Consider the following 72,089-nt stretch of genomic DNA (forward strand, 5'->3'; position numbering starts at 1 on the left):
CATGGAGTCAGTTCATTAAAAGTGTACCAAAGTGATTCCTGAGTTGGTTGGACTGTTCTATGAAGAACGATGTGATCAGTTTGGATCATCTTCATTGTGGCTCGGGCATATGCGGCATGGAGTGTGAATTCTCAAAACATCAGGTCATGACCTCATTGGATCGCAGAACGAGGCTCGAGGGGGCTCAATGTCCTGAATCTAATAAATTCTAGTGAGACTATGTTGGTTGAAAGCAGAAAAGAATGTTCCCGACAGCCAAAGGATTCGGAACCAAATGGGGTCTCAGTCTAAGGCAAACAAGTGAGGCCATTTTCGACTGAGTCACGGGAACTTTCCTGGCCAAGTGAGTGGGGAGACTGTGGAATTATCTACTACTGAAAGCAGTGAAGGAGAAAACATTGTTTTTTTTTGGTTTAAAATAATTCGATATGGTTCTTAGAGCTCCATTGATCAAAGTGTACGGGGATAAAGCAGTAACAGGGATTGAGTTTAACGATCAGCCAAGGTCACATTGAATGGTGTAGCTGTCTCGAATGGTTGAATGGTTGAATGGTTTATTCCTGTTCATAGCTTCTATGTTTCTTTGTGAAACGAATAATGCTCTGATTCATTCGTGAAAAGCTGAATAACTTAGTTCCGAGCATACAGAATGGCAACTGACAACCAATCTGTTCCATGAATCTGGTAAATATTTGACAAGATGAAATAACATACGGGCAACATAAGTTGAAAGTTTCAGAAGATAAAAAAAGTGACATAGGATGTGGACAGCTTTGACAGGATACATAATTTAATGTTTGTTAACGGAGGAAGGAGCAATATTCTGTTTCCTCTCGTTAGTATGTCAGCAATAAGGGATTGACGCGTTTAAGATTGTCAGCAAGAGAGGTGGGAGAGAGAAGAAAAAAGCAGGGATTCACTTCTGAGGCTTTATAAGGGTCCTCTCAGATTGGACCACATTTTCACTATTGTGAGCAATTTTGGTCCTGTTGAAAAGAACAATTATCTCAGGAATGAAAGGATTAACATGTGGGGAACGTGTTCGGACTGTAGATCTGTATAGTGCAGAGTGATGCGGGGGGGGGGGGGGGGGTGGGGGCGGTGGGGGCGATCTCATTGAAACGTATAGAAGACTGAATGGCCGAAATTGAGTGTATTTTGGGAGATGTTTTCATTTGCAGGAGAGACCAGAGTCGAGTGCACAGGCTTAGAGTGAAGTGAAGACCCCTTTACCGCGAAGATAATAAAAAGATTTCATTAGCCACATCATTGTGAATCTGTGGAATGCATTGCAACAGGAGCCTGCGAAGTTCAGGTCAATGAATATATTTAAGAAGGAGATTGATAGGTTCGCCATTGTTAATGGCATCAAGACTTACAGGGAGAAGGCGAGAGTTATTTTTGAGAACCTTACCAGCCATGATTGAATGGCAGAGCAGACCCGATGGTCTCAATTTCTGCTTATTTGTCTTCTGGTCTTATGACTTGAAATCATGACGAGAGATCAGTTCCTTATCATCCATTTCTTCCAGAAAATTGGAAAAATTACAAACATCATTATATGACAAGATACGGAGACAAAATTAACACAACTCTTGTTAGCTTACATTCTGTCATTTTTAACATGTTAGATTCTATTACAAAGGAAGTAACAGCAAATCTTTCAACATTGACCATATCATCCAGTACACTCAGCACAAATTTAAAGTAGATTTAGTGGTAATGTCATATGTATTGTTATACAGTGAAAAGTGTTGTTTTCCGAAACATACAAAAAGTACATACCATCAAAGCAGATTATAGTAACATAACAGAGTGCAGATTTCAAAGTTACAGCTTCAGACAAGCAGCAGAGGAAAATTATCATGAGAATTTCAGCGGCCTGCTTAGAGGTCTGTTAGTAAAGTGTAAAACGTTGTTCTTGAATATGTTGGCACGTGAATTAAACATTTAATTCCGTCGGGATTCTCTGCCCGTCGGGAGAGAATGGAACGTCAGATAACCTGGATAATAGAGGCGAAATATTTGGGTATTTAGATTGCTAAGATATTACAGAATAATCGACTTAACAAGAAAACAGACTATCGCTCAGATTGGGCAGTTCAAAGTCGATCCCTGCTGTGGTACTGGAGTCTAGTGTGGCCCAGACTGCGTGATGACTGCAGACGTCTTTCCATGACGTGAACCAGATGGACAGTATTTGAAACAGACCCACTGTGAACAGGTTTGAGCAGCTATTATTCCCATATTGCTTAAAATTCAAATGTGACGCTAATCAATCGAATGGTGGAGAATACCCAATGGGCTAATGACCTTATTCTGTACCTACTTTTTCTGCTCTGACTTCGTGCCTGCCTGAGATTTGATCCGATTTTTGTACCTAAAGTGTCTGTCTGGACAGCTGGGAGAGGTAACGTTAACACTGCCAGAACCTCCTGAAGGGAGTACGTATCAATGAATACTGGACACACACAAAACCGTGGCAGGAGTCGAGTACTGCTGCCGTTGTCCGAAATTTCCTCTGTGCCATAAAGAAACTGGAAGAGCTCCAATGGTAATCGTTGCTCTATGCAATGATAGCATATTGAGAGGGTTAAAGAGCAATCAATAATATTACAGCAGAGGCCCTTTGGCACATTGTCCTTCCAAAACAAAATACGAACACCAGTAGACCCCCCTTTCCCAATTGATCTAGAGCCATTAATGTTCAGACGTTTCAAGTGGCTCATCCAAGTGCACTTTCCGGTAGAGATGCTTCCCTTCTCAATTATCAACCCAGGCAGGGCATTGCAGACTCACCACCAGCCTGTGTTTGAAAGCAGTTTTTTGAACTCCCCTCTGAACCCCTGAATTTCACTTTAAAATTGTGGCCTATTGCTATTAAACGTTCGTATAAGGAGACCATCTTTTTTCTCGTTTTGTCCATGGCGCTCATTCATCTTGCTCTTGCCTTCACTCGACCTTCTCTGCTTCTCATAAAACAAACCGAGCTTCTCCAGCACTCTGCATTGCAGAACCTGATCACGCTGGAGAATTTTCTCTACTGAGCCCACTCGGGAGCAAGGGATACAATAAATGATATTGGTGGATGTGCAGGTGAAACTTTGATGGTTGTGGAAGGCTCCTTTAGGGCCTTGGATAGAGGTGAGGGAGGAGGTGTGGGCACAGGTTTTACAGTTCCTGCGGTGGCAGGGGAAAGTGCCAGAATGGGAGGGTGGGTCGTAGGGGGGTGTGGACCTGACCAGGTAGTCACGGAGGGAACGGTCTTTGCGGAAGTCGGAAAGGGGTGGGGAGGGAAATATATCCCTGGTGGTGGGGTCTTTTAGGAGGTGGCGGAAATGTCGTTGGATGATTTGGTTGATGCGAAGGTTTGTAGGGTGGAAGGTGAGCACCAGGGTCGTTCTGTCCTTGTTACGGTTGGAGGGGTGGGGTCTGAGGGCGGAGGTGCGGGATGTGGACGAGATGCGTTGGAGGGCATCTTTAACCACGTGGGAAGGCAAATTGCGGTCTCTAAAGAAGGAGGCCATCTGGTGTGTCCTATGGTCCTCCTGGGAGCAGATACGGCGGAGGCGGAGAAATTGGGAATACGGGATGGCATTTTTGCAAGAGATAGGGTGGGAAGAGGTGTAATCCAGGTAGCTATGGGAGTCGGTGGGTTTTTAAAAAATGTCAGTGTCAAGTCGGTCGTCAGTAATGGAGACGGAGAGGTCCAGCAAGGGGAGAGAGGTGTCAGAGATAGTCCAGTTAAATTTAAGGTCAGGGTAGAATGTGTTGGTGAAGTTGATGAATTGCTCAACCTCCTCGCGTGAGCACGAGGTGGCGCCAATGCAGTCATCAATGTAACAGAGGAAGAGGTGGGGAGTGGTGCCGGTGTAATTACGGAAGATCAACTGTTCTACATAACCAACAAAGAGACAGGCATAGCTGGGGCGCATACGTGTGCCCATGGCTACGCCTTTGGTCTGGAGGAAGTGGGAGGATTCAAAGGAGAATTTGTTAAGGGTGAGGACCAGTTCGGCCAAACGAATGAGAGTGTCAGTGGAAGGGTACTGTTGGGGACGTCTGGAGAGGAAAAAACGGAGGGCTTGGAGGCCCTGGTCATGGCGAATGGAGGTGTAGAGTGATTGGATATCCATGGTGAAGATAAGGCGTTGTGGGCCGGGGGAACGGAAGTCTTGGAGGAGCTGGAGGGCGTGGGTGGTGTCTCGAACGTATGTGGGGATTTCCTGGACCAGGGGGGATATGTGTAGATGTATTGCGAATCAAGTGGGCTTTATTGTCATGGATCCAGTCAAGATTCTTGAGTGTAATTGCAGCTTCAAAAATCCAGACAGGTGGGATTGACACTATTCACTTGTGCCTTGTCGATGATGAAACAATTTTGTGGGGAGTGGAGGTGGAGATGAGGAGCTGGAGGGTTAGGAGCTAAGAAAGGCGCAGCAGAATTCATCGACTCTGAATCGCTATTTAGCCAGTATATTGAGCTAGCTGCTCTAATTTAGTTTTTGATTCAATTTGAAGGAGCTCAATGTAAATAGATGACGGCTGGGGTCGGGGGGATGGGGCGTGCGAGGTGTACAATAATGATGACTCGTTTGAACATCAAGGGGCAATGTTTAGATTCTCTCGTATTGTTAACCCTTAGAACGTTGAATGTTGGCAGGGAGTAATTCAATTATGGTAAGACCATTGAAGTTCAAGTGGCGACAATTGCTGAAGGAGTGAGAAGGAGGTCAACTCGGACGATTATTAGTGGGCATAAGTGGTGAAGGCATGAAAGGATAACCTGAAAGGTAATTGCGTTGATGAAAACCACTGTATGAATGAGTGAGGGTGGGGGAGCTGAGCTGATGGGCATCGTCAGCAGTGCGTCAGCATCACCTCCTACTTTTGATACCAAGGAAAGACAATAAAGCTGCATGTTTCCACTTTATTCTGAATCTACAAAGCATTTGTGCACGACCTGGCTGTGTCCCTGACTGTCTGTGTGTGTGAACGTCCATGTGTGTCCGAGTGTGTCCGAGTGTGTGTGTGTGTGTGTGTGTGTTTGGAATTCCTTAGGTGTTATTTGTTATTGTAAATGTTGATATGTATGCCTATCTTTCCCTATGTGCTTGTGTTGTGTAAGTTTGCAAATGTGGCTGTTTCCGTGAACGTTCCATTTCACGTGCGTGTCTGTGGCATATCGTGTGTTTATTTTGTGTGTGTGTGTTTCAGCCTCTGTGTTTATCTTTCTGTATGCATTTATGATTCTATGCACCTGTCTTTGTCTGTGTTTCTGTGTGCATCTATGTCTGTGATTCAGTCTCTGTGTCTTAGTGAATTCCAGTGTGCATCGATGATTTTGTTTTATTGTGCACCTCTGTTCAATGGGTTTTCTGTAATCGAGTCATAGAGTCCTAAAGCATGCAGCCATGCCCTTTGATCCAAACGGATCCATGCCAAACAAAATGCCCATCCACGCTAACCCCATTTCCTTTAAAACTGGCCCATTTACTCCTAATCCATTTCCATCCATGTATTTGTACAAATGACTTTTAAACGTTGTTAATGTACCCAATCATGTCCACTGGCAGCTCATTCCATATGCAACCAATTCTATGTCTAAGAACGGTTTACCATTTTATTATTTACCTTCTAACATTAAATTTGAGTCTTCCTTTCCTCGATTCTCAAACACTGAGAAAAGAATTGTTTGCATTCACGCTATCTATGCCTCACATGATCTACTAGACACCCACTCAGTCTCCTAAGCACGAATGTAAAAAAGACCTAGCTTGTCCAACCTCTCCCTATAACACAGAACACTGAGACCTGGCAGCATCTTTGTAAAATTTTGATGCAGTCTTTCCAGATTAATACCATCCTTCCTGCAGCAAGGTGACCAAAACCGAACACAATACTCCAAATGCATCTTCACCAATGTCCTGTAAATCATAACTTCTCAACTTCAATAATCAATGTCCTGGATTAGTGTTGCTGGAAGAGCACAGCAATTCCTGATGAACGGTTTTTGCCCTAAATTTCGATTTTACTGCTCCTCGGATGTTGCCTGAACTGCTGTGCTCTTCCAGCACCACTAATCCAGAATCTGGTTTCCAAAATCTGCAGTCATTGTTTTTACCTAGTTCAATAATCAATGCCCTGACTACTGAAGGCGAGTGTGCCAAAATCCCTCTGCACTGCACTGGCTACCTGCGACTCCACTTTCAGAGAGCTGTGCACCTGAAATCCAAAGTCCCTCTGTTGCAATCCGCTCCTTAAAGCCCGACTATTCACCATGAAGCACAGACCGTTCCAAAATGCAAGACCACACACTTACCTATATTAAATATCACTTGCCATTTCTCGGCCCACTTCCCAAGATATCAAGGTTCTGCTTCCATTTCTTACAATCTTCCTCACCTTCCACCATACATTTTTTTTTTATTTTAGTGCCATAGAACTTTGAACATGAAACAGTGCTGTCCTTCCGGCCGTCAATGTTATGCCGACCTGTGAAACCCATCTGAAGACCAATCAAACTCCACCATTCCAGTTTCGTCCATATGAAAACGCAATGACAATTTAAATGCCCTTAAATTTGGCGAGTCCGCTGCTGTTTCAGGCAGTGCATTCCACACCCTTACGACTATCGGAGTAATTAAACTAACTCGGGCATCTGTCCTATATCTGTCAACCTTCAATTTAAAGCAATGCCACCTCGTGCTCGCCAAAACCATCTGAGGGGAAACAAAATACTCGCTGTGCACCCTATCCAACCCTCAGATCGTCTTAGAAGGCTCTACCAAGTCCCCCTCAATTCTGCTCACAAACGAAAACAGCCTCAACTCCCTCAGACCTTTCTCGTAAGACCTTCCCTCCATACCAGGCAGCATCCTCGGAAATCTCCTCTGAAACCGTTCCCAAGCTTCTACATCTTTCCAATAATGCAGTGACCAGAACTATCCATAATAATCCAAGTTCAGCTGCAAAAGGGTTTTGTACTGCTGCAGCGCGACCTCGTGGTTCTGAAACTCAATCCCTCTACTAATAAAAGCGAACAATCCATATATCTTCTAAACAACTGCATCAACGTGTGTGTCGACTTTCACGGATCTATATACATGGACACCGAGATGTCTCTGCTCAACTACACTACCATGAGCTGAGAACTCTACATTGATGTTGCTCCTTCCAAACTTAAACACCCGACACTTTTCCGCATTCAAATCCATTTGCAATTCTCATCCCAGCTCCGCAGCGGACCTGAGGGCCTCTAAAAGCAACAACATTATTTTCCACTATCCACAACTCTACGGAAGGTAGAGTCATTAGAGGTTTTAACACCCCATTCTTCTGGACCGTAATGCAGGTCGTTTATAAAATGACAAGCAGCAGTGGACATAAAACTGATCCTTCACGTAGAGTGCGAGTAAGTGAACTCCAGGATGAACAATTCCCATCAAACTCCACCTTCTGTCTTCTTTCAGTCAACCAATTTCACATCCAGATCGCTAAATCACTCCCAATCACATGCCACTGTATTTTACACAATATCCTACGGTGGGGCACCTGATTAAACGACTTATTTAAATTCATATGCACCACACTAACCGCTTACCCCTCATGCACCTATATTGTTGCCTTCTCAAAGAACTCAATCAATTTTGTGAGGCACGACCTATCTTTCACAAAGCCGTGTTGACAATCCCTATTCAGCTTATTCATTTCCAGATGATTATGGATCCTCTCTCTTATAACCTTTTCCAACACATTAACCGAGGTCAGGTTCACTGGTCTCTCATTCCCAAAGTAGTCTCTACTCCCCTTCTTGAACAGGGGAGAAACATATTCTATCCTCAAATCTTCTGGCACTGTTCCTGTGGAAAATGATGACATAAAGATTAAAGCCAATCTCCTTCCTGCCTTCCCAATGATTCCTATGATAAATCCCATCCTGCCCAGGGAGCCTAAATATTTTACATGTGCAAGAATTGCTAACACCTCCTACTTGTGAAACTTAATTTATCCAGACTCGTAGACTCTGTAGCAGTATTCTCCTCAATATCATCACCTCTGTCTGGTGTGAATACTGACAAAAAAAATATTCATTTAGCGCTTCCCCATCTCCTTGGAATTCACGCTGAACTTCCCAGTACTATTCTTGTTTGGCCCTAGTCTGACGCTCGTCATTCTTTTATTCCATGGATAATGAGAGAAAGCTTTAGGTTTATCCTTGATAATATCCGCCAACGACATCTCGTGTCTCCTCCTGGCTCTTCTAAACTATTCCTTTAGTTCTTTATTTGCTAATTTGGAAATCACAAGTGCCCTAACTGAGCATTCACATCACATTGCAACGTAAGTCTTTTTCTTCCTCTTGATAAGACAGTCATGATTGAACCTATCAATCATGTCGTATACATTCGCATTCAAATAATTGATATTGATAACAAAGAATAATGGGCCCACCATCGATCTCTGAGGCACCTCACTGTTGTTTTGAGGATTAATCCATTGACGTGTGGGTCCAAGTCTCTCTCTCTCCAGCTCTCTCCCTCTCTCTTTCTGTTTGTCACTGTTGTATTGGAAGCCATGCAATGATGCCCTCTGCTGAGCCCACATGACATTGCACGATAAGAAGAATTCAACAAAGAGTGGGACTTTCTCCGTTTTCACGGTTGCCTCATTCATCCAATGAAAAGTTTTTGTTGACAGAAATCAATTCCATCTGTCCTTCACAACATAATCCAAGAGAGTATTAACAGATTAAGATGGACATGGGCAATGATGACCGTTCCACACCATTCTGTCCCCTCCAGTAGTTTTCAATGATATCTCGCTTAAAACCTGTGCGAGTCCAACAAAACATTGCAACTTACTGAAATGGTAAGAAAATTCATCTTCACTTCTCCAAAACGGGCGTCACGCATAAATGCTTGCATGTAGTTGCAGGATAAATACATGGTGTTAACAAACGATGCCCAAAGACAAATTATTTACTTAATGCAGAAGGAGTATAAGCACTTCAGCTCAAGGGCATGTTTCAGATTGTGGTGTCTCCGTCCTTGCACCTTACTTCTCATGTGTGCGTGTGTGTGTGCCTGTGTGTGCGTGCGTGTATGTGTGTGTGTGTGTGTGTGTGTGTGTGTGTAGGTGAATGTATGTACATATCTGTGTAAGCCTCATAAATTGCAGACAGGAATTGAAGCGAAATCACTTAACACAGAGAACTGTTCCCTGTCAGCCTTCCAGACTCATTCCGAGAGAACTGAAGTGTGTCCGCAGCCCCTCAGTCCTACAGGTCATGTCATATTCCTGAAGGGACTGAACACACCTTCATTTCCAAGTAGGCAATTCGATATGTGACCTAAACGCCAGGATTGAAAAGAATGCTTTTCGTTCTTATCGTGGTTAGTAACCCGAACTGTAAGGTGGTAATCTAAGATTCAATTCACTGAACAGACAAGTGGAATGATTTCACTTAATCAATGAAACCAGCGACATTGGAATTAAATTATGATCTGGAAATCTTACCCACAGCGATTGCCCACTGGCGACAAACACGTGAAGTTTATGTTTTATTCAGCTACCGCAACCCAAAACAATAGCCTGAGAGGAAGGGCACGCCACTTCAAACTCCAGAGGACAACTCCATGAGCGTTTTCACACTTGCCTGAATCGGAATTTCTGGAAATCCAATGAACTGATCATTTGAATTCACGACCATTTGCTGGACAACGATCGTATTGAACAGAGAGTCACCGCCATTTCGAGTTAATATTGAGCAATTGGGAAGAATTCACGCTTAATCTGACAGTTATGGAGTATCTAATTATCCGTGACAGGGACATGACAGAGTAAATCAATTGTAACGTCTGCTGCCAAGTTTTTCCTTTTTATTTACTTTTAGATGGTAACCGTTCATTATCCTGTCACTTACAGACCCAAATTCTCTTTCTTCACTTCTTTCATTTGCATTAAATTATTGTAGAAAGCATTCCAAGTTCCATCCTGAAAAAGAGTTAAATACGTGTACATAATCCGTCAGGAGTGCAAAGAATAACAAGGGCCTGAGCGGTGAATGAATCTCAATCTCGTGTACAATACCAGAGACTTTGAAATAAACTCTATCATACTCACTGACAGCCGGTAAGATTCAGACACAGAACGAATCCCGCAATAAGTGCATGTCCAGAAACAGAATCCCACACTCCTAGGCATTCACGAATCTGACAGTGAGAGGCGGGGAGAAATCCTTAGTCAAGTACAGAAGCAGGCACTGGATAATGCAGGAGGAATTCTATATTCGCTTGTACTACCTGGGATTGAAAGGAATGGGCACAACCTGCTGCACTTGTCAACGCACAAGACATTTGCACGAATGCCAAACAAAATCCCTTGAATTCATGTCTGAATCTCTACTTTTCGATTATAATAGAGTTCAGACATCGAAAGAAAAGCATTATTTCACTATATTACAACTTGTCCTTGACTGTACAAAGTGTCCCAGAGAGCTTTGGCGATCCCTGTCTTTGACAAAAGGGCCAGATTTACGTCATCAATTAATATGTGCATGCGCTTCTCTAATTTGCAATCTGCATTGTTAAGGACTGCGAGCACATTTATTGCCCGGAATTTAGGACTCTGACAGAATTGTTCAAATTTACATTTGATTTCAGTATTACAGAAACAAGGCAGTTTGACTTTAGTCTGTATGGATATATCTATTCTATTGCTGAAAGTATCAGAGTGAAGCATAAGAAATTTTTAGAAACTGTAAAGGACTGTTTCCCTTGTTAAACGGTTGCAAATTTAGTCCACCAGGTTTTTTTCAGAGATGTAACAGCATTTCTGACTGATTTGTTAGAACGTGGCTGATACTACATGAGACAATGTAATTCACAATCAGAACTGAGGGCTAGTCCAGTCAGTTCACAGTGACAAAAATTTGTAGAGAGCGACAGAATACAATAACATAAGAAACTTGAACGTTTATAGGAGACGTGATGGGCAGGTTTGTTAAACAGAATGGGATAGGATTTTGCAATGCACAGGCAGGGATGGTGGTGGAGGCAGTAACGATTTGGGTACTTAGGGCCCATTAGTGTGCTGTGCAGTTCTGTGTCCTGTATCAGTGGTAACAACAGTGCAGCTGATAGAATCAAATTTACAGACAGAGCAGCTCAGTGCAACACTCAGTCGTGCTGGTCTGGAGTCACATGTAAGGACGAGAAAGTCAGGGGAAAATACGGTGGCATGGTTCTGGAGTCAGATGTAGAGACAGGGTATGCCATTGGTACTCACAGTGCTGTGTGTCCAGCGTCATAGTATGACACAGTTAAAAAAAACAGAACCATGGTTCCAACTCGGCCATGCCAAAAAGATATCCGAAATTTATCGAACCCCATTTAGCAGCATTTGCCTCATATCACTCGCACTACACTGTGAGCGAAAAAGGAATTGCCCATTTTATGTCTACCCCTTCACACTGAAAAGCGTACCATATAGTTTTAGACCCCAATAACGTGAGGGTTAGTCATGAACTATTCACCATAGCCATGCCTTTCATATTTTTATAAACTTCTGTAAGGTTCCCGTGAATCCTCTGATGCTCCAGAGAAAAAAAAGCAACATCAGTGCCGCTGTGTGTCTGGTTTCACATGCAAAGTTAGTGTTGGTAACCACACTGTTGTGGGTGTGTATTCGCGTATACAGACAGGGAACGTCCGTGGCAATTGCAGTGCTGGGAGACGGGCGTCACTTGCGGAGACAGTATCGTGGGTAGTGAACACAATGCTGCCGGTCTGGAGTCAATTGCTGACAGATATCCGTCCATCAAGCGTACTTGGGGAGTCTGAGGATGTTTTCCACAATGACCTTCACTAGATTACCATGAAGCAACTCTTCTTTCCACAATTTTAATAAATTCAAATTTGTCCTTCTGTCTGAATGTCATTCGAATCTACATCTTATAAGGTTTTAAGTCGAACGTCTGGAGAAGTTTAGCATGTTTTGTTTGTTCCCAAATCAATCTGATGTGTTACGTATTACAAGAAGATATGTCACTCGTTTTGTCACCAGGGTTTTTAGATCGATAACACAGATTCTACAAGGGAGTGAATGAATGTAGACAGGATTTATAGGGGGCTTTTTGCAGAAAATAATCAAGGCAGCAGAAGCAATGCTGGCTTCAACTCTTGGGACTGGAGCATGAGGGTACAGAAGTTCTCCTGCGATTTCACAACACTTTGCTAACACACGATTTGGACTACTGTGAGCAGATATACGAACCGGATCTCAGAACGGTGAGATTGACATTGGAGCAAGTAAATTGTGGGCCGACAAGAATGATGTATGCAGTTCATGGGTTAATTTCTCAGGAGGCCCATATTCTCTTGAATTTAGAAGGTCAAGGGGTGAACTAATTAATGTGTTCAATAGGTGATCATAAAACTACAGTGTATACAAAAATAATTTAATGTAGTGCCATCGAGTTCATGTCGACCCTCTCAAGGACATCCTAATTAGACGATATCCTCATCCTCTCCCTTTAATCTTGGATTCCCCATGGCTAATCCAACGATGCTGCACATCTTCAAAGTGTGGAAGGGAACCAGATAAATCAAAGGAAAGCAAACAGTCATGGGGTGAATGCGAAAACTCCACACAGCCAGTTGTGCATTCGTGAAATCAAGTGTGTGTCCAGGTGCTGTGAGACAGTAGCGTTAACTACTGAGCTATTGTGCTGATCAATGAACAAATTTGTGGTGAAGACAAGATTCTTGCAGCTTACATAATATTTTATAACATAATATAACATAATAACAAAATATAATGATACAATATCGATGTCGGTTTGCACGCTGAGCTGCAAGGTGCATTTTCAGACGTTTCGTCACCATACTATGTAATATCTTTAGTGAGCCTCTGAATGATTCTGGATTCGGAGGCTCACTTAAGATTTAACCTAGTATGGTAACGAAACGTGTGAAAAGAACCTTCCAGCTCAGCGAGCAAACCTACATCCAGAAAGTCAACCTGAGCTGCCAAACGTTTTCAAGACTCGCCCTGATATAATATAATGATATAAATTGGAAAATAATGTAATATGACATGATATAATGTAAGACAACGTAATATAATATAGCATAATGTTACCTTCTTTTGTTTCTAGTTTTTACCTCCTCATCTGAGGAAGAATGTTTGTGGCGTCAGTTCATGAAAGGTGTACCAAACTGATTCCTGCGTTGGTGGGACTGTACCATGAAGAAAGATGTGAGCGTTTTGTTTATATTTTCTGTGGCTCGGTCATTTTGGGGCAGACAGTGGGCATTCGCAGAAAATCAGGTCATGACCTCTTTGGATGGCAGAACAAGGCTTGAGGTTTCGCAATGTCCTGAACCTAATTAATTCTGATAAGACGATGTTGATTGAAAGCAGAAAAGCATTTTCCCGATAACTGGAGGACTTCTGAACCATGCGGGGTCTCAGTCTAAGGCAAACAAGAAAGGCCGTTTTGGACTGACGCCCAGAAACTTTCGTGACCAAGTGAGTGGGGAGACTGTGGAATTATCTGCCACTGAAAGCAGTCAAGGAGAAAACATTGTTTTTTTTTGATTGAAAGTTTTTAGAAATGGTTCTTGGAGCTCAATTGATCAAAGTGTACAGGGATAAAGCAGTAAACGATCAGCCAAGGTCACATTGAATGGTGTAGCAGTCTCGAATGGTTGAATGGCTTGTTCCAGCTCATAGTTTCTATATTTCTCTGTGAAACGAATAATGCTTTGATTCATCGTGAAAGTCTTAATAACTTAGTTCCAAGCAGACAGAATGGCAACCGACAATCGATCTGTTCCATGAACCTGGTAAATATTTGACAAGATGAAATAACATAATAGCATCATAAGGCGAAATTTTCAGAAACTGAAATAAAAGTGTTATAGCATGTGGGCGGCTTTGACTGGGTACATCATTTAATGTCTGTTAACGAAGGAAGGAACAATATTCTGTTTCCTCTCGTTAGTATGTAAGCAATAAGAGATTGACACGTTTAAGATTGTCAGCAAGAGAGGTGGGAGTGAGAAGCAAAAAGCAGGGATTCACTTCTGAGGTTTTCTATGACTCCAATCAGATTGGACCTCATTTTGACTATTATGAGCAATTTTGGTCCGTTATGTCAGGGAGAATGTATTGAGGAGGATCATGACAATGATCTCAGGAATGAAAGCATTAACATGTGGGGAACGTGTTCGGACTGTAGGTCTGTATATTGGAGAAAGATGGGAGGGAGGCTATCTCATTGAAACGTGAAGAATACTGAACGGCCGAGATATAGGGGATGTTGGGAGATGTTTTCATTTGCAGGAGAGGACAGAGCCCAAACACTCTTAGAGTAAAGTGAAGACACTTTACCGCGGAGATAATAAAGCATTTCATATGCCACAGTATTGTGAATCTATGGAATTTACTGCAACAGAAACCTGCGAAGTCCAGGGCATTGAATACATTTAAGAAAGAGATTGATAGGCTCTTCATGGTTAATGTGATAAAGTCTTACTGGGAGAAGGCGAGAGATTTTTTTTTGAGAAACATACTAGCCATGATTGAATGGCAGAGCAGAATCGATGATCTTAATTTCTGCTTATTTGTCTTATGGTCTTATGTTCCTTATCATCCCTTTTTTCCAGAAAATTGGAAAAAACTACGGGCATCGCTATATTAGAAGATATGGAGACAAATATAACACAACTATAGTCAGCTTAACTTCTGTAATTGTGAGCATGTTAGATTCTATTATAAAGGAAGTAACAGCAAATCATTTCAACATTGACAATATCATCCAATACACTTAGCACAAATTTACATTAGATTTAGTTGTAAAGTCTCATGCATGCATTGTTATATAGGGAAAAGTGTTGTTTTCCGTGCCATGCAGGAAAGTCATACCATCAAAGTACAGTATAGTAACATAACAGAATGCAGATTTCAATGTTACAGCTTCAGAGAAGCAGCAGAGGAAAATTAAGATGAGAATTTCAGAGGTCTGCTCAGAGGTCTGTTACTGAAGTGTAAAAAGTTGTTCTTGAATCTATTGGCACGTGAATGAAAACATTTAAATCTTCTGCCCGTCGGAAGAGGATGGAAGGTAGTATAAAATGGTCGATAGAGTCAACATATTTGTATATTTAGATTCCTAAGGTATTACAGATTAATCGATTTAACAAGAAAACAGACTACTGCTCATATTGGGCAGTTGAATGTCGATCCCTGCTGTGGTACTGGAGTCATGTGAGGCCCAGACTGCGTGATCACTGCAGACTTCATTCCCTGAACTGAGCCAGATGGACACTATTTTAAGAAGACCCACAGTGAACAGGTTCGAGCAGCTATTATTTCCACATTGCTTAAAATTCAAATATGACTTTAATCGATCGAGTGGTGGGGAATACCCAGTGGGCTAATGACGTGATTCTGCACCTATTCCTTCTGCTCTAACTTCGTGACTGCCTGGGATTTGATCCGGTTTTTTTACACAAAGTGTGAGCCTAGACCGCTGGGTGAGGTAATGTTAACACTGTGCCACAAAATCCTGAAGGGAGTATTTATCAGTGAATACTGGACACACACAAAGTCGTGCCAGGAGTCGAGTGCTGCTGCCGTTGCCCGGGACATTCCCTGTGCCAAGAAGAAACTGGAACAGCTGCACCGGTGATCGTTGCTGTAAGCAGCGATAGCATTTACAGGTGTTTAAAGAGCAATATATAATAGTACAGCAGAGACCCTTTGGCACATTGCCCTTCCAGAACAAAACACGACTTCCAGCAGACCCGCTTTCCCACTTGACTTAGAGACATGAATTTTCAGACGTGTCAAGTGGCTCATATAAGTACACTTTCCATTAGTGATGCTTCCCTTCTCAATTATCAACCCTGGCAGGGCATTGCAGACTAATCACCAACCTGTGGGTGAAAACATTATTTTGAACTCCATTCTGTTACCCTGCCTTTCACTTTTAAATTCTGGCCTCTTGATATTAAAGGTTTGGATAAGGAGACTAGATGTTTTTTCGTCTTGTCCATGCCGCTCTTGCCCTCATTCGACCTTCTCTGCTTCTCACAAAACGAACTGAGTTTCTCCAGCATTCTCGGCATTGCAGAACCTGATCATGCTGGAGTCATTTCTCTACTGAGCCCACTCTCTGGTGAAATCATATCCTGCCCATAACAAGTGGAAAAGAACAAGGCTAAAGCCCAAGATGGGACTTGAACCCAGAGTGGCTTTCTTGGGTGAAGGGGAGTATTCTAGGTAGGCTTTTAACACTTCTTATCAGAGTACTTGAGCCGAACTATTGCACAGTGATGCAAATTTGCCTGTTCTCTGTTTGTGAATGGCACTTTAACAAGTCGATAGCTCGCAGAGAAGTGCGGATGGTGCTGCGCCTTGCCAAGACTTTCAGAGGATATTCACTACAGAGTCTCCGAACCGTTGAATGTAACTCTTGTTATTCATCGATCTCACTGGGATATCGTGGACGTTTGTAGGTGTTAATGAAAGCTATGCTCTTGCTCCCCTGAACGTGGCATTTTGATGAGGCGAACACTGATAGCAGGAGACTGAAAGGTGAGAAAATAGCCACAAGTGGATGCATCCATCAGGAACTGATGTGAAGGATTCTTGACAAAGTGAAGACAGCATTCACCATTTCCAGCCACGCCTGCTGCTGATTTCGATCCTGCTGCACTTGGAGATACAAACTGCATCGCAAAGTGGAACCAAAGAGAATGTTAAGACATCCAGAAGAATGGGTAAAAGACAGAGTGAGAGTGCGAAATAAAGGTCGCGTGTGTAATGAGGGCGTAAGGGAGAAGCGTAATGGAGATTGAGAAAGAAAGAGGAGAGATGGAAAGCGAGAAGAAATGCAGTGAATAACTGTATTACAGAAAAAAATTGAGATGGAGACAGGAATGAAGGACAAAGAGACAGAAGGTTAAGGTGTTAGAGAGAGAGTAATGAGAAAGTCAGAATAAAGATAAAAGGGATTAGAAAGCGAAATAGAGAAGGGAGATTAATGAAGGACTGAGTGAAAAAGGGATAGGCGTTGCCGTGTAATGCGGAATAGAGACAGCATTGTGCTTGAGAAAGAGAGCAATGAGGGACAGCGAAAGAAGGTGAAGAGGTTTGAGAGATTAAAAAAATAGGCAGAGGAGAATGCGAGAGACGGAGAGCTACATGGAAAAATAATTGAAAAAAAAATTTACATTGAGTAATGACGGTGAGAGTGTTTGAATAAAAATGTCCTTATTTGCATGTGGTGTGTAAGTTTGTATATGTCGCTGTTTCCGTGAACCTTCCATTTGACGTGTGTGTCTGGGGCGTGTGGCGCGTTTAGGTATGCGTGTTTCAGCCTCTGTGTTCATCCTTCGGTGTGCATTTATGGTTTTATGCATGTGTAATTGTCTGTGTTTCTGGGTGCGTCTATGTCTGTGATTCTGTCTCTCTGTGTGAGTGCATTCGTGAATGTATCGATTATTTTGTTTTATTGTGCATCTCTGTTGAATGGGTTTTCTATGATCGAGTCATAGAGTCCTAAAGTATGCAGACAGGCCCTTTGATCCAAACTGGTCCATGCTGAACAAAATGTCCATACACGCTAACCCATTTCCCTTATACCTGGCTAATATGCTCCTAATCCTTTCCAATCCATGAATTTGTCCAAATGACTTTTAATTGTTTTTTTATGTGCCCGCCTCAACCACGTCCACTGGCAGCTCATTCCATATGCACACGATCCCATGTGTAAGAAAGGCTTACCTCACTTCCTTCTTATTCTTTCCCTTCTAACATCAAATTTGAGTATTCCATTCTTCTATTCTCAAACCCTGAGAAAAAGACTGTTTGCCTTCATGCCACCCATGCCTCTCATGGCCTATTAGACACCCAGTCAGTCTCGGAAGCTCGAATGAAAATAGCCCCAGCTTGTCCAAACTCTCCGGATAACACAGACCATTGAGACCTGGCAGCATCCTTGTAAAAATGTTGCTGCACTCTTTCCAGATTAATACCATTATTCCGACAGAAAAGTGACCAAAACCGAACGCAATACTCCAAGTGCATCCTCACCAATGTCCCATATAACATGACTTCCCAACTTCAATATCACTGCCCTGACTGCAGAAGGCGAGTGTTCCAAAGTCCCGCTGCACTGCCCTGGCTAAATTTAACTCCACTTTCAGAGAACCGTGCACTTGAAATCCAAAGTCCCCCTTTAACAATCCTCTCCTTAAGGCCCGACCATTCAACATGAAACACAGACCTTGATTTGACTTTCCAAAATGCAAGACCACATACTTATCGATACTAAACCTCATTTACCATTTCTCGGCCCACTTCCAAAGATATCAAAGTGCTGCTTCCATTACTGACAATCTTCCTCAACGTCCACCTTTTTTTTCTTAGTGTCACAGAACTTTGAACATAGAACAGTATAGGCCATTCGGCCGTCATTTTGTGCCGACCTGTGAAGCTCATCTGAAGACCATCTCACCTCCAATATTCCATTTTTTGTCCATATGAAAACGCAACGACAATTTAAATGCCCTTAAATTTGGCGAGCCTGATACTGTTGCATGCAGTGCATTCCACACCTCGGAGACACTAACTCGAACATCTGTCCTCTATCTGTCAACCTTCAATTTAAAGCAATGCTCCCTCGTGCTAGCCAATACCCCCCGAAAGAAAAGCCACTCGCTGTCCACCTGATCATCTTGTAAGTCTCCACCAAATCGACCACAATTCTTCTCACCAACGAAAACAGCCTCAAGTCCCTCAGTCTTTCCTCGTAAGATCTTCCCTCCATACCAAGCAACATCCTTGGACATCTCCTCTGAATTCTTTGGAAATCTTCTACAAATTTCCTATAATGAGGTGCCCAGAACTGTACACAATAACTCAAGTGCGGCTGCAAAATGATAGTATACAACTGCAGTATGACATCATGGTTCCGAATCTCAATTCCTCTGCTCAGAAAAGCAGCAAACCATATGCTAGCTTAACAACTGCATCAGCATGTGTGTCAACTTTCACGGATCTATGTACATGATCACCGTGATCTCTCTGCTCATCTTCACGACAAAGAATCTCTCAATAAGCCGAGAACTCCGCATTTCATTCGCTCCTTCTAACTTTAAACACCTGACACATTTCGACATTAAAATCCATTTGCCAACTCTGAGCCCAGCTAGGCAGCAGACCTGATAGTAATCCAACAACATCCTTTTGCACTCTCCACATCTCTTCCAAAGTTAGTATCATTAGCATATTTAACAACCCATCCTTCCTGGCCATCATGCAGATCGTTTGTAAAACGACAAGCAGCAGCGGATGGAAAACAGATCCTTGAGGTATACCGCTCATAAGTGACCTCCATGATGAACAATTCCCATCCTTCACAATCTGTCTTCTTTCAGCTAATTTCTGATACAGACCGTTGAATCACTCCCAATCACATGCCTCTGTATTTGCACAATAGTCTACGGTGGGGCACCTGATGAAACGATTATTGCAATTTATATGCACCACATTGACCGCTTTTCCCTCATCCATCTATTTTGTTACATTTTCAAAGAATTCAATCAGGTCTGTGAGGCAAAGCCGTGTTGACTATTCCTAATCAGCTTATTCATTTTGGATCCTCTCTCTTATATCCTTTTACAACAAATTAACCACAACCGAAGTCAGGCTTACCAGTCTCTCATTCCCAAAGTTGTCTCAACTCCTCTCCTTCAACAGGGGAAGAACATTTTCTAGTCTCTAATATTCTTGCACTATTCCTGTGGAAAATGATGACATAAAGATTAAAACCAATCTCGTTCCTAACATCACAATGATTCCTAGGATAAATCCCATCCAGCCGAGTGGACTTACCTATTTTTACATTTGCTAGAATTGCTAACATGTCCTCCTCGTGAACCTTAATTTATTCTGTTTCGTAGACTCTGTCTCAGTATTCTCCTCAGTAACATTATCCTAGTCTGGTGTGAATACTGACAGAAAATATTCATTTAGCGCTTCCCGCGTCTCCTTGGACTCCACATAGAACTTCCCACTACTATTCTTGATTGGCCCAAGTCTTATTCCAGTCATTCATTTATTCCTAGAATACTGAGAGAAAGCCTGAGGATTTTCCTTGATTATATCCGCTAACAACGTCTCATGTCTCCTCCTGGCTCTTGTTGCCTCATTCTTTAGTTCTTTCTTTACTAATTTGTAAATCACAAGTGCCCGTACTGAACATTCACATCTCATTGAAACATAAGTCTTTTTCTTCCTCTTGTCAAGAGAGTGATGAGCAGATTTATTAGTCATGCCTAATATATTCTCACCCGAATCATTGATATTGACAAGACAGAGAAATGGGCCCAGCACTGATCCCTCAGGCACATCACTGTTGTTTTGGGGATTAATCCATTGACGTGCTGGTTCAAGTCTCTCTCTCTCTCCCACGCCCCCCCCCCCCCCCCTCTCTCTGTGTTTGTCACTGTTGTGTTGGAAATGATAGAATGATGCCCTCTGCTGAGCCCCCATGACATTACACGATAAGAAGAATGCAGGAAAGACTGAGAATTTCTCCGTTTTCACGAGTTCTTCATTCTTCCAAAAAAAAGCTTTTGTTGACAAAAAGCAGTTCTATCTGTCCTTCGAAATGTAATCCAAGGGAGTATTAACAGATTAAGACGGACATGGGCAATGCTGACCCTCCTCTACCATTATGTCCCTACCAGGAGTTTCCGCTGATGTCTCGCTTAAAATCCGTAATAGTTCATCAGAAAATATTACAAGTTTTCAGAAATGGAAAGAAATTTATCTCAGCTTCTCAAAAAAAAGGCATCACGCAGAAATGCCTGCATACTATCGCCGGATAAATGCACAGTGTTACGAACAATGCCCAAAGACAAAATGTTTACTTATTGCAGAAGGAGTATAAGCACTTCAGCTCATGGACATGCTGCTGACTGCGGTGTCTCTGACCTTACTTCTCGTGCGTGTGTGTGTGTGTGTGTGTGTGTGTGTGTGTGTGTGTGTGCCTGTGTGTGTCTGTGTGTCTGTGTTTGTGTGTGTGCAGGTCTGTGTCTGTGTGTGCGTTCCTGTGTGTGTAATTGCGTGAATGTTTGTTTTTCTGTTTTAGAGTCAGTGCTTGTGGTGTGTGTGTGCATAATTGTGCGATGTTTATGTTTGTGTTCATGTGTTCCTGACTAAATCCCTTCTGTTTTCCGAAGAAATCTGCCGCCGGCAATGAAGTAGTTTCAGAAACCCCAAAAAGGAGGCAAATCATCGCTTTAAATACCACACAGACAGTCAGACTTACCCATGCCCCCACACGCACTCTGATAAAGTAATATCGTGTGATGTAGAGCAGAGTAAATTAAAGCTCAAGAGTGTTTCTGCAATTCGACAGACTTGTCAGTCTTGGCTTAGTAAAATGATAAATTGCAGACAGGAATTGAAGTGAAATCTCTGAACACAGAGTACAGTTACCTGCCAGCCTTCCGGACTCATGCTGAAACAACTGAAGTGTGCCCGCAGCCCCTCAGTCCCACAGGTCGTGTTATATTCCTGAAGAGACTGGACGACACCTTCATTTCCAAGTAGGCGATTCGAAATGTGACCTTTATATAAGACTTGAGAAAAATGCTTTGCGGGTGGCACAGTGGTTAGCCCTGCTGCCTCACAGCGCCAGAGACCCTGGTTCAATTCCCGACTCAGGCGACTGTGTGGAGTTTGCACATTTTCCCTGTGTCTGCGTGGGTTTCCTCCGGGTGCTCCGGTTTCCTCCCACAGTCCAGGGATGTGCAGGTCAGGTGAGTTGGCCATGCTAAATTGCCCGTAGTGTTAGGTAAAGGTGTAAATGTAGGGGAATAGGTGGGTTGCGCTTCGGCGAGTTGGTGTGGACTTGTTGGGCCGAAGGGCCTGTTTCCACACTGTAAGTAATCTAATCTAAGCTTCTCGTTCCCAGAGTGGTTAGGAACTGGGTCTGTAAGGTGGTCATCTAAGATTCACTTCCATGGACAGGCAAGTGAAATAATTTCATTTTAACAATGAAAACACTACATTGGAATTAAATTTTGATCTGGAAATCTGTCAGGTTGAGGAGACTGGTCATGCCCACAACAATTACCCACTGTCGACAGACACGGGAATCTTCTGTTTGAATCAGAGATCTCAACCTAAAACAATAGCCTGAGAGGAAGTGCATGTCGCTTCAAATTCCAGAGGCAATCTCCGTGAGCGTTTTCACACTTGCCTGAATCGGTATTTCTGTAAATGCAATGAACTGATGACTTCAATGCACGACCACTTGCTGGATCACGATCGCATTGAACCGACAGTCGCAGCTATTTCGAGTTAATGTTGAGATATCGGGCAGAATTCACGCATAATCTGACCGTTATGGAGTATCTTGTAAACAGTGACAGGGACATGACAGAGTAAACCAATTATAACGTCTGCTTACATTTTCTTTCTTTTTGATTACTTTTAGATGGTAATTCTGTCACTTACAGACCCAAATTCTGATTCTTAACTTCTTTTATTTGTATTAAAGTATGGGAGAAAGAATTCCAATTCCCATCCCAAAGAAAATTAAATAAGATGACGTAATCCATCAGGCGTGCAAAGAATAACAGGGGCCTGAGCGGTGAGTGAATCTCAACCTCGCGCACAATACCAGAGACTTTGAAATAAACTCTATCATACCCACTGACAGCCGGTAGGATTCAGAGACGTAATGAATCCCGCAATCAGTGCATGTACAGATACAGAATCCCACACTCCAAGACATTGATGATTCTGACAGTGAGAGACAGGGAGATTTCTTAGTCAAGCACAGAAGCAGACGCTGGATAATGCAGAAGGAACTCTATATTCGCTTGCACTATCTGAGATTGACAGAAATGCGCACAATCTGCTGCACTTATCAACACACAAGACAGTTTGCAAAACTGCCAAACAAAATCCGATGAATTAATGTCTGAATCTTTACATTTCGATTGTGAAAATGGCCAGATATCGAAGGGAAAACATTATTAAACGATATTACGACTTGTGCTTCATTGAACAAATGTTCCCAGACCTTGGGTCCATCCTTGTCTTTCCCAAATGGGCCTGATTTACGTCGTCATTTAATGTGTGCATGCACTTCACTACATTGCAATCTTCATTGTTAAGGAGTGTGAGTACATTTATTGATCGGAATGAAGGACTCTGATAGAGTTGTTCAAGTATACTTTTGATTTCAGTATTTTGGAAACAAGCCAGTTTGAGCTTAGTTTGTGGAGATAAATCTATTCTATTGCTGAAAATATCAGAGTGATCCAGCAGAAATTTCAAGAAAGTGTAAAGGACTTTTTCCCTTATTAAACGGTTGTAAATTTAGTCCACCAGGTTTTTACAAAGATGTAGCAATATTTCTGACGGACCTTTAGAACATGAGTGATATTACATGAGACAATCTAATTCACAGTCACAACTTAGGGCTAGCCCAGTCAGTTCACAGTTACAAAAACTTTTAGAGGGCTATAGAATACAATAAAATAAGTATACTAGAGAATGGCAAAATGTAGAAATATTAGAACGTCTGATCAGATCCTGCAGTATTTGTGGAGAAGGGATGCTCGGGGCAACAGTTCATGGAGATGCACCTGACAATGGCAGATTTTGGACTTTGTTCCTCAGAACATTGAACTCCAAGTTCAATGGCACCAGAGTTCCAGTATGTCTCTATTTGTAGATTCATAACTTGCATGACTCAGAGACAAAGTCATTGGCACTTCAATCTTGCAGAGATGCCACACACTTGACAATAGGACCTAAACTACAGAACGTTAAACATCACCCTACTGTATATTTATTCCACCAGCATGTGTAATTGCTGACTTCTCCTCCACCTGTACTCACAAGAACTTGGTTCTAAAAAGGGGATTTCTACACCAACCTCTCCATCTGAACATTGTAGCTTTTACGGGAAAAACGAAGTGAATCGCATGCTCCCCCATTGTACACAATTCACATTGCAAAACAATTCCCAAATGTTATTATGCAACCGTTGAATCAGTTTGGGAAGGCTCCACAGACTGAACATACGCTCCTTTACTGACCACGTGTTTTATAAGTTAATTCCTTGTGTAGATTTGCAATGAATCTGTCCCTGGTTAAGTTATCTTCTTCAGTATTCAAAGCTGCTTCAAGAATATATTTAGGCCCTTGTACACAAGGAGGGTTTCTGGTGAAAGATAGCTAATTGCTGTGTTAGCCATTATTTGGAGATGCTGGTGATGGACGAGGGTGTACAAAGTTAAAAATCCCACAACACCAGGTTATAGTCCAACAAGTTTAATTGCAAGCACTAGCTTTCGGAGCACCACGACTTTACCAAGTGTTTGTGGAGCACACAATTGAAAGACACAGAATGTATTGCAAAAGTTTACGGTGTGATGTAACAGAAATTATACATTGAATACTACCTTGATTGTGTGCTAAGTCTCTCATCTGTTAGAATGACCATGGTAGTTTCACTTCTTACATATGCCAATAAAAAGAAACTCCTTTAAAACTCACATTCTCAGGTTAACTGATACAATTGGTATCAGCGCAGATAAGATGTTGAGATATTGAAGCTGTTAACCCCCTGTGCTCCCTATCTGTAACAAAATGTTTAAACTAATGTTAATCTAAAAAGTGAGTTAACAGATTCTTACATGGATTCATGCAGTTTCGGAGCAAAGTACGATGTTACTCTGCAAGTACAAATTCACCCCACATACGTATATGTATATGTGTGCATGTCGGATTTGTGTGTATGTTTGTTTATGTGTGTGTGTGCGTGTCTGGGGTGGGTGTTTGTGAGTGGCGGTGAGAGAGTGTGTATATATGTGTGTGTGAGTGCAAAGTGATCTAAGTCTGTGAGAGGGTGCATGTGTGAGTGAGTGATGGCGTGCGTGTGTCTGTAGGAGTGTATGCGTATCCAAGGTGCGGAATTTGCGTGTCTGTGTGAGAGAGTGTATATGTGTGTGTGAGTGTGAAGTGTCCAAGTCTGTGAGTGAATGCATGTGGGAGTGTGAGTGTCTGTATGAGTGTGTGAGTGGCTTTGTACATGTCTGTGCATAGGAGTGCTTGTGTGTGTGTGTGTCTGGGGTGGCTGTTTGTGAGTGTCTGTGAGAGAGCGTGCATATGTGTGTGTGTGAGTGTAAAGTGGTCCAAATCTGTGAGAGGATGAAATGTGTGAGTGTTGAGTGTGTGTCTGTAGGACTGTGTGTGTGAGTGTCTGTGTACGTGACTGTGCATAGGAGTGTCTCTGTGTGTGTAGTGCAATGGAGGTCACCTGCAGTGTGATGTGAACCCTAAGTCACAGTTGACTCCCTCATTGTGGGTACCTATCTTAGCTATCAGCCTGTGCTCTGCCACTTTTTGCTGCTGCCTGTCCCGAAGTTCGCCTTGGAGGATGGGCACCCGAAGATCCGAGGTTGAATGTCCTGGAACGCTGTAGTGTTCACCACCTGGGAGCGAACACTCCTGTCTGTTGATTGTTTTCTGGTGTCCATTCAAACAGTGCCGTAGCCTTTGCTCGGTTTCCCCAATATTTCATGCCTCAGGGCATCCTTTACTGCAACGTATGAGGTTGACAACTTTGGCTGAATCGCAAAAATACCTGCCACGTAAATGCTGGGAGGTGTCCCCACGTGTAATGGTGTTATGTATGTCCACACTCTGACACCTCTTGCAGCGCTTACTGTGACAAAGTTGTATGGAGCTTTCCTGCACGCCGGGCAGTGATCTGTTTGAGGTTTGGGTGCTCTTTGAAGGCGAGCAGTGGAGCTGTGGGAAAGATCTTGGCGAGGTGCTCATTCACGTTGATAATGTGTTGCGGGTCACGAAGAACATGGCGTAGTTTCTCGGCTCCTGGGAAGTACTGGACAGCGAAGAGTACCCTGTCAGTTGCAGCACGTGTCTGTCTCCTGACGAGGTCATTACAGTTCCTTGCTGTGGTCCGTCGGAACTGGCGGTCGACGAGTTGAGGATCATACCCCGTAATTATGAGGGCATCCTTGAGTACTTCCAGGTGCCCATACGTTACTCCTCATCTGAACAGTTCCGGTGTATGCGCAGTGCTTTTCCATAGGGAATGGCTGTTTTAATAAGTTTTGGCTGGAAGCTGGAGAAGTGCAGCATTTTTAATTTATCTGTGGGTTTGAGGTAGAGTGTAGTGCTGAGGTGTCCAACCTTGATGGAGATGCATGTGTCCAAGAATGAGACAGATAGTGGAGAGTAGTCCATGGTGAGTTTGATGGTGGGATGAAACTTGTGATATCATTGTGTAGTTTTGTCATTGACTCCTCACCATTGGTCCAGAGGTTTAAATTGTCGTCAATGTACCTAGTGTATAATGTTGGTTGGAGGTCCTGAGTAGAGAAGAAGTCTTGTACGTCGCTGTGCATGAAAATGTTGACATACTGGCGTGCAAATCTAGTTCCCATAGTTGTTCCATATGCCTGGATGAAGAACATTTTGTCAAAGGTGAAAACGTTGTGGTCGAGGATAAAGCGGATGAGCAGTAGGACGGTGCTGGGCGATTGGCAGTTGTTGGTAAGTTTGATACTGTGTCATAATGATCATTCAAATAGCTACTGCAATCACGGTGAGCGGAGTGGTGTAACTCTGAAACAACAACAACAATGCGGTATTTGAATTTCACTGAAATTTGGAATTTGAGGGCTCCCAAGTCATTTGTTGGCAAATGTCATTTTTTTCTGAAATGCGGAAATCTCGAGAGTATATATTTAAATCTCTTTTTGTTGTTCTTCTTGTTGAATCACCTAGCCCTTTCTGTCAGAGCTTGACTTCATTTGTTGTCATGAAATATCCTGCCGGCACACAATTTTGATTTCTAATTTCTATGTATGTCACATTCTTCCCTCAAATCAACTTTTCTATTGATTTTGTAGAACGATGTCGGCTCTTGATCTTGTCCTTCTTTTTCTGACTTGTGAAAATCTACCTGTCCTATAATTTTCACCACTTCAAAGTTCATAGTGAATTTATTTTGCGGATATGTTTCGTTTCGAGTTAAGCCTGCTTATTTCTTCCAGGCTACCATAAAGTTTATATTTGATCTGGTACCATTGTTACTTTGTTGAATCAGACGTCAGCTGCGAATGTATTTCCTGTGTGCCTTCGTGTTGATTGGTCATCATTCCTTCTCTATTTTCTTTCCTAACGATGCTGTATGGATCCACTCTTTCCGTTTGCTCTTCACTTTTCGGCAGTTCTCAGTTGTTTTCTGCAGAAAGTAGTTTTTATAATTGATGTAACCGGATATTTCGCAATCGTCTTCAACTGCACTCTGCACTTCCACTGAATTGCAACACAATTAATATGTCTGTACAGGAGAATAAAATCGCCAGTATTTATACAACTATCTCAAAAATGTAGTCATATTCATCATTTAAGTTTTCTTTACACTAAAAGTAAACAGAATATACACAAAAACATGGCAGCATAAAACTGCACAATATGGTGTAGAGTATAATCACAGACTTCTGTCTGATTTCCAACGATGAGACATTTTGTCCTGACCCTTGCTCTGACCAGTCAGTTCCTTCCCAACTAGAATAGCACACTAAAATGTGTCTAAGGGAACGTTCAACAACATAATTAAAGACCATCTTAAGAATATCGTTGAAGCTTTATCCAACATTCTAAATGCATCTCATCCTAGGTGGTAAGATAGCTTCACCTATAGAACACTCCAGTCTAACATTGTTATTTACTAGATTGAGCTTAAATCAAAAGAAAATGAGAATGTTTCTTAAACCAAGAAAATTACTGTATATTGCAAGAGGCACTGCAACAGCTTTTTGTTTGCAATATTTCGATATTAGCGTCTTGCAACTCATCAAATAAAAATGAAGGTGATGGAGACACAGATTGAAAAGTCCATTCGGAGAAAGTGAGGACTGCACATGTTGGAGATCAGAGTCGAGAGTTTGGCCCTGGAATAGAACCACCAGTCAGGCATCATCCGAGGAACACTCTATTACAACGCGAACCAGGTGGTAGCAACCTTTATTCAAAGAGGTCAGTTAAAAAAGGTAATGTAAATTATAACTATTGTCTCTGTTCAGCATGACCTTAGTGAAAATTGTCAGTACATACACCATTACCATGGCAACCACATAACGTATGTAGCAGCTGTGGCTTCCCCAATTTCCTGGGATAACATTACAATTGCCACTAGGTTTGCTTTGAGAGAGAGAGTTGTTAGAAGAAATCGATTCTTGTTTGGATTCGTGTAGATATTCGTGACTGGCAATGCATGCTGATATTTATTTGGAAATGTGCACAGCTAAAGTAGAACTAAGCCAGATAAATACTGTGGCCCTCAGTTTTTGTCTTAAGGCAGAGAACTGAAGATTACTTAAGATTCCAATCATATGAAAGTGAGAAGATTTATGATTTCACTGAGTAATCAAGGATTCCCTACAGTACAGAAATAAGTCATTCAGCCCATTGTGTCTACACCAAACTTCCAAACAGTGTGCAACAGAGGTTCTCCATCCTTGCAACCCCACATGGAATACTCGCTTCGTCACAACTCTCTCCAACCTCCGTCTCCTCTCCACACCCACCCCATATCAATAACTGTGCACTTCACATGGCGAAACAACTAGCCTGCACATCTCTGGATGCTGTGACGCAATTTGGCAAAAATAATCCAAATAACATGCATATCTTTAGAATACCGGAGGAAACTGTAGCACCCAGAGGAATTCCATGACAACACTTGAAGAATGTGAAAATTCCATACAGGCCATTACGCAATGATAAAGTTGAACCCGTGTTGTTTGGTGCTGGGAGGCAACAGCGCGAACCACTAAGGACTCCATTGTCTGTGAGTAGTTAAGTAAAGGTTCTGCAATGTCGGAATTGCTCAGAGTATCGAATCATTCATTCATGCTCAAGATATTTTGATGTGAAGTCAGCTTATCCATGGAGCACTACAGCACAGAACAGAAACGCTCATCCAATGCGTCCATGCCGACCTAGTTTCCCAACTGAACTAGCCCCTTTTGCCGGCATTATTTCCATCTCCCTCCTCATCTTTTCTCTTTATGCACTCGTGCCTCTGCCTTTTAAATATAGCTGTGCCTGCTTCGAGCACTTCATCTGGCAGTTTATTCGACATATGAAACGCAGTTTATAAGAAACGTTTGCCCTTCAGATCCCTTCTAATTCTTTTTCCTCTCGCCTTAAAATTATACTTTCTTGTTTTCAACTGTTCTTTCCTCGGCAAAGGACCTTTGTTATTCACCAACATCCTGTGCACTAGTGATCAATATCCCAGCCTATCCAGCCTCTCGATGTAATTCAGTCACGGTCACAAAATGACCTCCCCCCACCCCCACCCCCAACCCCACACTAGCCACGAAAGGTTTTGGCAACATTCTTGCAAATTTTCTTTGCACCTTCTCCGATTTCATAATCGCCTTGGGACACTACCTGTGAGTCTGGAATCAGAGAATAACATATAAAATTAATTTAATTTAAAATGAATGGATTTGGTGGATTTTTGCAGATGAAATCGTAATATAATTCTCAAGAAGTATGATTAAACGAGCATGGTTTTATTGATTTATATGTAAAAGCCAATGACAACTCATGAAACATTAGTCAGTTTTGTGAATTTCAAAATTGCCAAGAAAGAACGATTACGTACTTAGTATGTGCACATGTCCTGGACAAGTGTAATTCCACATCAGGAAGATAATATGAATTTGAAGCATTGAGCAGACGTTGACATTATCCTGTTGTTTGGGAATTCTGTGTGGTATTGAAATAGAGACCATTAAGTTTAATCTGGTTTGTACACGGAACAATGGAAACTTGTGTGAGTGCTGCATTCTTAGTTGCATGTGACAGTGATCGTGAAACCACAACAGAATAAGTCAGTGAATGCAGAAAATGGAATGACTTACTTGAGATGATGAGAATGGATTTAGTAATCGGTGGAAAATATATGATGGGCAACTTTTAGCAGTAAGTGAGGTCGACAGTGATGGATTTCCACGTGGATAGATTCAAATGAAGTACAATTGATTGAGGATTCTACATTCAGTTTACTTCGTGTTAATTACCGTACATATGAATTAAGAATTGCCACAATACCTGTTCATCTCTGCCGAATGTAATGCACCTCACTTTTTTAAACGATGCATAAGTATCTGCATTTTTATAGAAACTAACGTCTCCAGTCCAATGATTAATGTGATTACAACGTCAGCAATTATTTGCAACTGTGTCATTCCAAGCAGTGATTGCAAGGCCCGGGCAGCAGATGCAACATTGCTAGCCTTTACTCTCAAAATCACATTTGGCTGAAAAATGCCTCGCTCTCTGCCACAGGCTGCGGTGATCTCAAGCAAAGATGACTGAGTGCATATGCCTTAAGTTCACCCTCTTAATTTAAAAGTATATTTTACAACGGAAATAATGGTCGTGTCATTCGAATATGGCCGCTCCTGAGACGGTGGATGCGGGAGGACTGATTAGGTGGGAAATAATGGAAGAAGATGTTACACTGTTCGGACCAGAACCATGACGAGATTAAGAACAGTGCCTGGCGACCAACAGGGCAGCCATCCCTTGTGTTCCGACCCTTTGCGCCTTGTTTACCTGGTTGATCTGTCCTCCAGAGTTGATGTCCTGCAATGTAGGACTCATATTCAGTCCAAACACGATGCAGCAGATCACACATCTCCGTACAGGCATATCTTTTGAACTAAAACCAGAAGACCCAGAATGAAATGAACGCCACTTCTCGCAATGACTCTGCTCCATCAGTAAATGAAAACCTGTCTTAGCCAATACTCCTTAGTATTGCCTTCTTACCTCATTCCCATACCATTTGGATCACACACTGATTTTAAAAAGTATGTCTTAGTCTTGAATGGACGTCATTAAACAGCGTTGCCGCCCAACATAGTGAAATATTCCAGGTCCATATCACCTAACAGAAGAAATTCCCATACACAGAACAAAGAACATAAAACACTCCAGCGTAGTAAAGGCCCTTCGGCCCTCAATGTTGTGCCTACCTGAGACATAATTCTGATGCCCATCTAACCTACACTGTTTCATAATTTTCCATATGTATGTCCAATGCCCATTTTAATGTCCTTAACATCGAAAAATCTACAACTGCTGCAGGCAGGGCGTTCTGCGCCCCTACTACGCTGTGAATAAAGAAACTACCCCTGACAGCTGTTCAAAATCTATGAGCTCTCAATTTAATGCTACTTCCCCTCGTGTTAGCATTCACAATCCGAGGAGAAAAGCTCTCTCAATGCCCACCCTATCTGACCCATTGATTATCTTATACGTTTCGATCAATTCACCTATTAACTTTCATCTTTCAAAGGAAAACAACCACAGTTCCCTCAAGCTTTCCACGTCAGACCATTCATCCATAACACGCAGCATCCTTGTAATCTGCTCTGAAACATTTCCAGATATTCACGTCCTTCCTGTAATGTGGTGAACAGAACTGTATGCAATGCTCCAATAAGGGCCTTACCAGTGTCTTGTACAGATGTCTTGAACTCGTCGAAACGAAACTCAATCCGTTTACTAATACACACTAACACACCATCTGCCTTCTGAACAATCTTACCTGGGAGATAGCCTAGCCATGACAGTGTCAGCTTCCGGTGGAATGTCCAACATAGTAGGAGATCATTGTCCTTTCCACTCAGTGAGGGCAAGGAATGGCCTGATGATAACTTCACCATTCTCCTTCAAAAGTAGGAACAAGAAGAAGTGAGAAAATCTCATCATCGAGATTGCCTGAACTGAACATTCTGGTCGATTCTGCCATTACAGTATCAGTTTGAGTGGAGCTCAGAAAAGGCCAAGATAAGCAAATGTATGTGTGATTGTTGTATCGAGGTCATAACTGCAGTACAGGTTACGTGCATAAGCAGACAACTGGAATGCAGCGATTGAAATTGTTGATGAAACTCAGCAAGTCTCTCAACACCTGCGGAAAGAAAACAGTTAATATCTCAATTCTGGCGAGTTTTCATCAGAAGAAGTTTGATTTCAGATCTCCAGCATTCGCATTCGTTGCTTTAAATATGGAAGTATTGTATGTACTGCAGTGTGAATGAATCTCTTCGGGAAAATGATCAATCAAAGCTGCATAAAGTGGCAAATATCACCCACTCAGGTATGATACAGTTCGCAAGTGTCTGTTGTGGGGCACAACTGTAGAAAGAGAATTGTCAAGCTCTGATAACAATGTTACATACAATCATTTTAATGCGATATGTGTAAACATCCCTTCCTTTCTTACTGGTTAGGGAGTGTGCAAAGTGCTTTGCATTGTGATTTCAACGACCTTTCTCAGATTGTGTCGATAAAGGGCTCTGAATAAAGATCGGATTCTAAACACAAGACACAAGAATGCTCTTTAAAATCTCTCTCCAACACATTCAAAAATCACAGCAACGTAAGGAACTGGGCATGCTGTATTAAATGACAGAGAACGTGTGATAGTGGGGTGCTGCTTAAACTAACAGACAATTTGTGGAAGTGGCAATAGTCGTTTACAAACAGGGACGTATGAAACCAGGAATGTTTTCTTAAAAGTCAGGGACGCAGCGAAATACAAATTGTGTTGAAAGTAACCGTGAATATGTGCAAGTGCGAATCACGTCCAAAATAACCTGGAACATGTAGCAGTTTGATTCTCGCCAAAACAATAGAGAAATGTGGAATAAGGAACTCTTTCCAAAATATTTGGTACATGTGGAAGTGGAAGTACGGTTTAAAACAACATCACGATCTGGACAATCGAATAACATCTGAAATGAAATGATCGTGAGGATGTGGGAATTGTTTATAAAATAACAGGAAGATTTAGAGGTGGAAATGCTGTCTAAAATTTATTTAATTATTCATTGTATTATTTATTGTCACGTAGATACCATTACCAAATATCATCAAAAATATTTTATATGGTCGCCACTCTCGAGTGCTTTCTTGAAGCAAATTAACATAAATGAAAACTTCGAATAGAAGGGCAGTAAAATGAAGAAAAAACGTGATAAGAGTGATAGAGTCCCTGCTCTGTTGTTACAGGCTATTGTGACCAACAAGTTCACACCGACACTCTGAAGAATATCCAACCCAGACCTTATATCCCATGACCCTACATTTCGCGGATAATTGCAGTTAATCTACACATGCCTGAACACTATGGGCAATTTATTCATACATAGAACATTACAGCGCAGTACAGGCCCTTCGGCTCTCGAAATTGCGCCGACCTGTCATACCAAACTGATGCCCATCTAACCTACAATATTCCATGTACGTCCATATGCTTGTCCAATGACGACTTAGAAGTATTAATGTCGGCGAATCTACTACGGTTGGAGGTGAAGCATTCCATACCCTTACCACTCTCTGAGTAAAGACCATGGTCAATTCACCCGAACTTCACAACTTTGGACGAAAGAAAGTGTCCAAATTTACTGCTCAGTCATGGGCTCCTTGTGGCTATGCACGAGTGCCACTGCAACTGGAACGAACATTATAGCTATTCCACGCAATCTTTCCTCCACTGAAGCCTTTGCGAATATGAGTCCACGCTGGGCTTTACCAATGTAGACCCAACCTGTGCTGACAGTTTCAGGACGGGCACAAACTCCGCCAGGAGAATTTCGAATGCAGTGATTGGATCAGACAGACTCAACATGGATTTATGAAGGGTGGATTATGCATGACAAACCCGTTGTGAATGGGTAAAAGCAGGATGAGCCTATTGAGTTGGACGATCATCCATGGTCCTAATTAATTTGAGTGCAGGCTCAAAGGGCTGAGTAGCTTCCTCCTGCTGTTATCCTCTATATTTCTGCTACACCATTTCGGGCATCCGTCTGTCATGCAGCCTCTGTTGAGGCCGCCAAACACGCCTCCGCCACCGTCTCGAGGAATCTACGTTCAGACTGTTTCTACAATGCAGAAGCCACCATCACCAGTCCGGACTGCTGAGCCTGCACAATTCGACGCTGCTGGGCTTACTTTCCACCACAGGTGCTATCGCTGTGTCAGAGCTCTTCACCCAAAGGCAAGAAAAGGTATTAGAAGGTTATAAAAAGACAAAGAGAGGAGAGACATGTAAAGACATGAGAAGAAAACCGGATGTAGCAGACGACCCTAGGCTCAGAAACCTGACTCCACCTCAATTGTACTGGAAGCCAGGGAAAATAACAGGGAAGTAGAAATATTGTATGAAATAGGACGACCATATTGACTGATATTTCGACACTCAGCAGACTGCTCTTTCATACTATCGACAGCAATATAATGGCTACAATATAGGACAACTGATATTTGTATTTTTAGAATTTTGCAGCCTGTATTACTACTGTCATGCGACGTCTACAAAATGGCAACGTACACGTTGCGGGAAGTAGTGACAACTGCGTTTCATCAACTTCTTCTGCTCAATAAAATAAATTCTTGACACTCACTTTAAAAAAGTAACAATTCATTTGTCCGATTCTAACAGTGAACAACCTATCTGAACCATCAACAAACTGAATAAATCCCTTCTGATCACTAAATAATCCCGAATGAAGCAAGATGATTTTGTCATGCTGATCCAATAAATACAGGTCCCATCTCTTCCAGAAAATTGGAACTTATTCTCCCAAAATTTAGTCTTCCTGAGTACTGTTTGCTTTCTGTGTTGAGTCTAAGTTGAGGAATATTAGATAGTTGCGTGTATGTTATGGTTAGTATTTCGATGGGGCTTCCTCTAAGTTATGGAGGATTTGTGAGAGCTAGACATTTTCTGACTGGAGCTGATGACTGTTGTATCTAGTGGACGGCAGCTAGCTCTGGGCCCTTCTTTGTACAATGACATACCAATAATTTTAAAAATAGGATTGATCCCATGTTGTCAAAACCAGCAGGCATAAATGTATCGCATTTTGGAATCTAAGTGCCTGGTTCAAATTGATTGGCTAAATTCAAAAGCCTGTCGCCTTGGTAAAAACTGTTGATTGTCCTGCTGACTGTACGGCCTTTTTAATACATACGTTACAATTAGGGTATTCTCTGTGTCGTTACACGCTCTCTGGCTACTGCCAACAGATATCCATTTTAAATCTACAAGCACAGAAAAAGCACATCATCTTTGAAAGTAAACAAGCAATGCTTTCCTGCCAGCATTATGCAAACACCAAATTCTAACTTCCTGCCTCCCAATCCACAAGTACTCTATTCAGCTTCACAACAGTCGGAAAGGAGATACTTACAGCAGTGTGCTGTCTGTAAATTGAAAACACAAGCTCACAAAGAGATTCTGGGTCTTTTCTAGTCTTTACCGTGATACAATACAAAATTTGTTGAACTCTGACAGACTGAATGGAACCTTGGGGCCAGTGAGGTCCGTGTGAGTGCCGAATATTTAGCAGACAGGTAGACTGTCCGAAATGGTCAGAGATTGTTGCTCGTCACATCCCCAAAATGTAAGTATTTCTGTAATTATGCCATCCATAGGGCGTTTCGCCTGCCCTAGTTTTTCTGTGTTGAGATTAGTCTGCAGCAGTTTCTCACACACTGGTTGTCTTGTCATGACGTAACAATAACAGTCATGTTACCGGGGACTCATGTGGTGCAGTGGAAGAGACCTCTCTTTGATGCAGGAGATCCGGATTTGTCTCCCAAATTTCCTCCTCATACCGAGGCAGCACGAAACAAATTTTAAAATGGGGGCAGTATTTTCATCAGCATTAAGAATGGTTACTGTCTGTTGGAGAGACAGATTCACACGAGGAAAATCCTTTTCATCCAGCATGTCGTGTGAATCTGGAATGTGGTGCCTGGAAGGGTGGTGGATGCACAATCCCTAAGAACAGTGAAGTACTAAGAAATCCACTTGCCATACCAGGGTATAGGCATCAAGTGCTCGAATTTGGAATTACATAATTTAGCTGTTTGTTTTTGACCAAAACTGAGGTTTGGGCTATAGAGACTTGTTCTGTGATTGAGGTACCAATGACGATATGTCGCTAATCTGTAAGTCACACCATGGTTGCATAAGAAAGGCAGCCCCTTCAACGCATTAATCTCAGCAATTCATAGCTTTCCCAAGTGCATTCCCTCCAACACTGAAACCCATCACACCATAGAATGAAACAAATTGATTAGATACACAGCAGTATTTATCCACGAGAGCGGCAGTGAGCTGTCGGACACAGTCATGAATATCAAACGTCAGTCAAGGCTTTCAGACAGGTTGGCAACTGATGACCAAATATCTGGCAGATAGGAAATCTGCTCACAATGACTTATCTCGATTGGGCTTACAGTGGCCTGCAAAAGACACAGACACAGTGGTGTACACTGCCTAAAATGTAACCGGTTTTAAATCACACTGCACCAAGTTATACTCCAACAGTTTTAAGTGGAAGCACACTAGCTTTTGTAGCGACGCTCCATATCACTTGATGAAGAGGGTCGCTCCAAAAGCTGGTGCGCTTCCAATTAAACCCGTTGGACTATAACCTGCTGTTGTGTGATTTTTAACTTTGTAAACCCCAGTCCAACACGGGCATCTCCAAATCATAAAATGCAGCCGATTCCTCTATGAAAGATTGCAGCTTAGTCTCACGCTAATCCCCACCAGGTCCTCCATTCGTGACACAATTAAATGCAGTAGTATGGAATTAGTACAATAGATTATGGCATTCGGTCCATCATGCTCATACAACTTGATAGCAGTGAGATATCAATAAGGACAAGCTCTCACCAGCCAGGACGATTGCACTGGTCGTGGCGCAGGGGACTGTGCAATTACCTCGAGATCTTGGAAGCGCAGGACTCACATCTATTTCGAAGCAAAAAGCCATTTCACCAAACTACCTGCCCTTGAGATCAACTACAAAAAGTCACAGCCTTAAATTCCAGCTAGATTTCTGCACATACCTCCTATAAAGACGTATACAGATATTCAGATAATTTACAGCATAGCATCCAAAGTTCTGACTTTATCCAAAATAATTTAATGAACTTGAATAAATACATTTCTTTAGCTTGTTATCTCTCTGGAGATTACCAGGTTCCAATCCCATTTACAGACAAAGTGTGAATCGGTTGATAGCATTTCTGTCTACTGAAATATCAAACAGTGATTCTCATCTCTCATCAACATACATCACCCCAGCCTCAGCACGCCCGAATGTGTTTGTTCATCATTAATCCTCATTTTCTTCAATCATTAATATCAAAAAGGGAACCATCATACGGACTGTTCAGGCCACCCACTCTCTCACTATTCCAATAAAATGGATCTCAGAACTGCACGCAAAATTGTTGCTGCAGCCCAGCCGGTGTTACAGACAGTTTTGTCAACGCCTCCCTGGTCTCTGTCTCGGTTGGTGAAGTGAAGTATCCCATATGTGTTCACACAGATATTTTTCGTCGATCTTTGTAGAAATCATTCTTCCGATTAGTAAGATTGCTATAATTCAGGAGAACAATTTCATTTACTGCTTTATGTCCTTACCCAAAATTGTACTCAGATAAAACGAATTATGAGCAGGAGAAACTCGACGTTCACCTAAAAGCACGCGGTTAGCAAGCCGACGATGCTTGCAATGACTCAATCAAGAACAGTGTACTCACTGCTAAGTTTCCAATCAGTTGCACTGAATTGACTTCTGTGACCTTGATTCGTTTGATGCAATGATTAACCAGTAGATATAGAAGTCCTCACATCTCTTTTATTTAAGTGTGTTGTTACAGTCATCGAGTCTTGGAGTCCTACAGCTCCGACCTGTGAACTATTCTTAGCTCGTCCCTCTGCACTATCTCAAAATCATTCAAGTGCTTATCTAAGGTTTGCATAAATCTCCCAAATGTGGCTAAACCCAAGAAAATATCTCCCTCGAAACTTTTGCTGCAGCGAGATGACAGTCCACTGTGAGGGTCGGGGGGATGTGGCATAGAATTTCAAAGTCTGCATTCCAAGCCTGACGACGTGATGATCATTACAGCGACTGTTCAGAGAGCAGGGCAGGACTGGCAGCTAAACAGTCCAGCATTTGGATCATTCAGGCAAGATACAGAGAGACATAAAAGGGTGGCATAAGTATGCTAATTATGAAGGAGAATGTCACTTTGTTGTAAGAGAGGCGGGGAAGAAATTGAAGTGGAAGACAGAGACGAGGAAAAGAGACAGAGTAAAAATGTGATGGTGGAGTATGAGGCATGGTCAATAAAGCGATATGTGACAGATAGAAACATAGGTGGGGGAAGGGGTTATAGGGAGAGACGGAGAGATAGAGTGGGGGGCTTTAAAACAGAGTGGGGGTGAGGAAGAGCGTGGGACGAGGGTAGCGAGAGGCTGAGTGATTGGTAGAGGGTTGACAGCGAGACAGATAGGGACTGTGGCAGAGAGAGTGATGAAAAGATAAAGGAGAGTTGGAGTGGGGTAGAGTGAGAATGGGAGGAGCCAGAGAGAGAGGAGATAGAGAGAGACATAGAGAGTTGGGGGGCAGAGAGAGAGCGCGTGACATTGGGAGGGAAAGTGAGAGGGAGAAGAGAGCGGTGATGTACAGAGAGTGTGTATGCAGTGCACAGAGGGAAAGAGGAAGGGAGTAGAGGGAGAACGAGATTTGGGGGCAGTGTGGAATGAGTGATATAGGGGATGCACGGAAGAACAGAGAGAGAGACGGATCAAAGTGTGTGGAGAGAGGGGTGGGGAGAGACTGAGCGTGGGAGGAGACAGGGAGCAGAGAGTGGGGGGAGGACAGAGAGGGGTAGGAGGTGGAGAGAGTTTGGTTAAGGTGTATAAATGAAGTGGTGTGTAGAGAGAGACGGAGTAGGAGGCGGGTGGACAGAGTGCCAAAAGGGTGTATATATGTGTAGAGAAAGGAGTGAGTGGGTAGTGAGTATGGCGTGAGAGAGGTGAGAGAGCGCGCAGGGGAAGAGGAATGAGGATTGGGAGAATGGTATTGATAGAAATGTGAAGGGCATAAGAGAGAAAAAGAGAAGGTGAACGGGTACAAGAGAGAGAGAGAAGGAGAGAGACAGTGGTATGGGGTAGAGACAGTGCGCAGGAGCGGGGTAGATAGATATAGAGAGGGGGAGAAGAGTGGATTGGTGCAGAGGGATAAAGGATGGGAGGGCGTAAAGAGATAGATCTATTGGTGGGTCGAGTGGGTGACAGGGAGTGGGTTGAGAGAGAATCAATGACAGAGAGAGGGAGTGTAAAGAGAAAGTGGGAGGAAGCGAACGAGTGAGTGTGAGAGAGGAGAGAGGGAGAATGGGATGGGAATAGAGTGGCAGAATGAAAAAGAGAGCCGGAGTGTGTAGAGACAGCGGGATTAGACAGGTAGAGTGGCAGGGGACAGAGAGAGTGAGACAGTGGAGTAGAGAGACAGTAGGAGGGGGTACAGAGAGGTTGAGAGGGAAATAAAGAGAGAGAGGAGAAAGAGAGTGGGACGGCGTAGTGGGAGAGATAGACGGAGTAGCGACAGAGGGGAAGAGAGGGAGAGAGGAGTAGAAAGAGTGTGAGTGGAAGAGCGAGGGGCAAGTGGGTAGAGAGAGCGAGAAAGAGTGGAATGGAACACTTAGAGAGACAGAGTGGGAAGGGAAATGCAGATGAGAAAGTTACAAAGGAGACTGGGAGGGTGCTAGCGAAAATAACAGTTGGACGTGGTAGACAGTGAGAAGGGAAAGCAGAGTGGGAGGGGTGCACAGAGAGACATTGAGGCGGTAGAGAAGAGGATCGGGGTGTAGAAAGCGTGAGTGAAGGAGATGGAGGAAGAGGGTTGGATTCGAGAGAGAGGGAGCGTAGTCAGGTAGAGAGACAGTGGGGGGAAGAGATAGAGACAGAGTGGTAGAGAGAGAGAGTTGAGAGAATGAGTTTGGGAGTGGGATGGCGATCGAGACGGACAGAAAGAGTGGGAAGGTAGAGAGTGTAGGAGGGAGGTAGACTAACAGAGACAGTGGGAGGTGTGCATAGTAAGAGAGTGGGACGGGTGCAGACTGAGAGAGAGTAAGGAAGGCGATTAGAGAGAGAGGGAGGGACTGTGAGAGGGAGTGGTAGAGAGAGAAAATGGGAGGTCGATCGAATGAGAGAGTGTGGGAGGATGCACACAGGGAGACAAAATGGGAGAAGGCAGAGAGGGAAAGAGAGAGAGGAGAGTTGTACGGTAGAGAGAGAGAATGGGACGAGATACACAAAGACAGTAAGAGGATGGGATGGAGTAGATGGAGGGAAACAGGAAGGGAGAGAGAATTGGAGGGATGGATAGAGGGAAAGAGAGTGGGAGGTGGTAGTCAGAAAGAGGGCGAGAGAGAGAGAGGGAAGACAGAGAGAGCAGGTAACAGAGAGGGAGGAGAGAGCCAGAGGGAGTGAAGAGGTAGAGGAAAAGAATATTGGAGGGGAGACAGAGAGTGGGATGAGGGAGAGAGAGAATGTTGGTATAGAGGGCGAATGAGTGAGAGACAGGTAGATAGAGATGGCGGTGGGTAGCGAAAGAGTGGGACATGATAGAGAGAAATCGTGGAAGGGGTAGATAGAATGAGTAGGAGTGTAATGGAATGTTTGGAAGGCGTGTAGAGAGGGCGAAGGGAGCGAGTGCTTGGTGGGTGTAGAGAGAAAATGGAGAGAGGTAGTGGAGGGGCTAGAGAAAGAGAGAGTGGAAGGGGGTAGGGAGAGGATGGGAGGATTATACAGAGAGAGCTGAAGGGAGCTATGCAGACAGAAGGCGAAAGAGAGAGTGGGGGGCGTTTGAGGCAGGGAGTGAGATGATGTAGAGAGAGGGGAAGTTGGGTTGAGCGAGAGAGTGTGGAAAATGTGAGGGTGATATGGAGAGTAGGAGGGAGGTAGAGAGAAAGAGGGAGGGGTTTGGGATATATATATAGAGAGAGACAGAGAGAGAGAGGGGCAGGCGGAACGATAGAGAGGGAGACAAGAGTGGCGTAGTGCAGAGAGACCTAGAGTGGAGGGTATCGAGTGAGATAGATTGGGGAGTGCAGAGAGAGACAAAGAGGAGAGAGCAGAGACAGAAATAATTGGTGGATGGAGAGAGGTAGTGGTAGGCATTAGAGAGCATATGTAGGGACGTAGGGATGGAATGAGTGGGAGATGTTTCGAGAGAGAGAGGAGAGAATGTGTGGTGTGTACAGAGAGAGGAAAATGATGGAGTAGAGTAAGTAAGAGTGGAAGGGGTAGAGAAAGAGAATGGGAGGGTGTGGATTCTGTGTGGGAAGAGGCTATGGAGAGAGAAGGAGAATGAGAGAATGGGAGGGGTTTCGAGGCAGGGAGTAGGGAATGGTGGAAAGAGAGAGTGGGAGTTGGCTAGAGGGAGAGAGAAAGGCAGAGCCAGGACAATGCTGGGAAGGTAGAGGGAAAGAGTGGGCGGAAGTAAAACGAGATGTAAGGGTTCGAGAGTTAGAGGGAGCAGGATGGATAAAGAGCCACGGAGTGGAAGGGCTGAAGAAAGACAGAGTGAATATCAGGCAGAAAGATAGAGAGAGCGAGGGGAGAGACGGAGTGGTGCCGACAGACATCGAGTGGGAGAGTGTAGAGTGTGAGCAAGTGTGGGCGCTAGACAGAGTGGGAGAGTAGACAAAGGGAAACAGAGAGAAAGTTGGAAGGTTTTGCAGAGATAGACTGGGAGGGGAGTAGAGAGACAGAGAGGAAGAGAGTGGGAACGAATGAAATTGTTGGAAGGAATCGTGTGAGAATGGAAGGGTGTAGAGATTCAGACTGCGAGGAGAGTAGAGGGAGAGAGAGGAAGATGTTAGAGAGAGACAGCGAAATTGGGAAGGGGTTAGAGAGAGAGTACGTGTTGGTGGCGACAGAGAGAGATAGAGGGATCGAGAGAAAGAGCGCGATGGGGCTAGAGAGTGGAGTGTTTGAGAGTGGGAATGAGTGGGAAGGGGAGTGAGAGAGAAGCGGAGAGGGAGCAGAGACAGAGACCGTGAGGGGGCTAGAGTGAGTGTGGGTCGTGGGTAGAGAGAGTGATATGAGGAAGGTGGTACAGAGACTCAGAGAAGAGCTCGTCGAAAGAGAGTGAGGGAGAGGGAAGGGGTACAGATAATGAGAAAATGTGGTTGGTGCTAGAGACAGACAGGTGCTGATGTGTCGAGTGAGAGTGAGAGGGAGGCAGTCGGAAGGGGTAGAGAGAGAGGGAGGGAATAGAGAAAGAGTAGGAAAGCAGAGAGAGAGGGAGGAAGAGTGGGTAGAGGCTAAGGAGAGAAGTTTGGAACAGTGTAAAAAGTGTGGGAGTGTGTAGAGAGCTAGAAAGTGAAAGAAAGTGGGAACGGGTTACGGAGAAAGAGTGAGTGATTTGTTAGGGGTCAGAGCGAGAGTGGAAGGAAGTAGAGGGAGAGTGAGGGGAAAGATGTAGAGAGTGATAATCGGAAGGGGTAGAGCGAGAGTGTTTGGCGGGAGAGGGAGTGGGAGCAGGAAAGGTAAAGAGAGTGGTAAGGCCGTCGAGAGAGCGTGGAATTGGGGCTACAGAGATTGAGTGGGAAGGAAGTAGAGAGAGAATGCGAGACGGGTAGAGGGTGAGAGGGAGAGGAAGGGGTGGAGAGCAAGGGAGAGCGAGACTGGGAAGGGGTGGTGAGGAAGATATGGAGTCAGACGGGGCAGAGAGAGAGTGAGTGAGTGTTCAGTAAAACTGCGATGAGGTTAGTGGGAGAGAGGGTTGGAGAAAGGCAGAGGGAGTGGGGTGTTTTGAGAGAGATAACTTATGAACGGATGAAGAGAGAGTGAGAGTGGGACAGAGAGCGAGACTGGGAGGGTCCAGAGAGAGAGAGGGAATTGGTGGAGAGAAATGGAAATACGAAGGGAGTTGGGAGAGAGAGCGAGCATGGAATCAGGTAGACAGTGGGAGAAAGAGTATGAGGAGGCCGAGAGAGACAAGTGCAAGGCGTGAAGAGAGAGTGGGAGAGGTGTAAAGTGAAAGACAATGGAAAAGGGTGGAGAGAGGGAGTGGGAGGGGCTGGAGAGAAATAGAGTGGGAAGGGGTTAAAGAGTGGTAGAGTGGAAAGGGAACAGAAGGAGGGATATAGTTTGGAGGGGAGAGAGAGAGTGGTTGAGGCGGGAAGAGTGAAGGAGGAGCTGGAGAGAGAGAGTGGGTGAGTAGAGAGCGAGAGAGAGAGAGAGTTGAGAAGGCTTGGATAGGGAGATTGGGAGGGGGCAGAGAGAGTGGGAGGGGCTATACAGAGAGAGTGTGGATGGGGTATACAAAGAGAGATTAGGGGCTAGAGAGGAGCAGTGAGAGGAAGGGGGTCGTGACATAGAGAGAGTGGGAATGGGTAGAAGAATGCAGACAGATTGGGATGGTGTAGAGAGAGAAAGTCAGAGGGGGCAGAGGGCGCGTCACAAGCAGGTAGAGAGAGTGGGAGGAATTCGACCGGGTAGATAGAAAGAGTTGAAAGATTCAGAGAAAGAGTGTGGTACGGGGCGAGAGAGAGCGCGGGAGGGAGATGAAGAAGGTGAGAGCGCGGTAAGGTGGAGAGAATAGGAGGGGGTACAGGGAGTGAGCGGGAAGCCTTTAATGGGAGGCAGAGTCAGACATGGGCCGAGAGAGAGTGGCAGGAGGATAGGTAGAGAGAGGAGGGGGAGATAGTGGGAACGGGTTAGAGACAGCGAGTCAGAGGTGGTAGTGAGAGAGGTAGTGTGAAGGAGAACATCGAGAGAGCTTTTGGGGTAGAGAGTGTGGGCGGGAGCTAAAGGGAGAAAGTGGGAGGGGCGTAGGGATAATGGGAGTGTGAAGAGAGAAAGAAATCAAAAGGGAGTTCGAAGGGCTAAAAGAGAAAGAGTGACAGATTTGGAAGCAGTTAGAGAGTGAGAGTAGGGGGCTCAGAGGGAAAGTGAGAGGAAACGGATAGATAAAGATACTGGGAAGGGGTAAAATGAGAGATGGAGGGGTAGAGAGAGAAAGTGCAAATTGTGCTGAGGGAGATGGAGAGGAAGGGTCAGAGAGAGAGCAAGACTGGGAAGGTGTGGAGAGAGAGAGTCAGAGGGGGCGAGAAAGAAAAAGTGGGAGGGGCCAGAGAGAGAGAGTGAGAGTCTGGGAGAGTGGCAGGTTTGTAGAAATAGGGTGAGAGTAGGATGCGGGTACAGAGAGGGAGTGGCCGAGATGAGAGGGAGTACAAAGGTTGGAAAAAGAGAGATAAGGAGACTTAGGCAGGTTGGAAGAGTGCGAGAGTGAGCGCGGTGCGTGGAGTGGGAGATAAAGAGTGGGAGGGATGAGAGAGAGTGTGAAAGTAGGTAAGAAAGATAGAAGGAGAGAGAGGGAGGTTGGTAGAAGGAAAGAGTGTGGAGGTGCATCGAGAGGTAGACAGAGAGAGTGGGAGGGAGTAGAGAGAGAAAGACAGAGAGTGGAATGCAGACAGAGAGAACGAGAGAGTGATGGGATAGTGTGAGAGCGAATGGGGTGTACAGAATGAGAGAACGATTGAGCTTGGGTGTTGGAGGGGTATAGAAGAGGAGTGTGGGTAGGGGAGGAGACAGAGGGAGTCGGAGAGGGGCAGAGAGAGTGGGAGGAAGCGAGATTGATTGAGTGACAGGAGGGTTGAGAATGAGAGAGATTGGGAATGGGTTCGAAAGAGAGTGGGGCGGAGAGTGACAGAGATAGAATGGGAGGGGAAGCGTGTAGAGAGCGGGGCGAAGGGTGTAGAGAAGGATAGGCTGAATGTTGGAGGCAGTAGGGAGAGAGTCTGATGTTGGGAGGTTGAGTATGATTCAGTGATTTGGATCAGAATTTTGCGAGCTGAAAGAAGACAGAGCTTGGTGTTGAAGGTTAAATGTTCATCCTCGATTTCAGTTACCAGGTGCGTATCGCATGGATCAGTTTTGGGTCCACTGCTGTTTGCCATTTAAAAAAAAGACCTGGATGAGTGCGTAGAAAGATGGGTAAGTAAATTCGCGGATGGCACTGAGGTCGGTGGAGATGTGGATACTCCTGAAGGACATTGTAGTTTTCAGAGGAACATAGTTCAGATTACAGACTTGATTACAAATTACATTACAGTATGGAAACAGACCCTTCGGCCCAACAAGTCCACACTGACCCTCCGATGCGCAACTCACCCATGCCCCTACATTTACCACTGACCTAACACTACGGGCAATTCAGCATGGCCAATTAAACTGACCTGCACTTCTTTGGACTGTGGGAGGAAACCGGAGCAAACGCAGGCAACCCACGCAGACACGGGGAGAACGTGCAAACTCCACACAGTCAGAACTGGGCTGAAAAGTTGACAAAGGAGTTTGATGCAGAAAAGATTGAGATGATTCACTTGGAAGGAGCAACAGGAGTAAAGAAAACTAGGCTACTAGTAAGGTTCTGTTTAGTGTGGGTGAGCAGAGAGATCCCGAAAAGTTTCCACCCAAGTTGATCGGGTTGTTAATACGGGTAATAGGGCGTTAGCATTTATTGGGCGGAGGGATTGAGTTGCAGAACCATGAAGTCATGCTGGAACTCTGTTGCCACCGAACTGAGAGTATTGCTTACATTTCTGTTTATAGGGAGGATGTGAAAGCTTTGGAAATGGCCCAGAGGACATTTTGCTCTGATTTTGCCTGTTGTGAAGGGAAGGTCTAATGAGCAAAGGCCAAGAGACTTGAGGCTGTTTAGCATAAAGAGAGGAAGTTTAATGGTGACTTAATTCAGACATACAAGATAATCAGAGGATTAGATATGGTGGATATTAAGTGCCTTTTTCGTAGGATGGCGAGCACGAGCGGATATAGCTTAAATTGCGAGATAGATATAGGACAGATATCGGAGATATATTCTTTACTCACAGAATAATTGAGATATGGAACGCACTGCCTGCAACAGTGCTAGACTCGCCAATTTCATGCGTATTTAATTGTTAATTATGAACATATAGATGAAAATGGAAAAGTGCAGTCAAAGATAGGGTTCAGATTGGTTTCATTGGTGGGAGCAACATTAAGGAACAAAGGGCCTGTCCTGCGCTGTAATGTTCTATGTTCTACAACATACTGTGTAACAATCCTAATGCTGCTGTCCTTGAAACGGCTTGTCGATCGACGTCAAATCTGTCCTTCCAGCAAGAGCCTCTAAACAATCACCCACTCTCTTCCTCTTCCAACAGTTGTGAAACCATCCTGACTCTGTGCTTGGAGAAATAACACCTGTGACTCTATCGCCACTCGATTTCCCAAGCAACAGCCTGTAGGCCATCCCTTCTTTGCTGTCCAAGCAATGGTCTGCGAACCCATCCGACGCTGTTTCCGTAGAAATTGCCTGCGAACTCATCCCTACTCTGTTTCTCTTGCAGCTGAATGTGAAATCCTACCCCATGAATATTTACACACTGCTCTGCTCGAGGCGTCCTGTGACCCGATTCCAACTCTATTTCCCTCACAACGGCCACGGAAACTATTCACATTCTGTTCCCCCAGCATCGACCTCTAAACACGTCTCCACTCTGTTCCCCAATGAACAAATTATGAACACCTATGTAAAGTCTGTTATCCCAGACCGGGCTTTGGAGCAAATTCCAACTGTGTTCTCCCATCAGCAGACTGTGAACCAATCCTACCTGTGACTCCATCGCCACTATGTTTCGTTTGGAACAGCCTGTCAGCTCATCGGCACTCTATTCCCCTAACAATGTCCAGTGAAACCATCCCGAAGACCATTGCAATGGACTGTTCTTATGCAGAATGTTCTCCCAGTGATAGCCTGTGTATAAATCCCCATTCGGTCCTCCCAGCAATGGCCTGTGAACCCACCATAACACTGTTCTCCAAGGAACGACCTGTGAACTCAGCCTCACTTTGGCCCGATCTAAACACCTACTGAACACAGCCCTACTCTGCTCTCCTAGAAACGGACTGGTAACCTATCTTAAATCTGTTCCCCTAGCAAGAGCCTGAGAAACCATTCCTGCCCTGATCCCCAAGCAACAGTCTTTGACCCCATTTCCACTCTCTTTCCTTGGAAACGGCTTGGAAACCCATCGCTATTCTGTTTCCCAAGTAAATGCCTGCGGGCAGATGCAACTTCTTTTCTCCTCGCAACGGCCTAGAAACGCATCCCCAACCTGTTCGATTATGAACGCTCTGTTAAAATGTCCCCACTCTGGTCATCTAGCAACGGCCTGTGAACACATCCACAGCCTGTTCTTCGAGGATTAGCCTGTGAATACATTCTCATTCTGTTCAATTAGCAATGGGTTGTGATCCCATCCCTGCTCTTTTCACTGAGCAAGAGCACGTGGCCACAATTACGCTGTGTTCCCCTCGCAACTGGCTGTCACCCCATCCTCGACCTGTTCCCGTAGGAACAGCCTCTGAACCCATCCTCACTCGATTATCTAGCAAGGACCTGTTAACTTACCACAAGCATTTTCTCCTGGGAACAGTGTCTCATTCCAACCGCACTCTGTTCCGTTAGTACCTTTCTGTCGTCCAATCCCCAATCTGTTCCACCAGCAGCGGCCTGTGAACCCGTCAATGTGTATTACACTCGTAACGGCCTGAACCCTTTGCCACTGTGTTCTCGCAGCAACCGTTTCTGATACATCCTCCCTCTGTTCTCCTAGCAATGGTGTGTGAACGAATCCCCACTCTGTTCTTCTAGAAATAGCCAGTGGCCAAATCTTCACTCTCTTTCCGTAGAATTGGCCTGTGAATCATCCCAAACTCTGATCTCCTAGCATTAGCCTGTGAACCCATCCCCACATTGTTCACCCGGCAACGGCCTGTGACCTCTTTTCAACCCTGTTTCTCTGGCAACGATCTGAGAACCAATCCCAGACAATTAACCTAGTAACGGTCTATGAAACTGTTCCAACTCTGTTCTCCCGGAATTGCTTTGATAACCTATCGCAATTTTGTTCTCCAAGCAACGACCTCTGAACACATCCCCACTCTCTTCTCCTACTTTGGCCTGTGAACCCATCCTCACGGTATTTCCCTAGAAACATACTACAAATCCAACCCAACGGGTTCTCCATGCTACGGACTGTTCACCCGTCCTCATTCTGTTCACCCCGCAATGGTCTGTGAACCCATATCCATGAAACGCAAATCAAGCATAAGGTAAGTGAGGGTGAGTTTGTTTAGGATGTGGAGAGAGAGAGCTAGAAGGAGAGTAAGTGGAGTTTTTTGGGGACGGTGTGTAACACCAGGGGTAAGAGCAAGGACAAAGCGAGTTAAGCCCAACCCCTCACATCAGGCCGTGTCCCCTTCCCTTCTCTGAGTATCGAGAGGTGGGGCTGAGTCCGTCTTTCTCTTCTTCAACGCAAGAAATAAATTGTAGTTGACGCTGCTGTTTTACCGTTTTTAATGAGCATTTTTATTATTTACAAATTGAAGTGATAGACGCAGTCAGTGGGATGGTGTATTTCCGCACTGGGTCCTGAGCTGAGAGAAGCATTAAAATGGATCCCTGTAACCCCCTGTGGGATAGCGTCAGACAACCGAGCACTCACCTGAGTCTGTTACCACAGCGACAAGCTGATTCATTGCAGAAACTTTGAATTAAGAACAGAAAATCCAGGAAGAACTAATTAATGATAAAATCATACTTTTAGATGAACTTTGGCAAAGTGTTACGGCACGGGGTAAAACTCTACTAATTTAAACCTGCAGCAGAGAAAGATTTGCACGTACATTAACGTGGAAAATTTCGTGAGGCCAAAGTCACGATTTCATGTAAAAACAAACACACATTTGCTTTTCCAAGTCTAACAGAGAACAATTGATTAACAATTATTTACAACTCCTTCCTCTCACCCATATTTTACTTTCCCTTATATAATACGAAACCGATAAAATCCGAGAGTATCATAGACCACAAATTCTGATTTCAAAACCAGCCAGCTGCCGAACCTTCCCCTTGTATCTTGATTGTACAGTTTCTTCTTCTTTGGGATTTCTGTGTCACAGGTCATTGACTGATAAATGTATGTTTAAGAGAGCTGTGTCTCTGGTCGTCTACATGCTGATGGGATTGGCATTTCTCCCTCAGCTGTTCACGTTTTCCAGGTATTTTACCGCTAAAACATCGGACTATGTCACTGTTTTTAAAATATTTTCAATATAGTAAACTAAAAATGGATTGGCGTTTGGTATTTTGGGGATATAGTATAAATTGATTGCCCGAATTCGTATTTCTTTTTTTCTCTGCAGGCAACCAGCTACACTGGCTGCCAGACCGAAAGGTTACATTGTATTTTGTTCAGAACACTTGATGCTGTCAGGTAGTTCTGCTAGTATTTAACTTTCTTAAAGGTACAGTACACACAATTTTCATAACAAAAGAGAAATTTCAGCACATTCTTCAGCTGCTGTCTGAACTTAGTCTGGATCATGGCATAAATCACGGTGTTTGTGCAGCAACTGAGGAGCTGCAGCATGAAGGCCAATTCCAGCACATAGTCATCGAGATGCACAGATTGATATCCAATATCATACATTCGATACCATATAGAATACACCATTAACATTGGCCATAACAGTATGAAATTGGCCGAGATGACAAACAGTAAAATGATGGACTTTTTCCGATTTTGCATTTCTGTGTCAGACTGAGCATTCCCATTGGTGTGAGCCCGGAGTCTCCTGCGGGCTCTACTGCTCATTAAAATGTGTTTGATGGTGAAAACATTGAGCAGCAGAATCAGGAGAAATGGGAGAGCCGGGGTTAGAACGTGATGAAGGAACTCAATTGTTGCCCAGACAGGAGAGTACTGGACATTGTCTGTTACAGCACAAAACCAGGGGGAGTTCCATAGCCAATACCGAGACGTGTACATAAAATACCAGAAAATGTTCTTTAAACAGCTCAGCACAGTGACTGTTCCCAGAACCACAGTCGCCGTTTTCTCGCTGCAATATTTGTTTTTCAGCTTCTGACAACAAATGGCCACGAATCGATCAAAGGTCAAAGCAACGGTGTACCAGACAGAACAGTCAGTGGCGGTATAAAGCAGGACGGCGTGGATATTACACACGGGGATGGACCTCACGAAATGAAACTGTTTCGTAAAAACAATGGGAATGTGTCTCAATATCAGGTCGAGGATAATAACTGATAGATCCGCCACTGCCATGGCCCCAAGGTAATACCTGACACACGGAGACAATCCACAATCTTTATAAATCAGGACATAGATCGTCACTATATTAACTGTGAAAAGAGACAAACATACAAATGAAACATCAACCTGGAGCCAACGTTACCAGTTTGATTGATAACACAATGAGAGTATGAAATGTGTCTCGACATTCAGAGATTTATTAAAATAATTGGAGCTGAAATATAAAAGACAAATGTCTGAAGTACTCACAAAAATGTGACGTGAAACACAATAAATCCGCCCTCCCCAAACAGACACAGACAAATCCATAGAACAGTATGGTTTCTGGAACATTCCTACAGACTCGATCACTCGAGGGCAGACACCGGTCACATCATCCCACTTCTATCCTGAACATTGCTGTCCTGAGTATTCAATCCCAGTTTATTGAAGGCAAACGACATTTGGATATTTCTGCCTTTTTGTCTCAATTGTGGTCAATCATTTGCCGTGAAGAAATGTAAATGCAGGGAAAATGTATTCATTCCTTTAATTGCCAGAGGTAATATCAAAACCGTGTTTCCTTCTCACTGGAAGAGAATCTCTTCCCTCAGAATCTTATCTTTTGTTCAATTAACTAATGTTGAAAGTTCACAAATCTGGGCTGCTGGGAGTAGAATTTCATAGAGAATGTCGGGTTTAGAATATTCCAAGGATTGTCGGGTATAGAATGGTCCAGGGAATGTTGAATCCAGAATGTTCCGGAGCATTCCCGGTGTAGAACATTCCAGGGAATGTTGTTTCAAGAATGTTCTGGGCAATGTCAATTCCAGTGAATGCCAGATCCAGAATGTTCCGGGGACTGCAAATAGAGAATGCTCTGGCGAATGTCTGGTATAAAATGCTCAACGGAATGTCGTTGCAGGGAATGTCGGGGAAAGAATTTTCCAGGGAATGTCAGGGGAATACCTGATATCGAATGCTTTGGAGAAGGTTGGGTATAGAACGTTTCTGAGAAAATCAGGTGTAGAATGTTCTGGGAATTTCAGTCACAGAATCTTCCTGAGAATATTGGCATGGAATGATCCAGGAAATGCCGACACGAGAATGTTCTGGGGAATGTCAGGTATAGAATGTTCTGGGGATTATTGGGTATGGAATATGCGGGAAATGTCATTTTTAGACTCCTCCAGGCAATATCGGGTATAGAATATTTCAGAGAATATCTACTATAGTATGTTCCACAGAAAATTGGGCATGGAATGTTCTGGAGTATGTCGGTACAGAATGTTCTGTAGGATGTCGGTTACAGAATATGCTGGGCATGTAAGTTATAGACTGTATGGGAAGTCTCCGATGCAGAACGTTCTGGAGAATGACAGTTTCAGAATTTTTCAGAGAACTTTGGGTATAGAACGTTCTGGGGATGTCAGATATAGAACGTTCCTGGGAATGTCGGGTATTGAATGTCCCAGGGAATTCCAGTTACAAATGTTGCGAGGAATGTCAGGTGTAGAATATTCCAGGGACTGCAGTTCATAAAATGTTCTGAGGAATATCGGGTTTGCAATGTTCTTGAGAATGTCATTCGAAGAATGTTCCAGAATATCATTTGTGAAATGTTCTGGAGAATGTCGAATATAGAACATTTCAGGGAATGCCAGTTACAGAATGTTCTGGAGAAATTCGGGAATAGAATGATCCGTGGATGTCGGGTATATAATGTTTGTGGAAAGTCAGGTGTAGAATCTGCCAGTGAGTGTTGTCGCAGAATATTCCAGAGAATGTTTGGTATAGAATGCTCCATGGAATGTTGGTTGCAGAACATTGCAGGGAATGTCGGTGCACAACGTTATGAAGACTGTTCTTTGTCGAATGTTCGGGGTATTTTATGTTATACAATGCTCCGAGCAAAGTCGGGTGCAGAGTGTTTCAGGGAGTGCCGGGTATAGAATGTAATAGATTTATAAATATCCATATGTCAGAAGCTCTTGTGCCCAATAATTTGATGAGATCCGCTCAGCCAAAAGGCGGTAATATGTCTCCAAATTAAACTCAGCTATTATTTTAAACAAAATAGAATAAGATTCAGCCAATACCTTCATGATTTCCTGCAAAATCCTCCTCCATGGTCAGACACAAGTAATCCCTTGTTTGGATAACTATCTCGTCTTTGTTGTCAACTTTGTGTAACACTCCCAAATGTCTTGGACATACAGTTCCCAATATTGGTCACACGCTTGATGTACATTTGCTCGCTGAGCTGGCAAGTTCATTTTCAGACGTTTCGTCAACACACTAAGTAACACCATCAGTCAGTCTCCAAATGAAGTACTGTCGGTGGAGGCCGCTTCACATTTATATGTTTGGGTTTCCTTGGGTTGGTGATGTCATTTCCTGTGGTGACATCATTTCATCTAGTGATGTCATTTCCTGTTATTTTTCTCAGGTTTTGGTAAATGCAATCCAAGTCAATGTGTTTGTTCATGGAATTCCACTCGGAATGCAATGCTGATTGGAATTCTCGTGCATGTCTCTTTGGCTTGTTCTAGGATGTATGTGTTGTCCCAGTCGAAGTGGTGGCCTTCTTCATCCATATGTAAGTATACTAGTGACAGTGGATCATGTCTTTTTGTGGCCAGTGAATGTTCACGTGTACTGTTGGCTCGTTTTTTGCCTGTTTGTCCAATGTCGTGTCTGTTACAGTTCTTACAAGTTATTTTCTAAATGGTATTAGTTTTGCTTGTTGTCTAATACGGTCTTTCAAGTTCATTAACGGCTGTTTAATTGTCGGTTTCTGGGCTAGCATGATGCCAAGGGGTCTGAGCAGTCTGGCGGTCATTTCCGAAGTGTCTCCGATGTAGGGGAAAGTGGCTAAAATTTCTGGAGGTGTTTTTTCTGCTTGTTTGCTTTACTCCACATGATGCAAACTAAACTGGAGGTTTTCAGCTGTAAGAATAAGCTGGGATTTTTGTTTTAACCGTCTAACATCGGACGATGAAGAATGACCTTGTAGATTTTTTTAAACCAAAAGCAACATTTGTATTTTGAGGATCCAATGGCACAGTGATCTGAAAGTAGACAGTATATGTTGAAGGAGATAGGGGTAAGATTTAAAATCTTATATAACTTCACGGCAACTTTTTTCAAACAAGTGGGTGGTGCATGTATGGAACGAGCTGCCAGAGGAGTGGTAGATGTAAATGCAATTACATCTCTAAAATACATTGAACATGTGCATGAATATGAAAGGTTTAGAGTGGAATGTACCAAAAGAAGGTAAATGGACCACACAGTTTAGGAAACCTGGAGAGCATTGAGGAGTGGGTTGGAAGGGTCTGTTTGCAAATTGTATGACTCCAAAATTCTATGACTCTGTAACTCCAATTTAATCGTAAATTATTCATTACCCTCAATTCACTTAAAGGTAAAACACCGACTTTAAATACTTCCACTTGTCGGGCTCCTCTAACTTTGAATCGAGAATACCTGACATTGTCTGCTGGTTGTAGACCACAGCAGCAACAGAGAAAGATTTGTATTCAACTCCAATCTGTTACATTGTCCTGCAATAATCCGTCAGTCGACCACCACTTTCAAGCCAACGTGTGGTTCAGTGACGAGTGTGGGTGAACATGCAACGATCATGAGTATTTAAACCTGATGAGAACCCGGAAAGATACTGCATTGGCTGCTTACATTCCAGACATGAAAACTCGCATCGAATACAGAGAGAGAAAGGATTCCAAAGCCAAAATGAGTGATCGAAGTTTCACAGCCCAGAATCATCCAGTCATAAATGATAAGGGACTACTGGAAAACTCACTGGAAGGGAAGGCTCCACAAATATCCTCACCTCTGACACTGGAACAGCATTGTACGTCAGTGCAAAAGGCAACAATATCGTATCTGCACCATGTGGAAAATTGCTCAACTATGTCCCTTTCAGTGAGAGAATAATTACAATCAGGTCAATTACCACTCCCTCATTTCCATCAAGATCGTCAAATGGGTGGGAAGCTTTTTTTTTTGACCGAACTGTCAACCAGCACAGAAATAACTTGCTCAGTTCTTTCTGATGGGTCTCAAAATGGACATGGTGCTGACGTGGAAATGTCTGTGGGCGGCACGGTGGCACAGTGGTTAGCACTGCTGCCTCACAGCGCCAGAAATCCGTGTTCAATTCCCACCTCAGGCGACTTACTGTGTGGAGTTTGCACATTTTCCCCGTGTCTGCGTGGGTTTCCTCCAGGTGCTCTGGTTTCTTCCCACAATCCAAAAATGTGGAGGTTAGGTGAATTGGCCATGCTAAGTTGCCCGTAGTGTTAGGTGCAGGGGTAAATGTAGGGCAATGGGTGTGGGTGAGTTGCGCTTCGGCGGATCGGTGTGGACTTATTGGGCCGAAGGGCCTGTTTCCACACTGTAAGTAAGTAATCTTGTCACTCGATTACTAATCCAGAACATGCTATTGGTATGACAGCTGGTGGGTGTTAAGAACAATTTAAAAATGACGAGATCTCAAATCTGGCGTCAGAACCATTGACCAAGACGCCTATGCCCATGGAAAACACCCACTTGCTTCCCCAATGAACTTTAGGAAGCAAATTTCCCATGCGTGCCTGGTCTGTTGTAAAAATGACCCCAAACATGTGATAAAGCATTTAATGGTCTATGAAACGGCCAAGGAAGACACCCAATTGCATCAAACTGCTCCGAATACGAAAGTATAAGACCAGACAGAGAACTCGGCACTTGCCTCAGCATCAGAAAAGGATGTGTAGAAATCGTTATTTTTATTCAGTGCCTTGGCTTCCATAGACTTATGTGGTGAATGCTCCACCAGGGGCCACATTTTTGAGGCCAGACCTTTACTTAAACTTGAATGCAGAGTGGTCTGCCGACATCTAATATTGTGGTCCCTTCTTTTAGATGCCCCATCCAGGGGAATTATGATCCCTGCTTCCAATCTTTCTCACGCTATCAGAGTTTTATGTATTTCACGAGATTTCCACTCATTTACATAAACGCATAATATAAACAACCAGTAGACTCAAACTCTACACTCACAACAAGCCTGTCATCCCTGGTATCATTCTGGTTATCATATGCTGCACTCCCTGAAAGACAGGGTTGCCTTTCATTAGTTAAGGTGACCAAAACTACACATAACTCTGTATAGTGTTCGAGGTTTGGTCTCACCACTGCCCTGTACAGCTATAGTAAGATATCCTTACTCCAGTACTCAATTAAAACTGAAGTGAAGATCAACACACCATTTATCTTCCTAACTGCTTTCTGGTCCTGCAACATTGCTTTCAGTGACTGGTGTGCAAGGAGATCCAGATCATTTTCAATGTTACAGTGACCTAGTTGGTGGCTGTATGTACACTGGTCAGCGTGACAATATGGTTCTCAGTAATGACTTCTGGCTTCTGAATTCACTGCCGTTCATGGATCTTGGAGGTCTCCGTAGACAGAATCGAAAGTGCAGAATGTGTGCCTAAATACACAAACAATTTTTAACCAATCACATTTCAAATTGTAGGCTGCTCTTCCAGAATTCATTCGGAATTTGGAAGCGCACGAAAGATGTTGCCTAAAATGGTGACGAAACGTCTGAAAATGAGCTTTCCACGCAGCGATTAAACCTACCTCCTGCTGCTGTGGTTTTTTTTGCATCAAAATGCCACACGTCACGTCGACTGACATTGTTCGTCTTCTGCAATGTATTTGCCCATTAACTCAAATTGTCTCAGGTTCCTTGGAGCTTTTGTACATCCTCCTGTCCCACTCACCATTGTTTAGCACTTGGACAAATTACATTTGATTTAATGTTTGATGTATATGGGAAAAAGCAGTGGACAAAGCACAGATTCCTTCAGCAGCCCAATAAGACTTCTTTTAATCAATGTTTTCAGTCCACATTGGCGGTGGAGGATGGCTCCTGAGCCGCAGCTCATCCGCCCTGACCACTTTTCTTTTTTTTCTTGTTATTTTCCTCTCTTTCGTTTAACGTATCTTATCCTGAGCTTCAGAGGTGGCAAGAGGCTAGTGCGCAAAACTCAGATGGGCACAGCCCTAATCTCAAGTTTTCCCAGACTGCCGACCAAGTGTGAGTCAAGCATGTACACTTTGAGCAGTTATACCTTGGACATTGATTAGCCTTTCCGCTGAATTCGAGTTGGCCCTGCTCGTTGAAATCGAGTAGGCCTTCGACGGACCTCGAGCTGGGCCCAGAACACGGACGTCGAGCTGGACCCAGAGAACAGACCTGGAGCAAGATTGCTGTGAAAAATGAACAAGTCCAGCTTAGACGCGAGTGAGCCCCGATGTTCTTTGCTGGAACAAGCACCAGCAACAGGAATTCTCAGCAACTACATCAGCAGAGGCAATGTTGGCGAGGTAAGCTCAGCAGCGAAAGATGGCACCTGAGGGTCATTGATTTTGTTGTTGGTTCTTTCCGGCGCTGGCACAAGTGAAGCAATGGTGGAAAGTCATCATAGCAACATTGTGTTTAGGACTAACAGCGAGGGATGCGACTCTGCGGTTAATGTTTCTGGTGCAGGATGTGACGGGACAGCGATGGAGCAGTATCTGACCAGCGGCAAACATTTTGCCTGAGGATAGCTTACTTCAGTGTTGGTTGGTTCTGGCGTCGACGGTGAGGATGTAGTGGTGGAATAATGGCAGTCCACCCATCCTTGATGGTTTTGAGACCAGGGCTGTTCGACTTTCTTCAAGCGATAGCTTCTATATTAACCGTGACCTTAAATTATTCAAAATGTCAGCGCATTTTGGTGAGAAATGAAAGTGTTTCATTGTATTTTACTGCATTTTTACCGTTAAATACACCTGCCAATAAAATCGGCATTCATTGCTTCTCCTTAATTTATCTGTCAGTCGGTTTCTTAAAAGTGATTCCCATTTCACAAATCACACAACAGCAGGTTATAATCCAACATATTTATTTGGAAATACTAGCTTTTGGCGCGCTGCTCCTTCCTCAGGTGATTGTGGAGAACGAGATTGTCTCAGTCTGCTCTTGCCGCACCGAACTCATCTCTGTCCTGTCCCCCTTCGTCCAAGAACTTCCAACCTACTTTCGGGACACCACCAACGCCCTCCAAATCCTCCATGAGTTTCGCTTCGCCTTAATTTCACGATGGACATCCAGTCCCTATACACCTCCAACCTCCATCACGAAGGCCTCCAAGTCCTCCGCTTCTTCCTCTCCCGCCGACCCTTCCACTGACGCACTCCTTCGACTGACTAAACTGGTCCTCATTCTGTGGAACTTCTCCTTCCAATCCTTCCACTTCCTCCAAACCAAAGGAGTAACCATGGGCACCCACATGGGCCCCAGCTCTGCCAGCCACTTCGTCGGATATGTGGAACTGTCCATCTTCCACAGCTACACTGGCACCACACCCCACCTTTTCTTCCGCTACATCGAAGATTGTATTGACGCTACCTCGTGCTCCCACGAGGAGGTTGAACAATTCATCCACTTTACGAACACCTTCCACGCCGACCTCAAATTTACCTGGACCGTCTCAGACTCCTCCCTACCCTTCCTAGACCTCTACATTTCTATCTCGGGCGACCGACTCAACACAGACATGTACCACAAACTGACTTACTCACACAGCTGCCTAGATTACACCTGCTCCCACCCTGCCCCCTGTAAAAACGACATCCTATATTCCCAATTCCTCGCGTCCGCTGCATCTGCTTCCAGAAGAACCAATTCACTACCGAACAGCCCAAATTTGCTCCTTCTTATAAGACTGCAATTTCCCCTCCGATGTGGTCGACGATGCTCTCCACCGCATCTCCTCCACTTCTAGCACCTGCGCACTTGAACCCCGCCCCTCTAATCGCCACCAGGACAGAACACAACTGGCCCTCACCTTCAACCCCACCAACCTCCGGATACATCGTATCATCCTCCGTCATTTCCGCCACCTCCAAAGAGACCCCACTACCAGGGATATATATCCCTCCCCACCCCTATCAGCATTCCGCAGAGACCACTCCCTTCGCGACCCCCTCGTCAAGTCCACTTCCCCTACCAATCCACGCCACTCCCGGCACCTTCCCTTGCAACTCCATGAAGTGCAAACCTTGCACCCAAACTTTCCCCTCACCTCTCTCCAAGGCCCCAATGGATCCTTCCAGATCCGTCGCAAATCCGCCTGCACCTCCACACACATAATTTACTCTATCCACTGCACCCAATGTTGTCTCCTCTATATTGGCGAGACAGGCCACATGCGGAATGTTTCAAGAAACACCTCTGTGACACCCGCACCAACCAACCCAACCGCACTGTGGCTGAAAACTTTAACTCCCCCTCCGACTCCACCAAGGATATGCAGTTCCTTGGCCTCCTCCATCGCTAGATTCTCGCCATACGACGCCTGGAGGAAGAGTGACTCATCTTCCGCCTAGAAACCCTCCAACCACACAGGATTTCTCCAGCTTCCTCATTTTCCCTCCCCCACCTTATCTCAGTCCCAACCCTGGGACTCAGCACCGCCCTCTTGACCGGCAATCTTCTTCCCGACCTCCCGCCCCTACCCCCTCTCCAGCCTATCACCCTCACCATCACCTCTTTCCACCTATCGCATTCCCAGTGCCCCTCCCCCAAATTTCCTCTACCTTTTATATCAGCCCGCTTGGCACACCAGCCTCATTCCTGAAGAAGGAATCGATACGTCGATTGTCCTTTTCCTCGGATGCTGCCTGGCCTGCTGCGCTTTTCCATGACCACACTTTTCGACTCTGGCCTCCAGCATCAGCAGTCCTCACTTTCTCCAACGAGATTGTACGACACAGAATGTAGAACAAAAATGTACAGTGGAATGCAACTGAAATTGTGTAGTGAGAAAGATCTGCTTTGTTTGTTAAACCTATCATCTTTTAGAATGGCTATGTTGGGTTCAGTTCTTTAACATGTAAATCGGAAAACAGCTTTTAAAATTTGTATTCTCAAGTGAACTTTAACAATTGGTGTCATGTCGGCGCAGATCATGTATTTAAGGTGTGAACTTCCCAGTGTGAGGTTGTCTGTGCCACAGTGGTCAGACTGATTCTAATCCAAAAAACGTATTTACAGAGTCTTGCATGGATTCATGCAGCTTCTGAGCAAAGTAACATGTAATTGTGCAAGTACAAATCACACTGTAAACTTGTGCTATAAATTCTGTATCGTACAATCTTATTCTCCATAACCACCTGATGAAGGAGCAGCGCTCTGAAAGCTAATGCTTGTAAATAAACCTGCTGAGCTATAACCTGGTTTTGTGTGATTTTTAACTTTGTACACCCCAGTCAACACCTGCGTCTCCAATTCTAAAACTGTTGATGTGCTATATGCATTCTTAGCCACTTTCTCATCAGACTCAGTTTTCCTCGTTTTGCTGAGCTGTTTTGTTTTTTTCGTGCTTTTTTTACGTGAAGACAGAACTTACGTAGTTGCTTCATTGTTCTACTATTTCCCTATTGTCCATTCTCTGCTCCTAGACTGCAAGGAGCTGTACTTGTTTTGTCTGACCTTTTCCATTGGCATAAGTTTAGAAGCTATGACGGTTCATTACTGTAACCCTTGTTAATATACAGCTGTGAAAACCATCAAGTCCTGTCATAATCTACTCAACAAATGGCCTTTAACAATCATCCGTTCACAGAAGCATGGACCCTCAAATGCTCTCTAACGCTCAACTTTGCAGCCGCGATAGCAGCAGAGTATGATACTCCCGCTGGAATTCTGATGCTCACCAGTTCCTTTTTCTTTATTCTTTCTCTCTTTGTTGCAGTTTTTTTTCTCCTTCCTCCCAACTTTTAACTTACTAAGCTACCTGACTTCGAGGGAATGGAGAATGCGGTCCAAGCTCAGCCCAGCAAGGGAAACAATTTGGAGACCAGGACACTGCAGCAAGTGAGTTGGAACAGGAGCCTCAAGCAGGAGCAGATCACTCATAGTCTGGCCAGGTGGACAATCTGGGAGGTCAATCTGGGAGAAAGGCTGGCGCTTGGTGTTAACGTAGCCTCGTGTACAGAAGCCCAACGGGAACGGGCTTGGTGAGTAAGCACTGCAAGTTCTGTTATCTTTTATTATCTTTTTTGACGTTTTAAAACTCTCTGTTTCCATTATAGCTTTCTTTTTTCTATTTCAATACGGTAAAAACGCCGAAAATATGTGTACCGATAGACCCTGCACCTAAGATATGCGACATTACAAATTTTTCACTGAACTCATTCACATGGACTAGCCGGCAAAGGCTTTTATATTCTATTTCATTCAAGCCTCAACTCCTTCATATTAAAGATGTGTTGTCTTGATCTTTACCCTTTGAATAAAATGAGCAGCTGCTGTATATCTGCCCGATCCATGTCCCTCGAAATCCTATATTTCTTAATAGCTGACAAGTCAGTCTTCTCTGCTCCAATGTAAACAACCCGTGTTTATTTAGCTTCCCTTCATAGCTGATGTGCTCCATCCCAGGTCCATCCTAGTGAATCTCCTCAATAACCCCTCCAGTGCAATTCCTGGAATATGGCCAGCAGAAATGCACACAATATTCCAGCCTGTGCAATATCCTAACCAGATTTTGTTACTTATGCTTCGATGAATGCCCGCTCTGCTTTTGGAACCGATGCCTTCTGAACTAACCTATTACACTGTACAGTCACATGTAGTGATCTGTGGTGAAACATCTTCGCAGCTTCCTCCTGTGCTGCTATTCATTGAGTACTCTCCTGTCTAGTTCCTTCCTCCAAAGTGCATCACCTCATATTTATCAGGATTACATTCCATCTGCCACTGATCTGCACATCTGACCATTCCATCTATATTCAAAGTTTGGTAGAAGATTTGTAGCTCGGGTGCTTGTTGTTGTGGTTCTGTTCGCCGAGCTGGGAATTTGTCTTGCAAACGTTACGTCCCCTGTCTAGGTGACATCCTCAGTGCTTGGGAGCCTCTTGTGAAGCGCTTCACAGGAGGCTCCCAAGCACTGAGGATGTCACCTAGACATGGGGACGAAACGTTTGCAAGACAAATTCCCAGCTCGGCGAACAGAACCACAACAACGAGCACCCGAGCTACAAATCTGATACCAAAGTTTGAACACCTACGGGCGAGAGACGCTAAGACAAGCTAGGAAATGGGAATCCTATGCCAACCACCTAAGCGCCACATACGAACAACTCCGGTTCCTGCATGAATGTCGAAGCGCTTCACAGGAGGCTCCCAACCACTGAGGATGTCACCTAGACATGGGACGAAACATTTGCAAGACAAATTCCCAGCTCGGTGAACAGAACCACAACATTCCATCTATATCTTTCTGTAACATAAGATCTTCCTCCTCGCTGCCAACCAACCGGAAAATCTTTATGTCAAACGCAAACTTACTAATCACAATCCACCCTTACGCACCAACATTCCCATTTATATCATTTGTGAATACTATATATAATAAGGTATACAGCAATGATTTCTGTGGTACAGCACCGGACACTGTCTCCAGTCACACAAAGAGCCTTCCACCAGCACCGTCTGTTTTCTGCCACCAAGACATTGTTGGATGTGTCCTGATGAGTTACCCTTGATACCATAAGATGTTAGTTTGCTAATCAGTTTCACATGTGGGGATTTGTCAAAGGCATCGCTGCGAAACTAAAAAAAAACTCATTGAAAAAGAAAATCAATCACATTCATTCAACATTCCTTCCCTGAGATAGGTTCATGCAGATTATCATGGTTCAGACATTGGCTGTCTGAATGGAGATCGATTTTCTCCCTTCCTATTTTCTACTTTAGTTTCTCCAACACTGATTCTTGATACTCATGGTCTATAATTCCCTTTCTGCACACATCCTGCAAATTGGTGCCTCGTTAGCTGTTCCCCAGTCCTCTGGCACCTCTGCTGTTGAAAGATTCTACTTAACCATTTGACTGAGGTGTTTTCCAACGTTGTCTCTAACGACAGCCTATGATTCAACCCATCCAGACATGCCAATCAGTCCTGTTTCATACTAGCCCATGTCTCCATCCCTGCTTTCATATCAATCTGGTCAAGAGATCGATTTCTACACCGGGCACCTCCAGTTCTCTGAATAAAAGGCTGACCACAATACCTCGCATTTTTTGTGAGACAATTCCTTTCATCTAACGCAATTTTAATATTTTTTTCTAACTATCGTTGAGTCTCCTTTCCTTATTGTTGTTTGCTCTGTGTTAGGCGCTTTTAAAACTTAATGCCGTAGTTTTTATTTAACCAACAGATAATGCGTCTCTTCCTTACATCTTTGTCATGTGCTTTTGCAATTCGCTGAAGTCATCTGACCTCTCATATATTTATCGTAGACAAAACATTGGCTGAAAGAAAACAGCAAGGCAGGCATCATCCGGAGGTGGAGAAGTCGACGTTTTAGGTTAACTCTTCTTCAGGACTGTGGGTGGGTGTAAAGGGAGCTGCAGTAAAAGGAGGTGTCGGGGGCAGGGAGGTAAATTGTAAGACATGTAGAGGGCACCACCTGGTTGATCAATGGGAGAATGAAGCCTGCAGGAAGCTGGGACAATTGAAGGGAGGGGAAGGGGATGGGAAGGAAGTCGGGTGTTGGGATGGGAGGTTACTTGAAACTGAAGAATTCAATTTTGAATCCTTTGGGTTGCAGGCTGCCCAGGCGAAACATAAGGTGTGGTACCTCCAATTTTCCTATTGGTTCATTATGTTTGTAGAAGACGTTGTCGTGTCGGTAAGGGAGTGAGAAGCGGAATTAAACGTGCGGTGGCTGCGAGCTCCGTTCGGTCCCTGTAGGCCCAGCTGTGATGCTTGGCAAATGGTTCCCTAAGTTTACGTTTGATCTCCCTGATGTAGAAAAGACCTCATCGAGAGCACCTGATACAGTAAATTAGATTGAGAGGCATGTTAACCTCTGTTTCACGTGGATGGATGGCTTGGGGTTATGAACCGAATTGAGAAGTTGCTGTATGGACAGGTTTTGTGTCTTTTCCGGTTGCAGGGGGAAGTCACTAGGTGTTCTGGAGGATTGGTGTGCAAATCAATGACTGGCGAAGGGAAAGACCCTTGTGGAAGGCAGAGAGGGGTGGGGAGGGGAATATGTTCTTGGTGGTGGGGTCTGATGGAAGTTAGCGAAAGTTTTAAGGATGATGTCTTGGGTGCGGAGACTGATGCGGTCACAAGTGAGGACAAGGGGGGTTCTATGTTTATTACGATCAGAAAGTATTGTTTCGGGCAGTGGAATGAGGAATCGAGGTGATGCAGGGCTGTTGAATTACAGAGGGAGAAAAAAACACGTTGTTCGAAATAGGTGGGCATCTGGATTGCTCACGAGTAGAACGTCTCCACGTCTAAGCAAATGCAGCAGAAGCAGAGGAACTGGGAGAATGAGATGGAACTCTTGCAGGATACTGGGTGGCAGAAATCGTAATCCAAGTGTTTAATGGGTGTACGTAGGTTTATAGTAAGTTTCCATTTGGAGGCAGTCACCGAAAGTGGAAATGGAGTGGCCAAGAAGGTGGAGGGACGTGTTCAAGATGGAACAAATGAGTTTGACAGCAAGGCGGAAGTCGTGGACGAAGACGATGAACTGCTCCAGTTCAATCTGGGTGCAGGTTGCTGCGCCGATGCAGTCGTTGATGTAACCGCAGGAGAGTTTTGTCACAGTGCCTCTGTGGGTATTGAAGAGGGCCTGTCTGAAATACCCAACAAAGGGGCATGCATAGATAGGTTCCATCTGAGTGCCCATGACAACCCCCTTGGACTTGGAGAAAATGGGAGGAGTTAAAGGAAAATTCACTGAGAGTGGGGAATTATTGGGTGGGCGGAAGAGGGTATGAGTGGAGGAAGATTGAATGTTTCAGTTTGGATAGGAAGAAGATGAGGGCCTGGATGCCACCCTTGGTAGTTTTTGACATGTATAAGGACTGAATATCCATCGTCATGTACAATTCAAATTATTATGGTCACTATTTCTAAAAACTTTTTCACTGCAAGGTTTTCACATACTGGTAAAACCAACTGTCTCATACATGCTCATGAAATCCATTTTAGAGCATTACCATTCACTTATGTTAACAACGTTTAGATATAACCTGACGCTGTCCATTATTGCTGCATGTCGCACAAAAGTGGTTTGTCTAATTTCCTCTTGTTTAATATGGCCAACATTGGTGTTGCAATTTTAACTTTGATACATAACTCCCATCAACACTTACTTCTACTTGCTGTTTTTTAAACTCCACGTTTGCAGATTCTGTGGAACCTGAGAGACGTGGCCTCTGGGAAGATGAATGGCAGGTTCAGCCAAGGTGAGGCGAATATGACATTATCGGATCATTTCGTCACATTATTCGTTCTTCTCTTGTGTCATTCACCACATATCCCATTATTCTGATGGAGTAGACAAAGACAAAAATCTATGTCCACTGCTATGCATTCCTCCAAATGGCTGAGTCTGCTCTGACCTGAGTGGGAACCTTAGAGCAGGCTGGAGAAGTGTTGCTGTTGCTGTTCAGGTTCTTAGTGCGATCACATTCGAAAGAGTGTGCACAGATTTAGTCTCCTCACTGAAGAAAAGATATCGTTACATTTTTTTAAACTGCTCAGAGATTGGTCCCTCAGCTCATTCCTGCAAAGAAGATGTTGGCTTTCTGAGAAAGGACGGTCATGTTGATCTAGTAGCTGTTGGAGTTCACAAGAATGAAAATGGTTTTAATTTTATGTGGAACGTCAGAAGGAGTCAGCAACAAAAACCAATAAGACAGCAAAGGTGAGAGATTCAGCAAATTAAATAATCAAGAGGAGATGGAAATTATTCAAGTGGACATAAACAAGTAGAGTGAATGGATAATAATTAGACAGGTGGAATATAACATGATGTATACCCTGTCTTATTTTCCAGGAAGAATGGATGGCTTGATGCTCCTGCAATGGAGTGGGATTACAGGACTTAGTGATGCAATGTACACTGCAGAGTTCACCCTGACACGCTCAGACATCAGAAGTGTTGCTCCATTTCCCAGATGTTTTGTTCCCTGATATTCCCAGTGAACCCAATGCTCTCAGTACACACAGGATATTTTGTGTGGTTGGTTGACTGTCGGGAGTGGTGAGGGGAGGGTATTCTGAGCTGTGTATCATGGAGAGGGTCTCTATCTGAGAGTGGTTATTCACCAACATGATGAATTGTGCATGGGCACACTCTAACATTAATTGAGTAAGAGGTCATTCTGTTCCATACCGGGCCAGGTCTCCAGACTGCAGCAGGCCAAGTTGGTCTCGTCGTGTTGCAGGAGGTGACATCGTTCTGTAATCAGCTTCATGTTCAGTCACACACTCTGTTCCTTGATTACGTTTAGCTTGGAAAGTTGTTCTTGGAAAATCGTGGGTGGATACGGCAGATCCCTATTCCCACATGCACTTACTCTGTGGTTCCTGAGCTTCCCCTCTGTGTATTATCTGCTCCATTTTTTGTTCATGTTATAGACCCATATGGTGTCACTACAGTCCCAATTCGCCATACAGAGTTGGGATTCAAAATTCTCAGGTCTCCCAGAAAGTCTGAGGCAACTCACAGAACACCCTCCATCAAACCGTCCCCAGCAGCTCCACTAACCTTTCAATAACAGGAGACAGCCCTTCAATTGCAAGTTAGATTTCTGCACCTTTCCAGTTGTACACGAGGGACTTCCTCGTGTTATTGGCCACGCGATCAACAAGTGAGACAAACAGTGGACAGGCACAAGCTTCAAAAATGTGAATCAAAGCTGCTGAAACCCCCATGCCCAACATTGCACACATCGAGAAGTGAACACACACCATTTTATTGTTTCTGAGCTTCACAATGCCAGCACTGCATACAAACACGAAGCCAGGAAAGATACAGTGGGACATAAAAATTCACATTAAAGATATAACAGGCAATTAATTAACTAGTAAAATGTTGTGGAAACATAAACAAAAAGACGAGAGAGTGAGACCTTGGAAGGTCCAAACACAGGAACGGGAATATTGCAGAAAGGCATTGCCAGATCAGCTGGAATGGCTTGATGCATCAAATTCTGAAGCTGCCTCACAAAATGAGCTCAGAAACCAAAAACAGTAAATGACTAGATGACAGCCCAACAACGACAATTGTGCAGACAATGCTTGTTAAGCTCGTTTAACTGGACTATCTGCCCAGCTTGGGAATCAGTGAAAAACTACAACAGTATATTGCTATTATCTCTTCACGAGATAACTGCCTCACATGGGGAAATTTACAGCCCATGTTGTGAGTGACAGTATATGGGGCTCCCAGAAAGTAAGAACTCCATATATCCACCAAAGCATAAAAAGGCATGGAAGTGTGTGTGTGTGTGTGTGTGTGCACGTGTGTGTGTGTGTGTGTGCGCGCGCACGTGTGTGTGTATGTGTGTGTGTGCGCGTGTGTGTGTGTGCGCACGTGTGTGTGAATGTGTGTATATGTGTGTGCACGTGTGTGTGTGTGTGTGTGTGTGAGTGTGTGTGTGTATGTGAATTGGGGGCAGGGCGACTGTGTGTTGGTCTCTGTGTGTTGATGTAGCTGAATGTGAAAATTATTGTTTGAGAGAGAGAACGCATGGACAAAATGAGTTTGAATGTGAACAACTGGCAGAGATTCGGCGAACCGACAGACAGTGACTGAGGGATGGTTTCATGAACAAATATGATGATATGCTTTAGAATATTTAAGTAAAATCATGACCAGACCAAATAACAATATAAATCAGTGCATTCATGATTGGCGGATGGATGGGAATTTGGTGTGAGGTCGGATATAAGCTGTGGAGTACCGACTCAGATTGGCTTTTGCAGGTGTGAAGCTGGGAGAGACTGAGCAGATTATTGGCATCATTAATGCTGTATTTCAAAGCTCAAGTTTGAAGAGCAAATTGGTTGAGCTATTGAAATGTATTCTAGAGGTGTCATTAGTTAAAAATTAGGAATATCAATTTGACATCAGCTCATGGTCAAAGTAATCCAGCTTTGATGCATGTGTATCAACATCAAATATTGTCCATAGATGCGATGCAGTCAGAAGAAGGAAATAGAGTTCAGAACCAGAGCAGAAGACAGTGACCTCCATATTCCCAATATTTCAGTAATAAAGGCATTGATACATTGAATAGTATTTCATACATGAATTGGTCAGCTGAAGGACACATGAAGGACGTTGCCAGAAGCAAAGAGGGATAGAGTGAATGAACAAGTCTACTGATGAGGTTAGTAATCGTCTGTAGAGTGAACAATTGGATCCAGGGTCTCAGCAGGAACAATAATAAGGAGTGCACAGTAGGTGCGACGAATACTAATGCAGTCTCTGCCTCATTTATAGAAATAACATCTGAGACTTACCACAGGCATCAATGATTGCCATAATAGGACAATAGAAAAAGAATAATGAAAAATGCATACAGATTCATGAAAATAATGCCAACCAATATGTAGCAAGCTTCCAAACACTCCCACATAAACCCCGTTCCATCGTTATAGCATTCCAGTCTAACCTTCTCAGATTCTGCTCCACTGTTGGAAGATTTCAGTCCAATGTTCTCAAATTCTGATCCATTGTGAGAACATTCAAGTTTAATGTTCCCAGAGTATGATCTCTCTTCCCCCTCTCTCTGGAGCTGCTTAACCGTGATACCACTGTCGGTGAAGCTTTTCCTCATACAATGTGATAACATATTGAACAGAGGTTATTTATCATTGATCAAATCAAAACCCTTCACATTGCTTAACTCCACTCAGAAGCAGGTAGAATGGTTTACCTGTGACGTGCCCTCCTTTTTACTCTTAAAAAGTGAAGACTGCAGATGCTGGAGATCAAAATCAAGAGTGCGGTGCTGCAAACATTCAGCAAGTCAGGCAGCATCCGAGGAGCAGCAGTGAAGATGTTTTGGGCAAGACCCCTTCATCCTTTTCACTAGCCGATGAATCATATCCTACGCCCCAAACTCTAATGGACAGGGCTTTCAGCTGCAACTGACCCTTCTGCTGCACTTCTGCCCTCAACCCTTCCGCTCGATCCCAGATCAAGTCAACCATTAATACCGCAGTAAACACAATACTTTCTGATCTGAAATAAAACACAGAACTGCAGATGCTGGAGATCTGAAACAATACATCGTACAATGAAGAGTGCCTAGATTTGACATGCTATCTCCACTTTCTTCCAACAGGTGCAGCCAGAACCGCTGAGACTGAAAAACAATTTCTTGCATATCTTATTTCCTGCTTATTACAAGCATGAAAATTACCCTGCAGGTTTGAATTCGACATAAAATATTCACCAGTGCTTTTTTTAAGTCTCCTTGCTGTTTCGAATATCCATACAAATTGTTTCTGTGTAATATTAGCACTGTTGTCTCTGGTGATGCCAATGGTGCATTCAGTGATGTGTTTCCAGAGGCCTTCCTTAAAGTTAAGATAATCCCACTGCCTCTTCTTCGTTATTCTCAATGGGAATGGTGAGCTTGTCTCTCAGTCTACCCTTGTTCAGGCAGGGCAGAAAGGGACAATGTTTGCCCAGCAATGCTGTGCATTCATCCTGATGGCTGTAGATGCTGTAATCTGGAGGGTGGGGGAGACAACCACAGGCCAAGCAAGCATGCTTTGCTTTCATGGCTTCCATCCTCGTCCCAGGCCAAGGGAAAGTCATGTTTGAGACCCTCCGCACCCAGGAGAAGTTTCGTGACCATTCACACAATGCAGGTTTGGGGAGGGCAGTAAATTTCCCCTTGCCTTCCACGTGCAAGCTGAATAACAGGGCTGTGCATGGTAGCTCTGCATGGACTGTGCTTGTCCCAGTGCACTATGGAGCTTTCACAAATGGCACTGCTTTCCAGGATACTGGGTAATTCAGGACTCCGGTAAATGGGAGTTTATCTGGAATGGGGTGCAGTAAGCCGTGGGAATAATCCGACAAGATTATTTCTGTGAGGCGTCAAACACGTGTTGAGTTTGGTGAGATTCACTCAGCCACACGGTGGGAATCTCTCCCCAAACCCAACTCAACTGGCACTTTGCTTAAAATACGAAAAGATTAATTCAATACATAAGAACATAATCACATGGAGCAGGAGTAGGTCATCTATCCCCTGTGCCATTCAATAAAATCATGATTGATATTTTCATGGGATCAGCTCCTCTTACGCTCCCGCTCACTATAGCCCTTAATTCCTGCACTGTTAAAAAAAATCTATCTTTCTTTTCCTTCAAAACATTCAACGAAGTAGCCTCAGCTGCTTCCCTGGGTAAGGAATCCCACAGAGGGCGGCATGTAGGCACAGTGGTTAGCACTGCTGCCTCACATGTTGGAGACCCGGGTTCTAGTCCCGCCTCCGGCAACTGACTGTGTGGAGTTTGTGCATTTTCCCCGTGTCAGCGTGGGTTTCCTCCGGGTGCTCTGGTTTCCTTCCAAAGTCCAAAAATGTGCAGGTTAGGTGAATGGGCCGTGTTAAATTGCCCATAGTGTTAGGTTTAAGGGTATAGGTCTGGGTGGGTCGGCGTGGACTAGTTGTTTCGAATGGCCTGTTTCCACAATGAAAGTAATTTAATCTCATCAAGATTCATAACCTGTTGGGTCAAGAATTTCCTCCTCAACTCAGTCTTAAATCTGCTCCCCTTTTTTCACGCAATGTTTCATTAGTCAGTAGAAACAGTCTCCCTATTTTGATCGTGTTTACACCATTCATAAGCTTGTATTTTTCTGTAAGACACCCCTCATTCTTCCTAACACCAATGAGTATAGTCCCATTTTACACAATCGTTTCTCATAAGGTAAACATCCCAACTCCAGAATCAACCTCGTGAACCTGCTCTGCACCCAATCCAGTACCAGTACATTCTGAGGGAGGGCGATCACAACTGAACACATTACTCCATGTTTGGCCTCACCAGCTCTATATATAGCTGCAGCATTATCTTCCTGTTTTCAAACTCCATCCCTTTAGCAATTAAGGACAACGTCCATTTGCCTTCTTGTTTATTTGCTGCACCTGCAAACTAGCTTCTATTGATTCCTTCACAAGGACACACAGATCCCTGTACACAGCAGAATGCTGCAGGTTTTCTCCATTTGAATCTTACTATATTTTACTTTTAGTGGTAACAAATTATTCCGGCAAAATGGACGACCTTACATTTAACAACGTTGTACTCCATGTGTTAGAATATTGCCTACACTCTCTATTGGTTTAGACTGGTTTCTGAGCCGGAATATTGTAGTCATAGAGTCATAGAGATGGACAGCATGGAGACAGACCGATCCCTCCAACCCGTCCATGCCGACCAGATATCCTGAACAAATCTAGGCCCACCTGCCAGATCCCGGCCCATATCCCTCCAAACCCTTCCTATTTATGTACCCATCCAGATGACTTTTAACTGTTGCAATTGTACCAGCCTCCACCACTTCCTCTGGCAGCTCATTCCATACACGTATCACCGTCTGTGTGAAAAACATTGTCCCTTAGGTCTCTTTTATATCTTTCCCTTCTCATTCTAAACCTATGCCCGCTAGTTCTGGACTCCCCGACCCCAGGGTAAAGGCTTTGACTATTTATCATATCCATGCGCCTCATGATTGTGTAAACCTCGATAAGGTCACCCCTCGACCTCCGACGCTCCAGGGAAAATAGCCTCAGCCTGTTCAGCCTCTTGCTATAGCTCAAATCCTCGAAACCTGGCAACATCCTGGTAAATCATCTATGATCCTTTTCAAGTTTCACATCATCTTTCAGATAGGAAGGAGACCAGAATTGCATGCAATATTCCAACAGTGGCCTAAACAATGTCCTGTACAGATGCAACATGGCCTCTCAAATCCTGTACTCGATACCCTTACCAATAAAAGAAAGCATACCAAACGCCTTCTCCACTATCCTATCTACCTGCCTCTCCACGTTGAAGGAGCTATGCACCTGCACTCCAAGGTCTTTTTGTTAAGCAGCACTCCCTTGGACCTTACCATTACAATTTGCTTTCCCAAAATGCAGCACCTGCATTTATCTGAATTAACCTCCATCTCCCACTTCTCAACTCATTGACCCATCTTGTCAAGATCCCGTTGTAATCTGAGGTAAATTTCTTAACTGTCCACAGCATCTCCAAGAACAACTTAGTTTCCAACGGTTTATCAAAGATTGAGGTCTGCAATGTCACAGTGATCAGTGCTGGATTCTCAAAGATTTGCATGTTATGTCAACAGTTTAAATAAATTGGTGGACAACATTAACATAGGCAGGAAATTGAGTTATTAAGAGGGGGCAGCGAATCTGTAAATGAATTAAAAATGGACAAGAACTAAGCAGTTGGAATATAATGTAGGTCACTGTCTACCTTTATTTCAGGAATAACAAAAGGCAGTATATTAAATAAATGGAAAGAGATTACAGGCTTACTGATACAGTATGTGCTAGTTGGTTCATTCTGAATCGCTCAGACATCGGAAGTGTGGCTCCATCCACCAGATGGTTGACTCCCTGATGTTCACGGTGGCCTCCCCCCCCCCCTTGCTCTCAGTAGACAAGGGATAGTTTCATTTGATTGGTTGGCGGGAAGTTTGGGGAGTGGTGAGGGGGAGGGTTTTATGGCCGTGTTGGTGGCCTTTATCCAAGTAAGTGGAGACCCTAAAACGATTGGAATTTTTAACTGCTTCTCAATGAAGAGGCTGCGGCTGTTGCCAGGACAGTGAGTATTCACCAACATAATGTACCGTGCATGTTCACATTGCAACATGAAGGGAGTGAGATCTTGAGGGTCCAGTCACAGGAATGACAACATAAAATAAAGGCATTGACAGATCAGCTGTAATGATGAGTTATGTCACATTCTCAAACCTCGTCATAGAACCGGTCCAGGCACCATAAACCCAGAGGACATATCCCTTCAGCATGCAAA

This window comes from Chiloscyllium punctatum, chromosome 51, assembly GCF_047496795.1.
Source record: "Chiloscyllium punctatum isolate Juve2018m chromosome 51, sChiPun1.3, whole genome shotgun sequence".
Taxonomy (NCBI): Eukaryota; Metazoa; Chordata; class Chondrichthyes; order Orectolobiformes; family Hemiscylliidae; genus Chiloscyllium; species Chiloscyllium punctatum.